The sequence below is a fragment of the Suncus etruscus genome, chromosome 18 (assembly GCF_024139225.1).
Source record: "Suncus etruscus isolate mSunEtr1 chromosome 18, mSunEtr1.pri.cur, whole genome shotgun sequence".
In the NCBI taxonomy this organism is placed as follows: Eukaryota; Metazoa; Chordata; class Mammalia; order Eulipotyphla; family Soricidae; genus Suncus; species Suncus etruscus.
In genome coordinates, this window is record NC_064865.1 from 30,138,308 (window position 1) to 30,208,351 (window position 70,044).

General features: G+C 48.3%; 3 protein-coding genes across 3 annotated transcripts in view; all 3 read right to left on the minus strand.

Annotated features, from left to right (window-relative positions):
- Nucleotides 1-15,907: 15,907 nt before the first annotated feature.
- KCNK17 (potassium two pore domain channel subfamily K member 17) lies at nucleotides 15,908-34,674 on the minus strand. Its single transcript, XM_049764754.1, has 6 exons — nucleotides 34,552-34,674; nucleotides 33,515-33,793; nucleotides 28,727-28,844; nucleotides 23,563-23,723; nucleotides 22,945-23,119; nucleotides 15,908-16,218 (listed from the first exon to the last, which is right to left on the minus strand). The coding sequence occupies exons 1-6, from the start codon at nucleotides 34,672-34,674 to the stop codon at nucleotides 15,908-15,910; spliced, it is 1,167 nt and encodes a 388-aa protein (XP_049620711.1).
- A 1,133-nt stretch (nucleotides 34,675-35,807) lies between these two features.
- KCNK16 (potassium two pore domain channel subfamily K member 16) lies at nucleotides 35,808-42,426 on the minus strand. Its single transcript, XM_049765421.1, has 5 exons — nucleotides 42,214-42,426; nucleotides 38,713-38,827; nucleotides 37,295-37,461; nucleotides 36,319-36,484; nucleotides 35,808-36,031 (listed from the first exon to the last, which is right to left on the minus strand). The coding sequence occupies exons 1-5, from the start codon at nucleotides 42,424-42,426 to the stop codon at nucleotides 35,808-35,810; spliced, it is 885 nt and encodes a 294-aa protein (XP_049621378.1).
- A 16,181-nt stretch (nucleotides 42,427-58,607) lies between these two features.
- KIF6 (kinesin family member 6) overlaps nucleotides 58,608-70,044 on the minus strand; it is a 601,782-nt gene continuing 590,345 nt past the window's right edge. Inside the window, exons 20-21 of the mRNA XM_049764755.1 lie at nucleotides 65,438-65,544; nucleotides 58,608-59,098 (exon numbers count right to left, since the gene is read on the minus strand). Of these exons, the coding sequence (XP_049620712.1) occupies nucleotides 59,082-59,098; nucleotides 65,438-65,544 (124 nt within the window). The 3' untranslated portion in view covers nucleotides 58,608-59,081. The remainder of the gene's footprint in view (nucleotides 59,099-65,437; nucleotides 65,545-70,044) is intronic.

Here is a 70,044-nt window from a genome sequence, read left to right on the forward strand (position 1 = left end):
GGTGCTTAAATAAAGAAATTATTATAATAAAATGTAGTTTTGTACAAAAAACTTGTCATGGTCTTTTCACAAAGGACAGTAAATTATTCAGAGAATACATAATACCTGGGAGATATTGCAGGTTCAGCTCTGATCCTTGCTGCAGAGAAGATGGCAATAAAGTAGGCCACTTCAGTATTTTGGTTTCCTAGCTCATATAACATCATATTTGCATTAGAGTAATATGTGCTAGCATTTATTTAAAGAAAAAAAGCTTTTCAGTCCTTGGGTTAAAAAAGGTAGGGAGCATCATTTCCCCAAACTAAAATCTGTACTATAAAGCAGTAGTAACTAAAACAGTATGGTATTAGAGTAAAGATCAACCCTGTCTCTGATCAATAGAACAGATTTGGATATTCTGAGATATACCTCAGATATATGATCAATTAATATTTGATAAGGGAGCAAGAAATACCAAGTGTAGCAAGTCTTTCAACAAGTGGTAGTGGGAAACTGATCATATTCAAGAAAAAACTGAATTCAGACCTTTTTTTAATGTCATGTACAAAAATCAAATCAAAATGGATTAAAGACCTTGATATCAGACCGAAACCATAGATAAATAGAGGAAAATGTAGGCAGAATCACACTGGTCAAGCAAGTGGAAACAAAGATAGGACTACATTAAACTAACAAGCTTAGTTAGTGGAAGCAAAGATAGTGGAAGCAAAGTAGGACTAATATTAAACTAACAAGCTTCTGTATCACAAAGGCAACTGTGACTGGGATACAAAGACTGCCTATAGATTGGAAGAAATTAATCACCCAATACCCATTTGATAAGGGGTAAATAGCTAAGTCATATAAGGCACTAAAAGCTTAACAAGAAAAAACAATCTATCTCCATCAAAAGGTACGAAGAAGAAATGAACAGAAATTTCCTTCAAAAAAAAATACAGATGTTTAAAAAGCACATGAAAAAATGCTCCACATCTCTAACTTCAGAGAGATGCAAATGAAAACAACAATGAGACTCACAGCACAGAGATGTGACACATATTTAAAAAAATAACAAGAACAACAAGAATAACCAGTGAATACAAGGAGAAAGAGACTCTCATTCACTGCTAAGGGAATATCGACTGGTCTATCCTTCTAGGAAAACAATAAGTACATTCCTCCAGAAAACTAGAAATCGGGTGCTGGAGCTATAGCAAGGGCATTTGCCTTGCAAGCAAAAAGACCTGGGACAGACCCAAGTTTGATCCCCTGAATCCCATAGGATTCCTGAGCCAACCAGGAGCAATTCCTGAGTGCAAAGCCTGAAATAACCCCTGAGCGCTGCAGGGTCTGTCTCCAAAACAAAACAAAACACTAGAAATTGGTCTTTCATGTGACCTAGAAATACCGCTCCTAGGGTATATATTCTAGGGGTCCCAAAACACAATTGTAGAATGTTCACTGCAGCACTATTCACAATAGCCACAATCTGGATACAACCCAAATGCCTGAGAACAGATGAGTGGATTAAAAGAAGTATGGTACATCTATACCATGAAATACTATTCAGCTTTTAAAAACAAAGTCATGGAATTTGCTTATATACGGATAGATATAGAGAGTATTACGTTGAGTAAAATGAGAAAGTGAAAGAAAGAGAAGAAAATCTCTTATACTGTAGGCTGAAGGTGGGTGGGTGGGTGGGAAGGAGGGAAACTTGGGCCACTGGTGATAGGAAATGTGCACTGCTTAAGGTGGTTTCTTTTTTAATAATGTTTTTGTGAACACAGGAAGGAAGAAAGGAAGGAAGGAAGGAAGGAGGGAAGGAAGGAAGGAAGGAAGGAAGGAAGGAAGGAAGGAAGGGAGGGAGGGAGGGAGGGAGGGAAGGAGGGAGGGAGGGAGGTTTTCTTTCTTCTTTTCTTTTCTTTTCTTTTTTTTTTTTTTTGTGGTTTTTGGGTCACATCCGGCAGCGCACAAGGGTTACTCCTGCATCTATGCTCAGAAATTGCTCCTGGCAGGCTCAGGGGACAATATGGGATGCCGGGATTCGAACCACTGACTTTCTGCATGTAAGGTAAATGCCTTACCTCCATGCTATCTCTCCGGCCCAGGGAGGGAGGTTTTCAGGCAGAGATAAAATGGCTGTGGTTAAGTATGCTGAGAACATATTATGTACCCATGTGCCAAGTTCTTTTTTTTTTTTTTTTGACATGTGTCAAGTTCTATAGGTGGCACTGCATTTGGAATCAATGCCCAGAATTGCAGCAGAGATAGCAACAAAAGAGTTTTACTTCTTTGCTGGAGGGGGGTCACAACTGATAATGATCATTGTTATTTCTGGCTCTGCATTAAAAAATTACTCCAGGGTTGGAGAGATAGTTTTTACCTTCTACGCAGCTGATCCAGGATGGGCAGTGCTTCAAATCTTGGCATCCCATATGGTCCCTTGTGCCTGCCAGGAGCGATTCTGAGCGCAGAGCCAGGAGTAATCCCTGAGTGCCACTGGGTGTGACTCCCCCCCCCCCAAAAAAAACCCTAAAAAGAAATTACTCTAGGTGATGTGTAGGGGACCATATGGGATGCTGGGGCTTGAACCCTGGGTTGCCACCTACCCTACCCCTACCCTCTGTACTATGTTCAATTCTCCAGAGTCTAACTTACCTTTCTGCCAATTCACAGTAGCTTTAACATAGTTTCTTAACAGTTCTCACCTGGTGGTCCAAGAGGTCTGTTTAAGTTCAGCCATCACATCTGCATCCAACAGAGTGTGGAGGAAGGGGATGAGGGAAAGGGTGGAAGGATGAGTGGGTACTCTCTTTCTTAGGGGACGATTCCAAGATTCCATCCTGTTTGGGGTCTTTCTTTTTGTAAGAAAAATTTAAATTTGCCCTTCTCTTTTGTTTTTGTAGTGACTGGGGGTCGAAGATTAGGTTTGGGTGCTCCTATGTCTAGCTGCAGTGCTCACACACTTGGTTGTGGTGCTCTCTTGGGCTTACTCTGATGTGAGGGATCCCAAAACGCAGTGCTATCTATAGCCATTCTATTTATTAATTTTTGCTTGTATCCTTCCTTCCTTCCTTCCTTCCTTCCTTCCTTCCTTCCTTCCTTCCTTCCTTCCTTCCTTCCTTCCTTCCTTCCTTCCTTCCTTCCTTCCTTCCTTCCTTCCTTCCTGCCTGCCTGCCTGCCTTCCTTCCTTCCTTCCTTCCTTCCTTCCTTCCTTCCTTCCTTCCTTCCTTCCTTCCTTCCTTCCTTCCTTCCTTCCTTCCTTCCCTACCAGCTATCTTTCTAGCCCTGAGTTTGTATATTTCCGGTTCCTTCCTCTTGCAAAAAGTGTTGGTGATGTTAATGATGATGATGTCTATTGTGCCTATAGTTTTAATCTGATCCAGGATGTTTTCTAGGCTCTTTGTATGCATTGTTTCCTTTAATTCTGCTTATTTAGTTTTTGTGTTCGATCTCTAATTGGAAGGAGGATTTTCCTCAGTGGTGCTTGAAAGACCATGTGGTGCCAGGGGGTTTGTTTCTTTTTTTTGTTTGTTTGTTTTTTGGGGCCACACCCAGCATTGCTCCGGGGTTACTCCTGGCTGTCTGCTCAGAAATAGCTCCTGGCAGGCACGGGGACCATATGGGACACCGGGATTCGAACCAACCACCTTTGGTCCTGGATCGGCTGCTTGCAAGGCAAACGCCTGCTGTGCTATCTCACCGGGCCCGGGGTTTGTTTCTTGATGCTATTTCTCTGACCCTGAATTGATTTACTCAATCCTCACAATATTGTGCAGCAATGAGGGACATAGAGGCACAGATAACCACTGCCTCATAGCCAGAAATGGCACTGCAATGCAGAGCTGAGCTCTGAGCCCAGATGATGAGGCCTAGGCTTATAGAAGCCGAGTTATTTGGCCTCTAAATAATGGCAAAGTCATTTATGGGACTTTTTATACTTCAGGCATGGTTGTAAATGCTCCATAAACAAATAAACATTACACAGTGGGATGTTTTCACCATTGTGACTTCTTTGGCTGGTTTCCTGGAATTGAAAAACCCATGCATGGATTGAACATTTGTGATCGGGGATATTTTTATGAGAGTGTGCGTGCGTGTGTGCGTGTGTGTGTGTGTGTGTGTGTGTGTGTGTGTGTGTGTGTGTATGCTCAACTGTATATGTGTGTGACCAGAAGAACCTGGGAAGGAGAAGCCAGAAACTGTTGTTCTTCCCATGGTATCATGTTAAAAATGAACCTGCACATCACAATTGTGGTTCCTGGGGAAAAATAAACCAATCCCACCACCAGTCAAAACAACAATATTTGTGCAGCTCTGGTAATAACCGCTGGAACCTCCCTCCCTGAAGCCCTCCCTCCCTCCATCTAGCTTGCTGGCTGCTCCTTTACTCAGGTTACAGTCCTGCACAGGGTGCCTGCAGCCTTCTTTTCTCAAGGTTTCTCTTGTGCTCCCAGCAGCTCCTGGTCACCCCCTCTAGGAAGCTTTCTGGAAGACTAGGTGTCTACTCCAAGCAGGACTTGACACCTGAGACTGAGACGCTGCCACCTTCTCACACTATTCCTTGGCCCTCTGTGACGCTGTAAGGGTTGCATTCTAGTTGTGGTGCTTTTGCACATTTTAGATTCAGTGCTCTCCAGAATCTTACACTTAGTGGTGCTATGGTGTAGTGTGCCAGAGAGCAAACACAGATGGAGCACAAGGATCATAAGAGACAGTGTTGTGGCACTTTGTCACTGAGCCATTCCAGGAATTTTTTCCCTTTATGTCATTTTTTCCTCTCTTTTCCTCCTTCCCTCCCTCCCTCCCTTCCTCCCTTCTTTTCTCCCTCCCTCCCTTTTTCCTTCCTCCCTTCCTTCTTTCCTTTCTTCCCTTCCTTCTTTCCTTCCTTCTTCCCTTTCTCTCTTCCTCCTCCCTCCTTCCTAGCTTCCTCCCTCCCTTCCTTTCTTTTTTTTTTTTTTTTTGGTTTTTGGGCCACACCCAGTAACACTCAGGGGTTACTCCTGGCTATGTGCTCAGAAGTTGCTCCTGGCTTGGGGGACCATATGGGACACCGGGGGATCGAACCTCGGTCCGTCCAAGGCTAGCGCAGGCAAGGCAGGCACCTCACCTTTAGCGCCACCGCCCGGCCCTCCCTCCCTTCCTTTTCCTTCCTCTCTTCCTTCTTCCCTCCCTTCTTTCCTTTCTTCCCTTCCTTCCTTTCCTCCCTTCTTCCCTTTCTCTCTTCCTCCTCCTCCTTCCTAACTTCCTCCCTCCCTCCCTTCCTTCCTCCCTTCCTCCCTTCCTCTGTTCCTTCTTTCCTTCCTTCCTTTCTTCCTTCCTTCCCTCCTTCCCTCTTTCCCTCCCTTCCTTCCTTCCTTCCCTCCTTCCCTCCTTCCCTCCCTCCCTCCATTCCTTCCCTCCCTCCCTCCATTCCTTCCCTCCCTCCCTCCCTCCCTCCCTCCCTCCCTCCCTTCCTTCCTTCCTTCCTTCCTTCCTTCCTTCCTTCCTTCCTTCCTTCCTTCCTTCCTTCCTTCCTTCCTTCCTTCCTTCCTTCCTTTTCTTTTTTCTTTCTCTTTCCCTCAGCAATGCTCATGTTACTCTTGTCTCTGTGCTTGAGGCTATCTCCCAGAAGTGCTCATGTGAAGCTGGAGAGGAACAAGACTTGCCTATTTGCAAGGTAAATGCCTTAATACCAATTCTATACCACTACCTTTTTTGGTCTTTCATTTAGGCAACTTTTTTTTTAAATTGGTTTATTCTTATGAGAGTCAAATACATAACACATACATGTATATATTTATTTTTAATATTTCCGGAGAAGCCAAAGAAGCACAAGGAAGTAAGGTAAAAATGTAATATGTAAATTAAAAGGCACTACACCATCACCTGAAGCTTATCCCTCAGGAAAAGCGGGTTAGGAAAGAGTACACTACAGCAAAGTGATCTCACTGAATGGCTGCAGATCACTTAGTGGAAATCAACTTGCTTTCAGGAAACTGTGGTAAGAATGATCATCTGGGTCTATGAGGGCATTTGGCCAGGAAATGTAGAGATAGTTCAGGGGGCTGGAATGCTAGTACAGCAGGTAGGGTATTTGCTTTGTGTTTGGCTGACCTAGATTCGATCTATGGTCCCCTGAGCACAGCTAGGAGTAATTATTGAGCATGGTCAGGAATGCCATGCCCCCACCACCACCAAGTAAAGCAAAATAAGGAAAGGACACATACAAAGGAGAATCCATGTAACTGAGTCACCAGAGGGTGCTCAGACTTTTCTTCCCAAGCTCTTGTTCTGTACATAGTCTTCCCCTTGGGGCCAGCCTGAACTCCCATTCCTCTGTCTTTCCTTTTTTTATTTTTCCTGTTTTTTTATTTTTATTTTTTTTTACTTTTCCTGTTTTGATTCATATCTAGGGTGTTCAGGATCTACTCCTGTCTCAGTATTCTGGTCTAACTCCGTGCAATTCTGTGAGTTCTATGTGATGCCAGATATTGAACTCAGGGCTCCTATATGCAAAGCATGTGCTCCAGAGATTGGAGCAATATTACAGCTGATAGGGCATTTGCCTTATATGCCCCATTGATTTGCATGTCAAATCTATCTAGGTTTGATCCCTGGCATCCAGGTGGTTTCCTGTGCCTGCTTGGAGTCATCCTTGAGTACTGCTGACCTTAGCTCTTAAACGAAACAGAACATAAAGCAATATATGTGCTCCAGCACTTTGAGTCATCTCTCTTGCCTCATCGTCTATGGTTCTTTATAATTATTTTTGTCTCCCAAGTAGTTTTCAGGAGGCCCTGAACTATTCCTAATGATACTCAGCCTGGTACTGGGGCTCATGAGAATCACTCTTCTAGTGCATGGAGTGTCCATGCAGTGTCAGGAATTACACCTGAAACTGTGGCACGCTAGGCATATGCAATAGCTCTTTAAACCACTTTTTTTCCCCCTCTGGGTCACACCCAGCAGAGCTCAGGGGTTACTCCTGGCTCTATGCTCAGAAATCGCTCCTGGCAGGCTTGGGGGACCATATGGGATGCCGGGATTGGAACCACTGTCCTTCTGCATGCAAAGCAAATGCCCTACCTTCATGCTATCTCTCTGGCCCCTATAAACCATTTTCTTTGCCATTTCCTTCTACCCCGGCCCAGCTCTGCTTCTTTCCTTTATTTCTTTTGATTCTTCTACTTGATCTGCCCTCTGGTGTCTTCACCTGTCAATTAGGGAGTGGCTTAGGTCCTGTGCTTTGGCTCAACCTTTATGACCCATAGTCTGATCACAGTCCCTCCTCTTCTGACACTTGTATCTAATCTATTCTAGCATCTAATCAGCCCCTACAGTTTAATCATTTGACTCATTTTCAATCTATTCACTTAAACATTAATAGAATAACCATTACCTACAAGGTCAGCCTCTTTCTTTTCCTGAAAATTTCCATGCATGTGTCAAATATCTCCAGATACGGTTTTGTTCTTCAACCCACTTTGCTACTGCTTGGCAGGGGTTTCCTCTGCTTCCCACCTCCAAGAGTGGTTAGTACCCTCCTGACTGGCACTGCCAGCTCCCTACCTACTCATTAATCACGGCTCTGTCTGTGCTGAAGGTTACTAGGTCACAGGACTGGGAGTTAGGGCTTTCTTCCTGGTCAAAAGTGGAATGTGAGGATTATGCACCATAACTTCCTTGGCCCTGCTGTATGTGTACATGTGTTTGTGTGTACTCTTCTCAGGAGTATGCTCCACAACAGCTCCAGAGTTTTGCACTGGTCTTGAACCCTGACCTGTACTCACCTGCCCAAGAGCATTCTCTGTGGGCTTTTTGTTTTGATTTGTTTTTTGGAGGGTTTATTTGGGGGGGTTGTCACACCCAGCATTGCTCAGGGGATTACTGCTGACTCTGCACTCAGGAATCACTTCTGACAGTTTTGGGGAGACCATATGGGATGCTAGGGACTGAACTCAGGTTGGCTATGTGTAAGACGAACACTCTACCCCCTCTACTATCACTTCAGTCCCCAGAGTATTCTCTATGTTTCTCCTTTCTTCCCCTCTTTGACTTTCTGAGCATGTACTTTCAACCAAAACCTGTCCCAGGATGCTTCTGGGGATGTCGAAGAAAACAAGTCTTACTACCCACATCCTATGTCAGATGCCTTACAGTTGGGGATTGGTGGAACTCATTGCATCTGCAGAGCTTCTGTACCAGATGAGCACCGCTAGGATACTCCCATTTCCACCCAGGAGAGAATGGAGGTATTGACAAAGAGGGTTCCCTGAATATGGGGCCTTCCCTATCAGTCTCAGGAAAGCTGAGATCAGTGGTCATCTTAGTGAGGTGGTTTGATGGGGTCACAGTTCATAAGTGAGAAGCTGACCTTGAAGCCAGGGCTGGCTGGTTGAACTCTGAATGCCAGCTGCTGTCTGAGGGCTGGGAGGCAGTGTGGGAACATATATATTTGCACATTTCTTTTGCTTGTTTCTCTTGTTGGTGTGCTGTTGCTCCTGGGAGTCAAACGTGTTGCCAGGCTGGAGATGGCACTTGACAATGTGGGTTTGTGTGGAAGACTCAAGCCAAGGCTCTAACACTGAGACTTATGCCTAAACCAGACATTATTTTTAATTGCTTTATTTAAGCACTGTGGTTACAAAATTGTTCATTGTTGGATTTCACCAAGGCACCTTTCCCTCATTTGTACTTTTTGTATCTGTTTTGCAGGAGAGAGATGTTTGCTCAGACTGAGCCAGAGTGGAGGACAATCAAACAGGTGAATAATGGCCGTCCAACATTCAGGAAACTCCAGTTAAGTGAAGAGCCATGCCAACCAGATGGGGGTTTCCTTGCCACAGAGAGGGTGTCCTTTGCTCTCCAACTTCTCTGCAGAACCAGGACAGGGTTGAAAGGAGAGTGGTTCTGTTGTTTGTTTTCCATTTGGGGGCCACACCTGACAGTGCTCAAAGGCTACTCTTGGATCTGTGCCAGGGACTTGAACAGGGGTTGGTAGCCTGCACAGCCAGCACTTTACACCCTGTACTGTCTTTCTGGCTCACACCCTGATTTTGCTTTAATTTTGCTGATTTATTTTTTGTTGTTGTTGCCTCAGGGGCAATTCCTGGCTCTATGCTCAGGAGTGACCCCTGGCACTTCTCAGGAAACCAGGATCACAGTAACTGCAGCCATTTGCAAGGCAAGTGTCCTATCTCTCTCCTATCTTCTTGTTTTATCTCTCCAACTTCTACACCTGTTCTAAAGCAGTGCTTTGAGCCCCCATCCAGCAACTGGGCAGCAGTGTAACTCAAGGTGGATAGGTGGATGAGCCCGGTGCTTGGATCACTCAGGCTCATACAGGAAACAGACAGCACTTGCAAGGGCTGGCTGAGGGAGAATAAAACCATTTTCAAGGCTCATTGAGAGAGTGTAAAATGGGATTATATGCTCAATATAGGCAAGTTTCCTAAATAGTGGGGATGCAGGAACTAGCTATTGTGGGAACTCTTACTGACACTTGCCTGAAGGAAGGAAAGGATTGAAGAATATCAGAATCCCAAAATGCCACTGCTTTCCTTGGGTAAGAATAATGGAACTTTGTAAACTTTATAGTCAGGTTCTAATCCAGAACTTCCATACATGCAAGACAGTGATCTATGCTGAACATTCCCAGTCTCTAAAATATAGGATTCTTTTACCTTAGTCAGAAACACAGCCATAGACCAAATCAGGGTGTGTGGTGGGGCTGGGTAGAAGTAGAGTGAGAGTTAGGTGAGGGAGTGTGTTGTATGTATGTGTTGGGGGGATATTTTCACTTCTGTAGTTCTTTTTCCAGTCCTCCCCTCACTTTTCCTCTCAGACCTAATCAGGTGAGAAGACAAAGAATAAAGAAGCTTGGGTGGTTTGTTCATGAGCTGAGCCTCTCTGTTCTCCACCTGGATAGTCTGGGGATGAGTAGGGAGAGATTCAAGAACAAAATCAACCTGAAGGTTCATTCCACCTCTCCCCTCCTGTACCCTCTCACCACGGCTGACTCAACTTAGAAGCCCTAGGGAAGGGGAAATGGGGAGTTGTCCCTGCAAGACACACACCAACCCCCCACTTTACAGTTGATCTCTGCCCCTCCCAGAGCTTGAGCAAATTTTTTTCTCTGTCCCCACCTCATTTCCTGCCCCACCCAAACCACTGGAGGCCAAAGGACAGGCAGATCCAGGAGGTCTTCTGGGAGGAAGGGGTGCAGAATGGCTTCATGATGAAGGAAGGGTGGAGAGGAAAGCTTTGTCCCAGAAGAAGAAAAAGGGAGGGAAACAAATGTTTTTGAGCCCCATTAAGTGCCAGAGACGATCTGGTGATTTCTCATCTATTACTCACTCCCCACACTCGGCAAAACATTCCTGAGGTTAGTATCAAAATTTCTCCTTGAATGTTGGAAAGATAGCATCCAGATTCAGAGAGGTTATGTAACTTCACCAAAATTGCACAGCAAGCAAGCAATGGAGTTTGAGTATAGATTCCCATCTTTTCAGGACTGGGTTTGAAAAAATAAAGGAAAGTTGGTCTTGAAAGAGGTGGAAAGTCTGGAATATTGGAAAAGCTTTAACAGGGTCCTATCCTGGCTGGTGGGGAGCAAGTCTACCTAGTTTTGTTTGCACAATTCTGGTGAACATGTTGAGAGACTGGAAGCATCTCTGCTCTACAAAAATCGTACATGGGTGGGTGAGTCACAGCTTCGGTCACTCCCTTCAGGACTTGGGCTGCTCTGGGTTGTGTCTGTGATGGGTTGAGAGAGGTTTTGAAGTTAGAGTGGGGGTAGGCTGGTAATAAAATCTGGGGTGGGGGAAACCCGAAGTAATGAGTGGCTGAAAAAACCCGGGGTGTGGTGATTATCTATAGGTTCCTAATGAATAATTATAACTGAAGAGGAGTCTGTCTATACAGGGCAAAGGTGGGGAAGGAGAAACAGGATCTGGAACTAAATATTGAGGGGAGGAAAGGGGAAAGCTCTTGGGGTGGGAGGTCTGGGCTCAGCTCCGTGTGTGGTTTGCTGAGGGTGGAGGGGGTGTCTGAGGAGCTGACTTCAGGGCAGTGCTCTCTGGGCCTGGAGCCCAGGGTGGAGACATGGTGAGGTAAGGAACCCCGGGGAATTGGGGATGGGGGAGTCGTCGCATAGCTGTTGCTTTCCCTCCGTCTCAGAATGAGGAGTCCATTGGCTCCACTGTCAGGTTCTGAGGCCCAATATGACAATGAATAGACAGTTCTGTCTCAATCATGTCTCCAGCCATGAGGAAGGACCTGAAGGCTTGGGTGTGAGTGCATGGATGTGTGTGTGTGTGTGTGTGTGTGTGTGTGTGTGAGAGAGAGAGAGAGAGAGAGAAGAGAGAGAGAGAGAAGAGAGAGAGAATAAGAAAGCTCTAGAAGTCAAAAGCACAAGATGGCCCCAAGAGATGGGTGGGGCTAGGATCTGCTGTCTGTCCCCTAGAAGAATATCAAGATTAGAGCTAAGAAAACAGAAGTTTGTTTTTGTTTTAAATTTTTGTATTACTTTATTTAAAAACTATGGTTTACAAAAGTTGTGCATAATATAGTTGTTTCTGGCATTTAGTGTTCCAATACTAATCCCACCTCCAGTGTAACATTCTCTCCACCATTGTTCCCGATCCCCCCCCCCCCCATGTTTGCTCCTTTGTCCAGTACACAATAATTTGCTTTATATTGCTTGTTACAGCTAAATGATAATGGAATTACTAAAAAAAAGTTTGTGGAAATTATTATATCTCAAAATGGGGTCATCAAGTCATTGTTTGAAGGTTTACTTAGCAGTTTGTTGCTAGAGCATTTAGTGCTACTGTTTTTGTTTGATGACCTTTGGTGGCTTCTGTGCTGCTTTCACGTCTAATTTGGTGAGTTTTTACTGGAATTAAAAAAAAATTTTGGAGGTGTCCTGACACCATGCACTCTAGGAATTCCGTATCTGCAGAGCTGGGATGATGAACTGACACAGTGGTGATTGTGGGACACATCTGTGGCTGTCAGGGCTTCCGGAAGTACAGAGGGGAAAAGAGAGGTTGCTCTTCCTTTTTTTTTTTTTTTTGGTTTTGGTTTTTGGGCCACACCCGTTTGACGCTCAGGGGTTACTGGCTATGCGCTCAGAAATCGCCCCTGGCTTGGGGGGACCATATGGGATGCCAGGGGATCGAACCGCAGTCTGTCCCACTTTACCTCTAGCGCCACCTTCCCGGCCCCTAGAGGTTGCTCTTCCTTACCGTGAAAAGATCCCAGAGAACAGAAGTTCTAAGACTCATAGCCTCCAGAGCCAATGTTTTTTCCAGGGGTGGAGGTTGGGGAGGGGGACTAAGGCATTGAAAGGGGAGTGGCTGATCAAGACCACAAAGAATTCAAAGGAAGAGGCTCCCAGACTCCCAGGCTCCTAGGCTCAGAGGCCTGGGACTTGTCTGTCCCCCAACCCCACCCCAGAATACTAGCTACAACTGTGGACAGGTAGTAAAGACTGTTGCTCTTAATTTCTTTTCTTTTTTTTTTTTTTTGGTTTTTGGGCCACACCCAGTAACGCTCAGGGGTTACTCCTGGCTATGTGCTCAGAAGTTGCTCCTGGCTTGGGGGACCATATGGGACACCGGGGGATCGAACCGCGGTCCGTCCAAGGCTAGCGCAGGCAAGGCAGGCACCTTACCTTTAGCGCCACCGCCCGGCCCCAGCTCTTAATTTCTGATGAAACTCTCACTTTCCACATCTTAAAACAGCAATTTTAAGTACTAGGGGGAAAAGAAGAAAAGGTAAAAAGATAAAGGGGTCAATTATTTCGAGGTGGGGCTGGAGAGTAACATGGAGGTAAGGCGTTTGCCTTTCATGCAGAAGGACGGTGGTTCGAATCCCAGCATCCCATATTGTCTCCTATGCCTGCCAGGGGCAATTTCTGAGCATAGAGCCAGGAGTAACCCCTGAGCGCTGCTGGGTGTGACCCAAAAACCAAAAATCAAAAACAACAACAAAACAAAAAAACTATTATTTCGAGGTGGATGTAAACTGGACTGGTATAAACTGGTGGTATAATTATGATGAATTATAATGCAGAAACCATTCTCTAAGCACGAAACACATACCAAAAAAAAAAAAAAAAAGGTGAGAAGAGGAGCCCACAAACCAAACCAGAACAAAATGATTAAGTCAGTCTATAGACCCCAGAATCATTCATTCCCAGATCTGCTTCTATCAAAACAAAATCTATATACCGGGAGCATTAAATTGAATAGCTTTGCTCATTGAGTGGCTGGGAGAACAGTCCAAGAACTTGGAACAGTGCCTGACATATAATAAGCACTCGGCAAGTTTTAGGAAATAAATAATGATGGAATGGCCACAACATTAATGCTAGGGTGATGATGACACCAGATAACACTGTTTAAACGGAACCATCTTGTGACGCTGAGTCTGACAATGCCCGCCTGTCCAGAAGGGAAGGCAGGGGCAGCACTCCAGCCCCTCAATTTTGAACAAGTGAATGAATGACCTGCAGGTCTTGTGCCCATCAGGACGCTGCACACACTTCCCTCTCGCCTGGGGGTTCTCTGTGACTCATGTGTCCAGATCCTACATCCTGTGCATCTTGGCCAGTGGGCGATAGCATCAGCCTGGGGCCCCCAAGGGCAGGACTCAGTTCTGCGTCACCACTTGCTCAGCCGAGCCGGCCAGGCCACCGCCTGCCTGGCTAGCCAGGGCCCCCCAGGGGTGCGCCAGGACGCAGCCAGCTGCATTGGAAGGCTGGTGGGGCTCAGCCTCCTGCCCCCCGTTGCGCCCCCAGAGCGCGCATGGCGCTTCCTCCTGGGGACGCTGACGCACACGCGGCTCCTGAAGCCACCGCTGCACCGAGCCCGCCAGGAACCTTTACCCCTAAGTCGCAACTCCAAGGCCTTGCATCTTGGCGGGAACCTCGGAGTGAATAATGCCTTGCTGTCTTGCTCGCCCTCTGCAGGCCACATCTCGCAGGCGTCCCCTAGACTAGAGCATCCTCAATCGCAGGTCTCATCTTCATCAACAAGTTTCTGACCCCGGTTCCTATCCCCAGATCTGGAGGGAAAGATCTCCAGGTCTATTTTACTTCATTTATTTTGGTTTGGAAGGGGGACACACTGGGCAACTGTCAGGTGTTACTCCTCAGGAATCACTACTGGAGAGCTCAGAGAGCCTTATGGGACGCTGTGGATTGAACCCACATTGGGAGTATGCCAGGCGCTAACCCACTATACTTTCACTCCAGTCTCATTCTTTGTTTTCTGTTCTTGCTGTCTCTATTCCACCTACCTGTTCATATCCATGCCTCTTTGGGGGCACCCCACAAAGGTCCCCCCCCCCCCACTATGGCTTCTTACCATCTTTCCCATCTCCAAACCACCCGGTCCCTGAGCCTAGGCTGAACTCCATCCTCTACCCATTAACTACTTCCCGTCCTTCCACTTTCTACATTTATACTTGGCAGTCGCAGTCAGTGTTCTCATTGGCTGTTTGACAGACAGCTGTAAAGAACTGGCCAACCAGAAGTTTGCCACAGAGTCACTGCCCACTTTTTCCTCCTAGAACCACAGCCAGGTTTCCCACCTCAGGCAAATATTTCTGAACAGGACTGTGATGTGTTTGGAGAGAAGATAGGAGAGGGACTTTGGCCAGAGAGAGGCCATGAATGAAAAGGGCAAAATGTACTGGCACCAAAGGTGTGTCTCTCTTGCTCCCAGGTTCTCTCTCTCTTTTTTTTTTTTTTGGGAAGGGTGGAGGGGCAGGAATGGGCAGACACACAGCAGTGCTAAGGGTTACTACTGGTTCTGTACTCAGGAATCAATCCTGGTGGTACTCAGGGTACCATATTGGATGCTACCTATTGAACCTGGGTCAGACATATACAAGATAAGCACCCACCCTCCGTACTATTGTTTTGGCGTCTGCTCCTCAGTTTTGAACTGCTAGGTTCAGAAGTTGCCTCCTGTAGACCTCCAGCAGACCCTTTCTTATTCTAGAGATCTCTTTCTTGTCTTGGTCCAGAGTTCGGAAGTGGACACAGGACTGGTATTTGCTCAACAGGGCCGGATGGCGTAAGCTGGGTGATGTAACAGCTCTTCCTTCTTCCCTGGCCAAAAGACTGACCAGTTCCAGGACACACTGAGGCTGAGGGGATTGTCCAGAGGGAAGGATCCCACTCACTTCCTGGGTCCCTGGAGGACAGTGAAGAGAAGGAGAGCGGAAGAACACTTACGCCCCTCGAAATCTCCAGGGCTAAATTTGGGGATCTGGGTCTGTCAATGTTTGCATGGCTGTATGTTGCTTAGTGAGGACCTGAGTGAGAATGGGAGAGCTGAGGGAGAGATTCTTAGCCTCAGCAAACCTGAAAGTGACCTGGCTTTGCAAACCAAGTGCAGAGACTCCATACTCTACTATTCAACTCAACCCCATTGCCCGTTTTGGATGAGTTTCTCTGTATAACTCTGGACTCAGAGGCTACCTTGAGTGTATTAGAATTGGTTTTGGTTGTGAGTGACATAAGTATTAAGTAAGATCTATTTTATTTCTCTCATAGCAGGGAGGTTTGTCAGCCTTTGGTGTGGTTTTGCAAACATTAGGCACCCTGGATTATGTCACCTCTCTCCAACATGGTCTCTGCCTCCTGGTGCAACGTGGCTGCCAGCATACCAGCACCCTAACTACATTGCAGCTAGCTAGATGGAACTAGCTGGAGGAAATAGGGGATGAAGAGCAGTCACTGCTCACCTGTCTCTGAACATGGGACATTCAGAAGTCACACAAAATATTTCTTTGTGTAGCCCATTGGAGGAAATGTAATTAAACAGCAGTATCTAGATTAGCAAAGAAAAAAAAAATAATGTCCTTAGCTTGGTGGTCAGACACCAAGGTTGTTGTAGCAGAGGCAGACGGTGTCCATCTTGAAGTAAAATTAGCTGTTCCTTCCACAGCCAGCAGCCTGAGCAGAAGGTTCTGGATGCTGCAAGACTCCTAGAGACCCCTCTGGACAGCAGCCTGGCTGTGAGGAATGAGGCTCTGCCTTCTCCTTTGACCCCTGTCTCCAGCTTTGGGGCTTGATGTCCTCCATAAAGCCATGGTGATAGCATGAACAGGGCCTCCTGGGACTCTCGAGAAGGGACAGGATCAGTTGGATGATGAGAGCCAGCCATGCCATCCCAAAGAGGATCCAGAGAGACACCGTGTTCTTGTACCATAGTGGGTATGTCCGTGAGGGATCCATCCCTGTCAGAGAGGGAAGGTCAGAGAGTCCAGGGGTTAAGGGAAGTTCAGAGAGTCCAGGGGTTAAGGAGTTGACCTTGCAGGCAACAGTCCCAGTGAATATGGCCATTCCTGAGCACAGAGCCATGCCTATCCATGAGCACCATGGAGTATGGCCCAAATCCCCTTCTGCTCCTCCAATGGAAGTCACCTCCCAAGGAGTTCAAGAGGGCCAGAGTGATAGCATAGCAGTAGGATGTTTGTTTTGCATACAGCTAACCTGGGACGGACCTGGGTTTGATTCCCGGCATCTCAAATGATCCCCGAGTCTGCCAAGAGTGATTTCTGAGTGCAGAGCCAGGAGTAACCCGAGTACCATTGCTGCCAGGTGTGGCCCAAAACAAACAAACAAACAAACAACAACAAAACACCAAGGAGTTCAAGAAACCTTCCTACATGGATTTGTAAACTCAATTTTTTCTTTGTCTTTCTAAAGGACCCTGGGTTCTAAATTAGTAGTTCTAAAAGTGCTTGTTGCTTGACTCAGTAGCAGCAGTTGCCTAAGAGTTTGTTAGACATACACATGACATGGCCCCCCTCAGACTTATTGGATCAGAAACAAACTTTTAACAAACCCTCAAGAGAAATGTCTTTTCTACTGTTTGCCTGCTTTTGGTTTTGTTCTTTTTTTTTTTGGTGGTGGTGTTCACACCCAGCTGTGCTTAGGCCTTACACCTGGCTCTGCACTCAGGGATCACTTCTGGTGGGCTCTGAAGACCACATGGGGTGCTAAGCATCAAATCCAGGTCAGCCGTGTGCAAGGCAAGCATCCTAACTAGTTTTAATCTTGTTTTTGCTTTTATTTATCTGAAGGGAGGCAGCTTGCTCAGGGTTTCATGATGAACAATTGGAATTACTGACATTTGCAATCTGTCTCTGTTCTTTAGGTTCCTTCCTTCCTTCCTTCCTTCCTTCCTTCCTTCCTTCCTTCCTTCCTTCCTTCCTTCCTTCCTTCCTTCCTTCCTCCTTTTCTTTCTTTCTCTCTCTCTTTCTTTCTTTCTTTCTTTCTTTCTTTCTTCTTTCTTTCTTTCTTTCTTTCTTTCTTTCTTTCTTTCTTTCTTTCTTCCTTCCTTCCTTCCTTCCTTCCTTCCTTCCTCCTTTTCTTTCTCTTTCTTTCTTTCTTTCTTTCTTTCTTTCTTTCTTTCTTTCTTTCTTTCTTTCTTTCTTTCTTTCTTTCTTTCTTTCTTTCTTTCTTTCTTTCTTTCTTCCTTCCTTCCTTCCTTCCTTCCTTCCTTCCTTCCTTCCTTCCTTTCTTTCTTTTTTTTGTTTTTGGGCCACACCCTGTGACGCTCAGGGGTTACTCCTGGCTATGCGCTCAGAAGTTGCTCCTGGCTTCTTGGGGGACCATATGGGACGCCGGGGGATCGAACCGAGGTCCATCCTAGGCTAGCGCAGGCAAGGCAGGCACCTTACCTCCAGCGCCACCGCCCGGCCCCTCTTTCTTTCTTCCTTCCTTCCTTCCTTTCTTCCTTCCTTCCTTCCTTCCTTCCTTCCTTCCTTCCTTCCTTCCTTCCTTCCTTCCTTCCTTCCTTCCTTCCTTCCTTCCTTCCTTCCTTCCTTCCTTCCTTCCTTCCTTCCTTCCTCTCTCTCTCTCTCTCTCTCTCTCTCTCTCTCTCTCTCTCTCTCTCTTTCTTTCTTTCTTTCTTTCTTTCTTTCTTTCTTTCTTTCTTTCTTTCTTTCTTTCTTTCTTTCTTTCTTTCTGTTTTTTGGGTCACACCCGGCAGAGCTCAGGAGTTACTTCTAGCTCTGCTCTCAGAAGTCGCTCCTGGCAGGCTGGCAGGCTCTGGGGACCTTATAGGAGGGTGCCATCCTGTGTTGGCAGCGTGCAAGGCAAATGCCCTACCGCTGTGCTATCTCTCTGGCCCCCAGACTCCTCTTTTTCAAGTCTCCTCTGTCATCCTTCTTCATTTCCATTTCCCTTAGCCTGGAAAACTCCCCCTCAATCTTCATCTCAGGCTCAGAGGTCACCCCCCCTCCCCCCAGAAGTAGGCTGATGAACTCAGTCTGTGCTGGATGTTAGTTTTCTGTTGGCCTTGGGATAAAACACAGGTTGTCCCCATGCAAGTAAGTGATCTCCTGCTGAGCTGCATCCTGAACCCTCTCTTGTGAGTTTACTGGGTGGACCACTACTCTCTCAGGTCTCAGCTTCCTCACCTACACAATGCAGACAATCACAGGGATTGCCTTTAGCACAGCTAATTGAGCCATGAGATCACACCTCTGTCATCCTCACAATGTTTCCTGGAATCTGATTTCCCAGATCTGTACTTGGTTATTGATTTATTTAGCTGGGGTGCCCATTGTGGGTAAACAGATTTGACAAGAAACAGGGAACTGACTGGGTCCCAGTGAGACTTAGCTAAGTCATGCAAAGGAGTCTAGAAGTAAGTTCCTCTATCCATATCTAGGGGTTGTCTTGCCTCCCTCACAGACTGGGAACAGGTGACCTGTCCTCCTCCTTCCTCCAGGTCCATTTCTATCATAGCTCCGACACTATGACCCCTAGCCCTCACACCAGCATTCTGTCCTCTGGCCTCAAGACAAGCTTGCTGTTCTGCCTTCCCAGGCTCAGGCCCTTTCCCAGGCCCCAGCTTGGGGCTGAGACTCCACACAGCCCTGGTAAATGCAGGATTCAATTAAACTGATTGGGTTATGGGGGCCCCGATTCCGCTGGCGCTCCCAAATGAGATCAGTGGGGAGTCAGCCCTCTAGCCCTCAGCTTAGGCAGCTCCTGGCAGCAGAGGGGAGGGACGTTCTTCTCCCCTTTATTTCATTTTTTAAAGCCTAAATCATAAGTGGCAGGAGATCTGGCAGCTGGCAAGGCGCTGGGTTATGTTGCAAATGCAATTGGGGGGTGTGGGGGTGGCGGCAGGGGGCTGAGGCCAGAGGGAACAGGTCCTTGTAATTCTAAGAGGCTCAGCCAGGGCCTGATTGAGTTGCTGTGAAGCCAGTGCCACCTGGGGCTGCCATTCTTGGACAGTGGCCAGCAGTGGCCAGGAATGGAACCTGTCCCTACTCCCAGTCAAGAGAGACTCTAATGGTGGGTGCTCCCAAAGCAGTGCTTAGGAGACCCAGAGTTTCTTAGCTAATTGGACTGGTAGTTCAGTGCAAGGGCTCACAGCTATGGTACTGCTCAAGATTGGTCTGGCTAGGAATACCTTGGCTACTCCAGAGAAATCTCTCTCTCTCTCTCCCTCTTCTCTTCTCTCCATCTCCCTTCCTTTCTCCTTCCTCTTTCATTCCTTCTTCTTTTCCTCCCTCCCTCCTTTCTTCTCCTTCCTTCCTTCCTTCTTTCCTCCCTCCCTCCCTCCTTCCTTCCTTCCTTCTTTCCTCCCTCCCTCCCTCCTTCCTTCCTTCCTTCTTTCCTCCCTCCCTCCCTTCCTCCTTCCTTCCTTCCTTCCTTCTTTCCTCCCTCCCTCCTTCCTTCCTTCCTTCCTTCCTTCCTTCCTTCCTTCCTTCCTTCCTTCCTTCCTTCCTTCCTTCCTTCCTTCCTTCCTTCCTTCTTTCCTCCCTCCCTCCCTCCCTCCTTCCTTCTTTCCTCCCTCCCTCCCTCCCTCCCTCCCTCCCTCCCTCCCTCCCTCCCTCCTTCCTTCCTTCCTTCCTTCCTTCCTTCCTTCCTTCCTTCCTTCCTTCCTTCCTTCCTTCTTTCCTCCCTCCCTCCCTCCTTCCTTCCTTCCTTCTTTCCTCCCTCCCTCCCTCCTTCCTTCCTTCCTCCCTCCCTTCCTCCTTCCTTCCTTCTTTTCTCCCTCCCTCCTTCTTTCCTCCCTCCCTCCCTCCCTCCTTCCTTCCTTCCTTCTTTCCTCCCTCCCTCCCTTCCTCCTTCCTTCTTTCCTCCCTCCCTCCCTTCCTCCTTCCTTCCTTCCTTCCTTCTTTCCTTCCTTCCTTCTTTCCTCCCTCCCTCCTTCCTTCCTTCTTTCCTCCCTCCCTCCCTCCTTCCTTCCTTCCTTCCTTCCTTCCTTCCTTCCTTCCTTCCTTCCTTCCTTCCTTCCTTCCTTCCTTCCTTCCTCCCTCCCTCCCTCCCTCCTTCCTTCCTTCCTTCCTTCCTTCCTTCCTTCCTTCCTTCCTTCCTTCCTTCCTTCCTTCCTTCCTTCCTTCCTTCCTTCCTCCCTCCTTCCCTCCCCCTCCCACCCTCCCACCCTCCCTCCCTCCCTCCCTCCCTCCCTCCCTTCCTTCCTTCCTTCCTTCCTTCCTTCCTTCCTTCCTTCCTTCCTTCCTTCCTTCCTTCCTCCCTCCCTCCCTCCCTCCCTCCCTCCCTCCCTCCCTCCCTCCCTCCCTCCCTTCCTTCCTTCCTTCCTTCCTTCCTTCCTTCCTTCCTTCCGTCCTTCCTTCCTTCCTTCCAAGGCATATATATGTGTGTGTGTGTGTGTGTGTGTGTGTGTGTGTGTGTGTGTGTGTGTGTGTGTCCTCCCCATCAGCATCCAGGTGCCATGGCCAGTGAAATCCACCCCATTGTTTGCTCCAGATGGTTTCCAGCTCCAAACTGGTAACAGTGAGCTGCTCAGGTTTTGCTGAACTGGGGACCACCTGCATTCCAACTAGAGTCACCTGGGAGCCATACGGTGCTAGGGCTGTAAGCTATCTCCTGTACCCCAAAGAAAGGATTGGGTTCCTGTTTCTGTAGGATAGAAGACAAAGACCACAATGAGGGACATTTTGCCATCTCAGATCTTGTGGAAGGTTTAAAACCTGTGCAGCAAGGAGCTGGCTGGGGCTACAGCAGGACCTGCCCTAGGCTTGCAGCTCACCACTTCATCTGCTTCTTCCCCTCCTGCTCCCCTTCCAGATGAAACTACTATAGTCTCAGTGCAGCCTGCATGCACCTAAGTGGTTGCACAGGGAACCAGAACCAGTGGCCCTTTGGGAATACAGACCCCTCAAGGGTTTGGACCGTGCTTCCCATTTGGAATGGCTAGGAGGAGAACTCTGGGAGACCTGAGCCCCTTGAGAGCCCTCTAGACATGGATACCCTAAAAACAAAAGGAAGGATCTAGCCCAGTCCTCCCACTGGCTGAAAGAATCCTGCTATCCTGTGAACCCTCTTCCTCTAACTGCACTGTCACTGCCACAGGTGACACCCTAGTAGAGACTCTGCCCTAGAGGCTGCTCCAGGCAAACTTTCAGGGGCAGCGGTTGACCCCAGGACCAGATTCTGGGAGCCCTGGTGATGAGTGGCACCTTGAGACTGTCACTGGCGGATCCTTTTTCCACTTTCTCCTCCTTTCTGGGAACTATCAGCAGGGTGAGTGTTCTAAGTGTCATCATTTGCACCCCAGTGGTCGAGAGGCTGCCCAGGATCTGTCTAATTGTGCCACTCTAGACCGGTCAGTTAAAGGGCACTTCCTGGCAAAAGGAGATCTCAGAATGAAGAGATGCTCTTCTAGCTATTGTCCTGGGCTTTGGACTCCATTCTGAGACCAAGGGAAAGCACTAGAGGTTTTCATGTGACCCGATGCCACTTATAAAAAATAAAGACCCTAAGAGATAAAGAGAGGAGGGAGATGAGCTGCACAGATAGCCAGGTGATGCAATGGCCAACCGGCTCAGCCAGCAATGGCTGTGGGACAGGGAAGAGAGGACAGAAGAGCAATTGGAGTGGTGGGAGGGGCAAATGGGGTCAGTTCAGTTCTCCTCCCTTTTTCCTCCCTCTTTCCTCCCTTTGCCTAAAGAACAGCAGGGAGAAAGGACTTTCAACAGACTAGAAGGCCCTAGGGGCTTAGCTGGCAGTTTTCTCAGAGCCCACTCTCCAGATGGGAACACTAAGGCCCAGAGAAGGGGAGCTGATGCAATATGAATGAATAAATTTGGGAGACAAACTGACATCAGGTCTGAGAGATGGTTTAAGGGCTCTGGCATATATGGGAGCTGATCCCCAGTACTGATCTCCGCTTTGAGCACCTCCAGGGCAACTCCTGGTCTCCATATCCTCTGACCTAAGAAAGAAAGTAAAGACTAAACCGGACCAGAATAGAATCATGTCTTACTAGCTGTACTATCTCAGCAAGTGGCTGGGCTTCAGAGTGAACTGCAGCCCAGTCTAGTACGTTGCCTGCCCACTTAGCTGCTTATTTAGGGCCAGAGGATCCCAGAACAGGCACAGCGCCCCCGGATGCCCCCATGGAACCTTCAGAGGCACTGCTCCTGGGGCAAACCTCTAGTCCAGGAGCAGCAGTGCTGCTGAGGTCCGGCTTCCACCTCCCACAGAACTTCCACATTGCCCCCTGCTGGACATCCAACTCAATTTTTTAAGGTGTCAGGGTTGCTGCCACTGGGGTCCTGAGCCTGGGACATAGCACCAGGGGTGATAAGAAACTTCAAGTTCCACGGGGCAGAGTGATGTAAAAAGGAAACATGGAGTGGGGGAGTCAGGGATTCCCCCTCTCTGTGGAATTTAGGTACATCAGCTGAGCTCCTGGTCGTGCAAGTCTTTCCACTCCTCCATCTTATCAAGATGCCCAGAAACAGTGACTTCTCCGAAGCACTCAATGGGCTCAAACTCCATTGTGGCCTTTCAGCTGGGTGACCATAGCCCTGTTATATGACAAAGGTGAATTGTGCCAAAGACACAGCAATCTCTGGACTCTGGGGCATCAAGTTCTGTGTCAGGTCCAGATGTCAGGGGAACAGAGGAGTGGAGTGTAATATCCAGCTTAGCTCTAGAAGGGACACCCCTCCTACCTTTGGAGCTCTTACCAATCACATAGTCCCCGAAGCCCACAGTGCTGAGTGTCATGAAGGCAAAGTAGAAACTCTCCACGTAGTTCCAGCCCTCCATGCAGGAGAAGAGCAATGGCGGCAGGAGAAGGAAGAGCAGGAGGCCTGAGATGAGGGCACCGGAGCCTGCCAGCCACCGGGCCTTGGTTGGGTCCTGTAGGTGTGACAGGGGTGGCAGATGCCTGGAGGGTAGTGAGCTGGGATAGGACAAAGGCTGCCCTGTGTTCTCTCCATCTCTTTTATATTCTGTCCTCAGGTTCCTACTAGTGCCCCTTATGATTAAAGACCCCTATCTGGGCAGTGACCCCCAATTCCCATCCACTCCCACTCATCATTCCCAATTCCAACCCATCCCCACCGGTCACCTTGGTTATTTTTTGGGGGGGCACTCCTGGTGATGCTCAGGAGTTGCTCCTGGCTATGCAGTCAGAAATTGCTCCTGGCTAGGGGGGACCATATGAGACACCGGAGATCTAACCAGGTCCATCCTGGATCTGCCGTGTGCAAGGCAAATGCCCTACCGCTGTGCTATTGTTTTGGCCCCACCAGTCACCTTGATTCGCCCACCCCTCTTACCCACTCATGTAGCCTCCTCACCTTCCAGGTCTTTCCCAGCCTGCGGGCACAGCCATGCACCCCTCGCTTCATGAGACGGCCCAGCTGGTTGAGTACCACGAGGTTGAGGGGGATTCCCACCAGAGCGAAGAAGATACAGAAGAGCCGGGCAGCCATGGTGTGGGGGCTCAGATTGCCGTAGCCTGAGAGGAGACCAGGGGGCACTTCAGGGAACCTTTCTCTGCCCAGAGGCCTCCTTCAGCCATTTCTGATAAAACAACTCAGATTCTTTTATGGGGCCTGGGGCAATGTTCAGGGCACCAAGATCCACTTTGGTGATACTTGGCCTGTTGAGGTGATGCTGCTCAGGCCCAACACTGTGGAGGATTATGGGGTCATTCTTGGTATTTAGGGGCCTCCTGTGCTGTACCCTGAGGAGGTGGGAGCCATGTGGTACCAGGGATGAAAGCTGGGGTTGCCCACATGTTAGACAAGTGCTGTTCAGTGAGCCACCTCCCCAGCCAGCAGCTAGCATTGGCCAAGTCCCTTTGTGTCCTGATCTTGCACTGGGACCATCTGTTCATTCCTTAAAACCTCACAGTCACCCTTGCCAATGTGTGTGTGTGTGTGTGTGTGTGTGTGTGTGTGTGTGTGTGTGTGTGTGACTTCATATTTTATGGGTGGAAAAAGCAAAGCTCTAGGTGGCTGAGTGGGGTGTGTGAGCTCAAACTGGCAAAGTTTGAGAATCCCTTTTTCTTTCCTTCCTCTTGGTAGAGTGTAGAAGAGTCTCCGTGCTTTCAAATCCAGGCCACACTACTCTATGGACATGATTATAGGTCACTGGAGCTACGATTCCCTCCAGGCAGCCCTACTGAGATTCCCTCACCAGCTCCTTTTTTTTTGTTTGTTTTTGAATTTTTGGTTTTTGGGTCACACCCGGCAGCGCTCAGGGGTTACTCCTGACTCTACACTCAGAAATCGCTCCTGGCAGGCTCAGGGGACCATATGGGATGACGGGATTCGAACTACCGTCTTTCTGCATGCAAGGCAAATGCCCTACCTCATGTTATCTCTCTGCTCCCTCACCAGCTCTTAAAGCTACACATTGGTGGGTCCTTCCTCCTGCTGTTCTTTCCCAGGGGGAGATGGCCTCAAAGTCTCATGCTCTCTCTACCAAAGAACCCTTGAAGACTGAGGGGTTGATGAGGAGGCTTCAGGAGTCTGTGTGTTTATGCACGCATATGTATGTGTGATGGTGTGCATGTGCTTGTGTTTAAGGAAGAGGCTGAGGTGTTCTTGAAAGGGTTTTGTTAGTTTGAATGTTCTCCTCTCCATTCTTGTCCCTTCTTGGTTGCCACCACTGTTTTGTCTTTGTAGGATGCAAGCCTGATATACACATTCAATGGAAAGCCATTATCTGCTATGAGGAAAAGTGAGTGGAACTTGAGGTGACCATGGTGAGTGGTAGGAAGTGAAGGACAAAACTAATGTCTGGGTTCATGAAAACTATGGTACTTCCAGGAGAAATAGTTCAGGAGGAAGGAGCAGAGGGGATGAAGGGTGTTGGGAGGACTGCACTTGGGTGGCAGAGATGGTGACAATATATTATACATACAGAGGTGTGAAGCTAAATCTTGGATAGTTCTTAGTCCTGTGAACTCATGATAAGTCAATAAAAACAGTAAACATCGAAAATGACATAAACAAGGGTCTAGAGTCATAATATTGAAGGTAGGGCATTTACTTGGCTTGTGGCTGTCCCAGATTCACCACTTCTGTGAGCACAAAACTAGAAATAAATTGTGAGCATTGTCAAGAGTGCTCCAAACATTCCTCCCCCAAATTAAATTAATAAAATAAAATAAAATGCAAACCCGATTATGCCTTCCCCCATCCGGACCGTGTCCGAGACCCATCTTTCCCAGCTCCTTCTATATCAAACCTGAAGCTCCCTTCATGCAGCTGTGCCTTTGAACATATAACTCTCCCCCAAGAGTGTGTTTTGTTTCTCATTTTGTTTTTGGATCACGCTTGGTGATGTTCAGGGGTTACTCTTGGCTCTGAACTCAAGAATCATTCTTGGCAGGGCTCGGGGGATCAAACCTAGGCCAGAGTGTACAAAGCAAGTGCCCTACCTTCTATTACTCCAGCCCCCCAAAAGTGTAATTTTTAAGTCACTGAATCAAATCCTGCCCTGCTGGGGGTGGCTCCCTCATTCTACAGGTACGGAGAGAAGTGCTGTATCACAATGCTTTATTTTCCTGTTTTCTGCTCCCAGCATCCCCAGTCTCTTGAGAGAAAGGCTGGTCTTAATCATCTTTTTCCATTCTTAGTAACTGACATAGGACAGACAAGAGAGATTCCCTGCTTCAGCACCGAGTAAGCATAGAATGGATGAGAAACACAGGAATGAATGTACAACTAGATGAATGAATGCCTTGCACCCTGCCTGTATACTCCCCTGACACCCTGGATCCTCTACTTCCCTATATTCCACACTCCCTTGTCATGGCTGATTTCCTTCAGCCCACACCTAGGGGGCTCAGCACCCCACCTCATTCCCAAGGAGGCCAGACATATCCAAGTCCAGCTCAAGTGCTTTGACATTGGAAGCACTTACTGGGTGTGAATCCCAGCTCTGCCCTGTGCAGGTCCCTGGCAGGCATGGAGCGGTGGCTTGACTTTCCTGAGCCTCCATTTCCTTATCTGTAGAATGGGAATATTGATATCTACAGATAGAACAGTGTGGTCGAGCTTAAAAGTAGGTACTTGGGGATGTGTTGAGACTTAGTCAAGCACTAAGTCAACAGCAGGTGCTCTATAAATGTCTGTTGAATGAATGGGTGGAAGAAACATTGAGCAGCACTGACCAGACTTTCAAGTGGGAATATCCAAGGCCTCTGGGAACCACATGCATCTTGCCCTCTTGTCTTTCTAGTTTCCTCCTCCCAAGGAGAGGATTTCTTTTCTTCATCTTTGGTACTCAGAAAGGTAAGACCCTTGTTTTTCAGTTATTTATCCACCTATCCTCTAACTGATGCCCACTCCCCAGCCCATACTCCATCCCTGGAAGGACCCTTGGAGAGGCCTTGGATGAGCTCAGCTGACAGCCAGGAGACTCTTTGGTCTTTCTCAATATGCCTGTGTCTGTCCACACAACCTCTCACTTTAGATGATTTCCCTGTCACTACTCATCTACTCAAACTCTGTGGGTATATCCCCAGAACCTTCTCTCCAAACTCGGCGCCACTCGCTTTTCCTGCCCTCTCTAGTTAGCAGATTCTTTACATGAACTAACCACTCCCCTGCCTTAGGATCTTTGTACTTGCTGTTGGGAGGGTCTTTCCCCCAGGACAAGACTGCAGAATTTGTTCTTTATTTTCTTTCTATCTTAGCTTCAAAGCTATAGTATCAGAGAGGGGTAGCTGTATAAGACTCCATTCACCTTCACCATGACCTTACCTGGCTTTATTTTTATTTATGCACCTCCCACCTCCAGAGTGTTCACCATTGCCTTTTCCTCAACCAGATGTGCCCTCACTCCAGCCTCACTATCAGCCTCTAGAAGGCAGTTTGATTGACCATTGTACCACCACACCTAGAATTCTCTGGCCCATCCTGGTATTGGGGCTTGTTGTGTTGAGAACTGGACAAGGAAGGAAATCTGGCTAAAGTCCAGAGACTATGAACCATGTGGACTCAGGCCTGTCTTGAGGCCCAACAGTGTCTCTGTTCTTCCGGACTCAGTTCATTTGGGGCTTTGGAAAATGCTGCCCTTTTAACCATCAGTTCCCAGAGGACAGGAGGACCAAGGAAGCAGTGTTCTGCTATGCCTTTCAGAATAGCTCTGAGAAAGTGTTTGTGGATTTGTATATGTGTGAGTGTAAATGTACTGTGAATGTGAATATGTGTATATTATGTGAATGTATAAGTGTGTTTGTGCTTAAGTGTGTATTTGGAATGCGTTCATGTGAGTATCTGAGTATATGTTGTGGATTTGTGTGTAAATGTGAATATTAGGAATGCATTGAGAGTACTGCATGTAATTGTGAGAATATATGACTGTGTGTATATGTCTACTTCTCTATGTGTGAGTGTATGTGGCTGTGTTTGGGCATACTTGTGAGTGTATTGTAAGTTTTTGCATTTGAGTGTGTGTTGTTGGGGTCAAACATATGCCCTTCCCATCACAGAGCTGGTCAGGGCGGGCGGAGCAGGAGAAAATAATTCAAGTTTGGTGGGCTGAAGACTCAGTCAGAGGGTTGAAGCAAGGGTGGATTCAGAGGCAAAGACCCCCTTCCCGAAATCTGTGCTACCCAGCCAACGTGAATGTACTCTGAAGTCAATCAAAGGGGCAAGAAGGAATTTATGTAGCTCTTATGCACCCCATTAATGACACACCATTGTAGAACATCCACTGTACACAGGTGGATTCTGGAGTGAATAAATGCCAGGAATCGGAGCCGAGAGGCTTCCAGGCATTCATGTCTCAATGGCCCATGAAGCCTGATCCCTGCTTCCAAGAAACACCAACCGATTTTAAAACTAGATAGAGAGGCTGGAACTGCAGGGGCCCACTCCAAGGATGAGGCTGCTAGGCTGGTTTCTCTGGGAGAGATGCCTGAGGGAGCTGGAGCCACCAGCGGGGTTCGCCTGCCACCTGGTGGCTAATATTGAGCTATGCAGGGGCCCGGCAGACTGGCACAACTCGGAGTGGCCTAGCTTAGAATTAGATGTCTGCTCTTTCTCTTCCCCTCATGAGCCCCCTGCCCCCCTTAGACAATGCCAACAAAGCAGATGAGAAATATGACTCCAATATCTTTGTGAGAGATAAAGGGTGAGTGGGGTGCCTTGGTGAGATGAGCAGATACCTCTTTCCTCCAAAGCCTGAGGATAGGGGTGAGTCTATTTTAGTATCTGCCCCTCTTTCCTTCCTAATTTCCCCTCAGCCCTTCTCCCCACTTTACTAGCTCATGTTCAGTGTTGAGTAGGATTGGCAGAAGGGGCATGGAAGCTACTTCACTGCTGCCCTGGGGAGACATCTGTGTCTCCTGGAGCTTCTCAGACCTGAGCCTCATGTCAACCTCCTGGGAATGTGCTATAGGCAGAACCTCAGGGAGCCCTGAAATTCTGCCCCCCCCAAATCCCTATCCCTCAGTGGGAGGCCACCTTTCCCAGCCTCATACACCCAGACTCCTGCTCTTACCAATGGTGGTGATGGTGGACACAGAGAAGAAGAAGGAGCCCACAAACTCCCAGCGTCCCATGCTGGTGGTGGTGTTGCCGAGGGCGATGTCCCCACTTTTGTACGCTTTGATGACCTCCTGGAAAAGAGGCTGCAGTGACCATCAGGCTCTGTGGGGTGACTGGGCTCTTGCATCTGCATTCACATAGTCATATGCATACAGATGTCCCCGACCACAGGCATACAAGACACACATGTGTATGCACACATAGCTATATACACTGACATACATAGGCTCATACATGCACAACACGTGCAAAATCACACACACAGGACCCGGAGAGATAGCACAGTGGCGTTTGCCTTGCAAGCAGCCGATCCAGGACCAAAGGTGGTTGGTTTGAATCCCGGTGTCCCATATGGTCCCCATGCCTGCCAGGAGCTATTTCTGAGCAGACAGCCAGGAGTAACCCTTGAGCACCGCCGGGTGTGACCCCAAAACAAAACAAAAAACAAACAAAAAATCACACACACAGAGGTATGCAGACTCAGTAACAATCCTCACAATCAATTGGTCCTGTTACAATTGGTCCAGGGCCTGGAGATTCTCCTTTCAATCAGGGGATCCCTAGGAGCAGGGCATTTCCTGCTGTTCCTTCCCTTCTCCTTACCCCAGAATGCTCAGCAACACAGACCTCATTGGCTATTTATTTCCTCTCCTGTGCATGCCCATTCCTGCAGCTGTATCTGGCCAGACAACATGTGTACTTTTAGGGATCCTAAAGCTGATGGGGACATGACTCTGCCCTCAGTAAAACTGAGACATTCCTGACTGACTCCAGCACAGTAAGGCCCTGTGGCTGTATGATAATGAGCCAAAAGCTCAACACCTGGGAGGGCTTTGGGGTCCTCTGCAGATGGCCCAAAGGGTCAGTTTGAAGGCTTCACAAGCATTTATTTGGCCTGTGCTCTGCCCCTCGTACCTCATGGTCCTCCAAGTACTGCAGGTCCCTCCAAGTAATATGCTGAGAGTAGCTCCTGAGCACCACCAGGTGTGGCTCACCCTTCCCCATACCAAAATGCTCAGCTTCATTTGTAAAATAAGAATACTAATAACCTCCCCTTCACAGTTATAGGACAGGAGTGTGCTTTGCTGTTCTAGCCTAGGTCCTTTATCTCTATATGGTTCTTCTGTATCTCTATCAAATTCTTTTGGTGTCCCATAAATTCCCACTCATCATTAGCTTTCTTAGACTTCCAGATTCTTTCGTTGTTGTTACTTTGTTCTTGGACAATACTCTGCTGTGCTCAGGCTTATTCCTGGCTCTGTGCTCAGGAATAATTCCTGGTTGTGCTTAGGGAGATCTTATGGAATACTGGGGTTCAAACCCTAATCAGCCATGTTCAAAAAAAGTATTTACCCCTATTCTATTTTTTTGCCCCCTACCTGCAGATTCTTTTCTCATTGACTTTCTCTTAGGTCCAAGGACTTCAGGAGTCTGGTGGGAGGAGAATGAAGCAGTAGTAAGCACGATAAATTTGGTGCTCCTGTCATCTGCACTATTTCTAATATGAAACAGTAGGAAAACTGCAAGGCAAGGTGTTTATTCTGATGTGGGTGGCGAAAGCTTCACAAGGAGCCTTGTTTCATTGGGTTTTCCCAATTCATTGTTGGGTTAGTTGTTTCATTGGGTCTTCCTGGTCAGATCAGAGCCTCCCAGGGGGAAGGACATTGAGCTGGATGGACCAGAAGAAATAGAGTGTGTGTGTGGGGGTGTAGCTAGAAAGGGGGAGATAGAAAGGCAGAGGGGAGCCAGGCCATGCTTAACTCAGCTATGTTAGAGGCAGGTGGCAATTGGCCCCCAATATCCATGATCACGACTAAAGGGGGGAAGGATCAGGCTTCTGGGTAGACAAGTCCAGTGGGGAGAGACTGAGAAGTCCCCAGGGATGCTTCAGCATGAGGCCCAGTGAGAAAAAAGAGGAGAAACTGAGAAGCTGGGCCACAGCTATTACATGTAAAGACTGGGGAGCCTCTGAGATCTCTTGTAGTGGGTGTAGACTTGACCACTGACCCAGAATGACTACATCTGAGGAGGACCAGACTTGGGCAGGGTGTGGGTGGGAGATTTGACACTCTCTCGGAAGCTGCAAGTAAGTGACTCTGAAGTAGGGTTACAATATCTCAATCCTGGAGATAGCAGATTACCCAGAAGAACTGAGGAAGAGAGTACAGTGGTGGTGGTGGGAGGAGTGTGCAGATTGCAAAGAGAATCTCTGCTGGATTCCCTAGGAAACACCCCTCAGAGATCCACACAGAGACACCATTCTTGCAGCTAGCAGGCCCATCCACTGAGCCTCAGTATCTCCATCTCTATCTCCCTGGAAATGATAACAACAATGCCTAGGGAAGAAGTAAGTGAGAAGAACTCAAACAGGTAAAATAGCTACAATGGAGTCAGGAAACTAGTGCAGGGATCCCACTTCCATTCCCAGGACCATGTGGCACACTGGGCGTGGCCCTCTTGGACCCTGACCCTATAAGACTCAAATATGTCTTCCCCCTCTGGCATTGATTTATCTACCCAGATGCCCTGGACATCTAGGTGCCCTGGACATTGCCTGTGGACTCCATTTCAGTTTTTTTGGGGGGTCACACCCGGCAGCGCTCAGGGGTTACTCCTGGCTCCGTGCTCAGAAATCGCCCCCAGCAGGCACAGGGGACCATATGCGATGTCGGGATTCGAACCACCATCCTTCTGCATGAAAGGCAAACACCTTACCTCCATGCTATCTTTCTGACCCCCTTGCTCCATTTCAAGTCTTAAAACAAGCAAATAATTGGTCTAGATACACAGCAGTGGTACCCAGAAGGGTTTGCACTATAATTACGGTCATCACCCAGGTTGCAGCAGTTGACAGTTTGCAAGGGGGGAGATACAGGCTCAGTGGGGAACTAGCAGGTGACTGCCTTGCACAAGTTTAAGATAGGACTGGAGGAGCCCTATTAGCTCTTTTTTTTTTTTTTTTTGTTTTTGGGCCACACCCGGCGGTGCTCAGGGGTTACTCCTGGCTGTCTGCTCAGAAATAGCTCCTGGCAGGTACGGGGGACCATATGGGACACCGGGATTCGAACCAACCACCTTTGGTCCTGTATCAGCTGCTTGCAAGGCCAACGCCGCTGTGCTATCTCTCCGGGCCCCCTACTAGCTCTTTTAAGGGTAGTGTGGAAAGGAGGGATCCTGCCAGCTGGGTCCAAGGCCAGGACTCTGCTTCTATGCCAACATCCTCCCTATTTTTCCCACTTGCACCCGTTCTCTCCCTTCCCAGGACTGTCTCTGGGAGAGCTATTCTGGACCAGAAGGCAGGGTCAGGATTTATAGGCTAATGGTGCAGAAGTCTAGGGCTCACCAAATATGAACAGTTCCCAGGCCAGCATGTGAGATTGGGTTCGGTTAAGATGGATTCTGAGAGGCCAGAGAGATAGCATGGAGGTAGGGCACTTGCCTTGCATGCAGAAGGACAGCGGTTCAAATCCCAGTATCCCAGATGGTGCCCCGATCTGCCAGGAGTGATTTCTGAACATAGAGCCAGGAGTAACCCCTGAGCGCTGCTGGGTGTGACCCAAAATCAAACATACAAACAAAACCAAAACAACAAAAACAAAAACAAAAAAAGCAAAAGATGGATTCTGAGGAGACCCTCCCCCCCATCTATCCCTGACGTTTCACCCTAAATCTTCCTACCATATCCCCTCCAGCCTGCAACTCTTTGAGTTCCCAACAGGTACCCCAGCATCCTCTAGCCTCCCGTGGTCCTTTTCCATTTCCCACATCCCATCCGATCCTTCCCAGCCTCCAGGGCTGGTTGGGCACAGTGCCCAGAGCCTGGTGTCCAAAACTGAACAATGTGCATTTGGACAAAGAATACTTCTGTTTTTCTTTAGGTTTTGGGTCACACCCAGCTGCACTCAGTGGTTGTTACTCCTGGCTCTGTGCTCAGAAATAATTCCTGAGAGGTTGGAGGAGGGACATATGGGAATCGAACCCAAGTCAGCAGCTTCCAAAGCAAACACCTTACCCGCTGTGCTATCTCTCTGGCCCCAAAGAACACTTATGAGTCCACCACCTCTTCTTTTGTGCAGGGTTGGTACACTTCGAGTCTCTCCTCTACCAGTCTTCCTTACCATCAGGGCCTCATTGCACTGCCCTGGGGACAGGCCTGCCACTCCCTCCTTCTCACCTCTACCCTCCACTAGATTCCCAGGACCATGTATATGTTCTTGCTCCTTAGGCATTGCCAATGGCCTCCAGCAGTCTTGATCTCAATTTGTATATTTGCTCCCAAGACCTCCAGCCAAGTACTTCTGGTCATCGGGATCCTCACTAACAGGTGGGTCCTGTTAATTCCTGATACCCCCTAACATACACACACAGACACACACACAGACACACACAGACACAGACACAGACACACACACACACACACAGACACACACACACACAGACACACACACACACACACACACACACACACACACACACACACACACACACACACACGCCCTGTGGTTCTCTCGAAATTAGATGGTGTCACTGCCAGGCTCAGTTGCTTCCTCCCGCTTCCTACTGGAGATTCCCACGCCTCTGGCTGCAATTGTGGGTCCATCCCCAAACTACAGGGGCTGGGTCCCGCCCAACACTTTAGCCCCCCCACGCTCAGCAAGCAGCCCAGCACTCTCCCCATCGTGCACTCCCTCCACTGCTGTTCTGGACAAGTGCTCCCAGGGGGGCGCCTTCTGCCTCTAACCCGGATCAGCGAATCCAACGCCGAGTCATCGAGACACGTGAAGTTCCGCAGCAGCTCCCACTTGTCCTGCCTGAATTTGTGGCTCGAGTTTCTGGCCGCGGGACCTTCCAGCACGCAGAACACGCTGGTGCCCAGCGCCAGGTAGGCCAGGTAGATGAGCAGCAGCAGCACCGTGTCTGGCAGCGAGGAGCACCGCGTGCGGCCCTCAACTCGGGCCCTGAGCATCCTGGGCCGGACGGCGCCGGTGTCCCGGGTCTCAGACGAAGAGCAAGGACCTGGCTGGAGCCGGAGCGGACCTTCTCAGACCAAAGCCCGTCTCCGCCCAGTTTTCTCCGCGGAGGGGGCGTGTTGGGGGTGGGACAGCCTTGCCACACCCGCCGAGGTCCAATCCCACGACCCAGAGGGACCTCTGCCCCTCCTTCAGCGCTCTTGCAGCGCCCACCCCTTGGCCAGGCTCCACTTGAAAGGGACGGCAACTGGGTGACCTCAAGCCCTCAAATGAAGGACCCCCCCCCCCCTAGCTCTTCCTCCTCCCCCCCCCAATGTACTGTAGCCAACATAGGGGTTGCAGCTCACAGCACAGTGCTGGAAGAGAAAGCAAGAAGCCAAGTTTATTGTCTGGGCCTCTCATCCAAGTCCTTAGACTCTGGCACACTGGCGTTGGACTTGCCTGCCAGGTCCTCTGTGGATGTCTGCGGCACCAGCCCTGCCTGATTGTGCTGGGTATGAGTTAATTCATTTCTTGGGTCTGCAAGGGCTCCCCAAGGGCTCCCACTTCCACTCCATTCAGAATGGAGGAGGCCTGCAGGGCTTGGGGGTAGCGCAGGGCTTCCTTTAGTTTTCCGGGCCTCTTGCCTTTCAGGAAGCCTGGGGTTTAAGTGGGTGTCTGGCAGCTGCAGAGAGTCTTCCATGGGCTCCTCCCTGGAGCCACCCCCGCCTCATGGCTTTGGCTGGGCTATTTCCAGAGTGCCTGACTAGGAGAGGTAGGACTGAGGTTTGCAGGGAGCTGGGCCTCCTTGGTCCTCCTCTCCCCTCACTTTCTGGCCTGCCATGGCCTGATGTGGCAGGAGAGCGGACAGGTCTGCAGGGAGCACTCCCAAAGGCCTCTCAGCCTCCTTGGAATGGACTTCCTGGAAATATGGGGTCTTCTGGGTTTCCATTTCAAGTATCTTCCAAATACATGAGGTATTTGAAAGGCTCATGTGGAGGAACCCAGAGATAATAATGAGGTCAAGGGGTGTCATGTTCAAAGAGTGGGGCTGGAGCAACAGTACTGCAGGTAAAGCACTTGCCTTGCATACGGTGACTGGACTCAATGTCTAGCATCACACATGGTCCCTTGAGCCCACCAGACTCTGAGTGCAGAGCCAAGAGTAACCACTGAGCATCATCGAGTTTGGCCCCAAAACAATAACAGCAAGAGCTCATATGGTTTTGTTTTCTGCCCAGAGTGGGGGAAAGCATAGGGGTAGGCACTGGTAGGCTGCCAGCTTCCTAAGGACAGGTATCCTGTTTATACTGGGCTGGGCTGCTCAAAAGTCTCTTTCTCTTCCATGATGGGCCCTTGTCATGCTCTGGATTGAGCCCTGCCTTAGCATGCTGGGCTCTAGCTGAGTGGTGTTGCCTTTCTGCTTTCATATCTGATGTTCAGTTAGATGTATGCAAAGAACTGGAGCAATTTTTGTTGTATCCCCGAGCTTGGCACAGTGCCTGACACATAGTGAGGACCTGAAAATACATGCTGTGCACAGAACCAATAGGAAAAAGCCCAAGTTACCCTTAATTTGCTGTCCTAGAGAAGGTTTCTTGGGAGGAGGAAGAGGAGGATCACAGTGATGAAATCAGAATGGTGATATTGCCTGGCTATATGCACTTCTCTCTCTCTCTCTCTCTCTCTCTCTCTCTCTCTCTCTCTCTCTCTCTCTCTCTTACTTCTCTCTCCCAACCTTGGGTTTGGGTTTTCAGGGGGCTATTCCTGGCTCAGTACCTGGGAGTCTTTCTTGGTGGTGCTCAGGAGACCATGAGGTGCTGGAGATTGAACTCAGATCTGCAAAGCCAAGAGATCTAGTCCCTTGAGGGGACTAGAAAGGGTTCTTCTCACCTGGCTGTCTTGGATGCTGTCTTTATGCTTTCTGTTACTTTCTTATCTGCATCTCCCTAGAGCTCAGCATCAGCCCTGACTGGAAAGTGAGTGGCAGAGGCAGAGGCAAGGTAGGAAATCCAAAGTGTGGGCTGGGGACGCTCGGAGGAGCTCCTGAGGTTCCTCCGGGTGGAGTGGGGTGGGGCAGGAAACTTATGAAGAGATGGGAATCTTCTGGGGTCTGGGGAGCCCCTTAGTTTCAGAGGCTCCTCCCTCCTTGAAGCTGAAGCTCCAGCTGAGCATCCCCAGTTGAGAACATCTGTGCAGAATCAGGGGACCCAGCGGGAGGATCAGTGCCAGCCATGCCAGGCCCATGATGATCCAGATGACTGCCAGGCTTCGGTACATAGAGATGTAGTGCTTGCTGGGGTCTGTGCCTGGCCAGGAAGGGGAGGTGATAAATGCCAGTTGCCTGAGGATGCAGGTACTTCCTGAATCCAAAGGGCCCCTAACAGTTCTTCCAGGACAGAACCAGCCATGAAGATTCCAGAGAGAAAGATTGACAAATCCCAGACAGCCACATATTAAGAATATGTATCACCTCCTACATCATTCATACCCAGAATACCCAGGGCCTTTTGGAACCACTATATCCCCCCTCGTACACCCACCCCTGAGTCCTGGTGGTCCCCACCCTGAGAAATGGGGTTGACCACCTTCTCACCAACCACGTAGTCCCCGAAGCCGATGGTGCTGAGGGTGATGAAGGCAAAGTAGAAGCCCTCGCAGAGGCTCCAGCCCTCCACGTGACTGAAGATCATGGGTGGGAAGATGAGAATGGCTAGGGTGCCCAAGGCCAGGAACAAAGCCAGGCCCAGCAGCTGCAGGAGCTGGGAAGGAATGGGTCTGTCTCCATTTGAAATGTCCAAGATTGTGTGGTGAGTGGGGGAATGTCTGGAGCAAATTTGAGTATGGGACTGAGACCAATCTTGAAGTTAGATGCCCTTTGCAGCAGTAAAGATCTATGGCTGGGGCTGGTTTTTCTGTGTGCCTCATTTTGCTCATGGAGAGAAAGGCGGGGGAGCACTTAGTTAAAATAGAATTTGGACATTTTTTCAGGCTTGAGCAATCAAAATTAAACATGCACTCAGGGCCTCAGATTGAGGGGTAGGGTGGACTGAGTATATTCCTCCACCCTTTTCTTGCATGAGCACCTTTGAGGAACTCAGAGGTTAATGGGGTAGACTCCAAGGTGTGCTGGGTAACCTTGAGTATAGTGAGCATGGTGGAATTTCATTATGGCCACAGAGATGGACTACACTCTCCCTTCCAAGAAGCCTCTGTGGCTCATCAAGAATTGACCTTCCAGTATCAGCTCCTTTAATCTATTCTTCAGCTATAGAGAAGTGTTGGGCACCAGGACACAGCCCCAAAAGAGACAGGGACTAAAGACCTGGTAGGCTCAATACAGATGAATGAATGCCTAGTGTGCCTTTGTACTTGCCTGGAGGCAGAACTTCAAGAGGTGCTTCCCACCTGGGCCTGCCCTGAATTCACCCTTTTCCTCTGCTCAATCCTTTTCTCCCTGGAGTGTCTCCCCCAACACCTGCCAATCCTCATGACAGTGTCAGGACAGTGTCATGACAGCTTCAGGAGGATTTAGTCTGTGGTGGAATCAGTCCTAGCATGGTTATCCCTACCTGAGAGCGCCTGGGTTGGTCCTCCCACCTCTTGAGGGGGACCAGGTGGGCACGTAGCCCTGAGCCCAGGTGGTTGAGGAAGATCACGTTGAGTGGGATGCCCACCAGGGCATAGAAGACACAGAAGATCTGGCCTGCCTCTGTGCTGGGCGCCAAGTTCCCGTATCCTGAAGGGTGAAGAAAAGTATTAAGAATGAGGCAGAAAGGGTTCCAAATGGCCTCCCCAACTCTCAGAAAACAGAGTTTTCTGTTAGAAAACTCTAACAGAGTTTTCTGTCACCTCTGGGTAATGCACTTCCCATGAATCCGCATGCTAGAAAGATTTCTGTTCATAAAAACCCTTAAAAGCCCATTTCTGTTCATAAACAAAGATTTCTGTTCATAAAAAACCCTTAAAAGCCCATTTCAAATGGCACCACCCCCAGGAAGTTTCCCGACTGCACCCTCTTCCTGCTAAGGAGGTGAGATTCCCCATAGTACTTAGGTTGTTCCTATTTAATGAGTGATCTGCTTTATTTTTAGTGTGTTTATCTTACCCCTCTGTTGGATCAGCTCTGTGAGCATTGAGCTTGGGTTTGATCCAACTTTAATTTTTACTTCTGCTGTCTGATCCAAGTTAAAGGTCTGCCACCCACTCACCTTCAGTTGCTTTGCGCATTGCCTGAGTTCAAGGAAGGTGTGTGGCATTGCGCTTGCTTGATTCTTTAAGGTCTGGAGTTCCCTTGTGGGTGATCACCCAGGTCTTCTGAGTGGGGGATTCTGTAGACACTGTCTATGTCCTGTAACTTCAGAATCTTTGAGACTCCCCTTAGGAGAGTTTTAGCAAACAGTTCCTGTAAACTCAATCACTATTCCTACAAGTCCCTGCTCCTCAGAAGTTTCCTGGTGGCAGAAGTATGCATGGTCTCTCCTAAATGCTAAGGAATTACTACATCTGGGACCATTCTTCACAAGAGAGGGCAGGAGATGGTGGAGAAATACCTGAATGTCCTCACCCATAGAGCCTGGTCTGAAGATGGGCTCTTCATGGCTTCCTGCAGGGCTGAGTTCCACAATCTCAAACTTATCCAGGCAAACTTCATTCATTGTCTTTTCTCTTTTTACCTCACTTCTCTGCTCTCACTTTTGGAACTATCTACTAGTTAAATGACTTCCTTACCCTGATTCCTGCTATTGGATAACAAACTAAGATAGGATTTTTGTTTGTTTGTTTTTTTGGGTCATACCTGATGGTGCTCAGGAGCTACTCCTGGCTGTGTACTCAGGGATCATTCCTGTGGTGCTTGGGGATGAACAGGGGTGCAAAGGCTCAAACCCAGGTCAGCTGTGTACAAGACAAATGTTCCGGCCACTGTGCTATCTCTCCTACTACAAGATAGGACTTTTTGAGGAAGCCTTTCTTTACCCAGATTCATTACCTATGGTGGTAACAACGGTTCCCGCAAAGAAGAAACTGCTGCCAAAGTCCCAGTTGCTGGGGTTGGTAGAGTTGCCTTTGGGGTTCACCCCCTTCACCCAGGCCTCCAGGATGACCTGTGTCAGGAGGACAAGATAGAAGAAGAATATTGGCTGTTGGTCACACACTCAGTGGTGAGCTTTCATGCCATGCCATCAAATGAGATTCTTCAAGGACATAATTTCTCCTTCATGAAAAGGGCATAAAGGTCAGAATAACAAACAAGGGGCCGGAGTGGTGGCATAAGTGGTAATGTGTTTGCCTTGCATGCGCTAACCTTAGACAGACCACAATTCTATTCCCCCGGCATCTCATATGGTTCCCAAAGCCAGGAGCAATTTCTGAACGCATAGCCTGGAGTAACCCCTGAGCATCACCAGGTGTGGCCCAAAAACTAAACAAAAACCAGAATAGCAAACAAAATGCCCAAAATCATTGGATTTTTTTTTTTTTTTGGTTTTTGGGCCACACCCGTTTGACGCTCAGGGGTTACTCCTGGCTATGTGCTCAGAAATCGCCCCTGGCTTGGGGGGACCATATGGGACGCCGGGGGATCGAACCTCGGTCCTTCCTTGGCTAGCGCTTGCAAGGCAGACACCTTACCTCCAGCGCCACCTACCCGGCCCCAAATCATTGGATTTTAAATCCACTGCCTGCCCTAATGACTGAACTGCTAACGGTAAACTTAGACTGTAGACATGGGCCCAAGGAGGTGAGGCAGAGGATATTTCACAAGTGGTCTAGGTGGGAGACTGTCTATGGCCAAGAAGGTGATGCAAGCAGATTGTTTGGTACAGGGGAGAGCCACACTGGTTGTTTCAGTGAGAGTTTTATTGGAACCTGGGGATTTGGGGACAAGGGGGAAGTCATGGGCATCTTCCAAAGGGGCTGATGGCAGGAACCAAGCACTTTCTATACTCCCAGATAAAGTGAGCTGAGAGTCTTGGTTTTTTGCTCCCCCTAGTGGCAGGCCTAAAGGAGAAAAAAACTAACAAACAAACAAAAAAACACAAAAACCAAAAAAACGGTAGGCCCCTCCATCCCAACCCAGAGATTCAAGGCCATTACTGAGGCCTCCATGAATTTTTGGGGGCAGGGCAGGGTTCCTCCTCCTTCAGCTTTCCCCGCCATGCCAGTAGATATGAATTGTTCCAGGTCAAGTTCACATGACACTGTCACCTGAGAAACTAGGCTTCAGGCCTCTGGTTCCTGTGGGAACTGTTTGCCCCTGACTGGGTGATTACAGGCAGGGCTGGGCTGGGCATCCAGACAGTTGTCTGGCAGAGGCTGGCTGGCAGGAACACATGGACTCTGGCCTCCATCTCTTTCCTAGACTCCAGGAGGCCAGGACCGAACATTTTGAAACATGGAGCACTCAGATTTAGCACCTGCCCTGAATCTTGGCTGCCCCCATCCTTGTGCAAACCTGAGATTTCCCATCTCACGGAGCAGGATGAACACAGACTCTGAACATAGACTTCCATTCTCTCATGAAAAGTCAAACTGTGTTCTTAGAGAACCCATTTTCAGTACTGCTTTGAGCCCTGTTTTCAAGCTTGATATTTTCCAGGATCAGACAAGAATGGGCTTCTAATCATGGTAGTTGACTGCCTCCCTGCATGCTGCCCTCTGCCTCTCAGGGTCCCTCCAAGGAGGCAGAAGTATCTTAAGGACATGATGTTCTGTCTCCCCTGGGGGATTCAGGGAAGGAACAGTCAGGGGTACCCCCTCCTTACTTTCAGAGATTATTATATCCCAGCACCCCTGAACAGGATCTCTGGACTGAGGAGGAGGAGGGAGAGTGCAAAACTCCACCTTCCACTCTGGAGTTTGGGGAGGTGCCTATGCCTTCTCAGACCAAATAAGGGGTCTGTTGCTCCAGCTCTGAGCTACAGTGGAGCAAGAAAATAAAATCTGAGCCAGGAAACTCATGTTCTAGAAGGAAGGTCCTTCAGAGAAGGAGAAAGAGTCCCTCAGATCTCTGGAAAGTTTTCTCTGACCATACACCCCAGCTGTCATTGTCTAGACTATCCTCTCTCCTGAGGAGGCATCAGCATGCCCTGAAACCCTGTTCCCAAGTTACTGACATGGAGTTAGGTTAGGGTCCATTCCTCTGACCATGCTGATACTGCAGGCCACAACTGGATTTGTTGCTCTAGGCTGAGCCCTCTCACAGATGCCAATTCTGTCTCCCTCTCTTTCATTGTACAGCATTAGCTCCCATACTCCCCCTCATGGCTCAGGTAGAAGAGGGAGCCGCACAGGCCACCATGAGGAACCAGCCTGCTCCTGGTTTTGGATCCTGTTGGACACTCATTGTACTTTCTCCCTATATCCTGATCCTCACCCTGAAGACTTTGCACTTGATTTGTCCCTGTGTGTTGAGTGGTTCTTACTCACTCTGAACTCTTGAGCACTTACCTTTTCACATGGCATCCTGGTTTCATTCATCCCAAGCAGTGCCCTGGAGGTCCAGGGCCACTCTGTGATTCTTGGCCAACTGGGCCAGCAGTGCCATGTCGGAGCCTGAGAACATGCTGTTACTCAGGTCCTGAGGTGCTGGGGATGACAAGGGCCAACCAGCAGTGCTCAGTGCTTCTAGGGTTCTGAGGTTAGGCAGTGTTAGATTGAACTGGGATATACCATGCTCAGCTACTAGCTCTCTGCCTCTGCTTTGGTAGAGACTGTGTGGAGGGCTCCAGAGTTGGTGCTGGAAAGCAGAAGGGGCCCAGAAAATGAACTGTTCTTCACCCCCAGAGAGTGGCCCGATAGGGCATGACTCAGTCCTGGGTGGAGCCCAGGAAAGGTCCTATGCTAACAATTGACTGTGAAAACCCCTCAGTCCTGGCTGGCACTGACACATGGGGGTTAAGGCAAGGCAGAAAGTACAGTAAAAACAGTTTTGAGGCACTCCAGGCATTGCTGGAAGCTCCAGGCCCCAAAAGTGCTGCAAATGGAACTTGGTCTTGTATCTGTGGGGCATGTGCTCCTTCACTGGAGCTATCTCCCTGCCCAGCTCATGTTTCTTGGCAGCAAGAGAACTTAAGTGGCAGCTTAGAACTTGCTTTTAGGGATGAGGTTGGGATGGCTCACAGTGCTAGCAGACATGCTCGGTATATGGGAGGTCTGAGATCCATCTCTGGTACTGCATGGCCCTTTGAATAGTGCTAGGAATGACCCCTAATACTGCCAGGTGTGGCCCACAAACAGGCAATAGTGCCTCTAATCTGCTCTCAAACATTTGCAGTATAGATAGATTGGACTAATGGCAATATCCTACAGGTGAGGAAACTAGGTCCAGAGAGGTTAGTGACCTGCCCCATGTCATGTAAGCAATCCAAAGCCAGGAAGCCTACATGAGGTTCCCTGCTTTCTATCTACCAGCTTGCTCTCAAACAAGATACTGTACTGGGGCAGGGGAGAAGCCCCTGCCTGCCCACCCACTCCAGCATGTCCCCTGCACCTCCACAAACTGTTCCAGAGTGCGCTGGTCCAGGCAGGTATAATTCTCCAAGAAATGCAGCTTTTCCACCTGGAACTGTTCCCGGGAATTCGACTCAGCCTCTTTCTCCAGCAGCTGGAAGATGCTGGCGCCAAGCAGCAGGTAGCAGATATAGACCAGCAGCAGAGGCAGCATGCGGCCACCCCAGCAGCTGCAAAGCCTAGTGCGGGCCATGGTGTGGCCGGGCCAGTGCCGTAGGCTGGCTGAAGGAGCTTTCTGCCTGCCTCGTTCTTCTCCTGTGCCTCCTACTGGGCTCAGGGGCACAGGTGTCTGAGGCTGAGGCGTCTGTTTGAACAGCGTGGCTCAGCTTGGTTGCACTAAGTAGGGTGAGTGCAAACAGGCTTGCCACCCCCATGGAAAGAAAGTCAGAGGCATGGACCCTCAAAGGTACCTACTGGCCCTCTTAAGGTTCTAGATTCCCTCTCTGCCTCCAAATTAGAAGGTGTTTTTGGGCAAATCTGATAAGTGCCCCTATTCCTAGCCCATGATCTCCCCAGGCCTCCAGACTTCCTCAGCAGCCCCCAGCTTCTTATCCACAAAGGCTTCAAGTCCCTTAGCTTGGAAGTTGGGAAGGAATCAGAATGAATAAACCTTGTACTCAGTTGTCTTGACTACGGACTGGGGCTTGGAGCATTGCCCTGCCTATTGGGGGAACCCAGGATGAGTAAACGGGGTGACAAATCAGGGCAGAGCAAATAGATGACAATCTCAGTCCAGGGTATTATCAGGGCAGATGCTCCTAATAAATGGAGTGATTTGCCTTGTAGCTTTTCCTGATAATTGTCCTTGCATGAAATCTTTAGTAGGTTACTCTCAGAAGAGAATGAGTTGATGAGGATGTTTAAAAGCAAGCAGAATTCTGGCCCTGGGGTGGGGGTTGTGAGTCTAGATGAGCAGAATCATGTTTCCTTCTGTCTCTTTGGGGTGGAGTTGGCAACAGCTTTATGGAGAGATGCTCTGTGAACTGCCCCGTTCATATAGTCAAAGCCAAGTTTTCAGGAAGTTCATAGGTCACATAGTTGACCCATGAGCGATTTGAGAACATTTCTTTCACAGTTCCATTCCCTCAGAGGGAAATTCTGCACCTTTAGCTGTCTGCTCCCCTGCCCCCACCTCACACTTCCAGCAGCCTTTCATCTACTTCTTACTTTTTTTCCTTTGTATTCTGGGGGGCCACAGCTGGCACTGCTTAGAGGTTGACTCCTTGTTCTGAACTGAGGGAATCATTCCTGGCAGGGCTTGGGGAACCATATGGGGTATTGGAAATTGAACCCGGGTTCTTTCTTTCTCTCTTTCTTTCTCTCTCTCTCTCTCTCTCTCTCTCTCTCTCTCTTTCTTTCTTTCTTTCTTTCTTTCTTTCTTTCTTTCTTTCTTTCTTTCTTTCTTTCTTTCTTTCTTTCTTTCTTTCTTTCTTTCTTTCTTTCTCTCTCTCTCTCTCTTTCCTTCCTTCCTTCCTTCCTTCCTTCCTTCCTTCCTTCCTTCCTTCCTTCCTTCCTTCCTTCCTTCCTTCCTTCCTTCCTTCCTTCCTTCCTTCCTTCCTTCCTTCCTTCCTTCCTTCCTTCCTTCCTTCCTTCCTTCCTTCCTTCCTTCCTTCCTTCCTTCTTTCTTTCTTTCTTTCTTTCTTTCTTTCTTTCTTTCTTTCTTTCTTTCTTTCTTTCTTTCTTTCTTTTTAGTTTTTGGGTTACACTCAGCAGCACTCAGGGGTTACTCCTGGCTCTTTGCTCAGAATTGCCCCTGGCAGGCTCGGGGCACCATATGGGATGTTGAGATTCGAACCACCGTCCTTCTGCATGCAAGGCAAATGCCTTACTTCCATGCTATCTCTCCAGCCCCTATCCAGTTCTATTTCTAAGGACCTGACATTTCATGCCTGTCTGGCCTTTTTGTGTCTGGCTTCTTTAATTCACACATTTTCAAAGTTATCTATGGTGCAGCCATATTCTTTATTCTGTTCCAGGGCCGAATCCTATTTCAGATTTCTGTGTGAATTACTTTTATTTTTTATTCATTTATCAGTTGATAGATAGTGGGGTAGTTTTCAATGGTTTGGTACCTTGAATAAAGCTGCTATGAATATTTGTGAACATTTCTCCCCTCCTCTCCAAACCCATTCCTTTTAGTTCATGTTGAAATATGGTTTAACACCAGGTGCTCACTGGGAGTGATTCTCCTTTAGTTGAATACCCACACATGTTCTACTCATGGTGATGCTTTCTGGGGAAGGTCATACCCTTCAGTAGTGTTGCTTGAACACACCTCGATAACAGCACTGTCAGACTCATGCTGAGAGCAGGTGGAGCACATGGGACCAGTACTTTTGACCTAGTAATTTTTTGTTTGAGGGGCCACACTGTGATATTTAGACATTACTTCTAGTTCTGCTCTCTGAGCTCACAACTGGTGTATTAGGTCACACCTTATTTTATTACGATAAAATATTTCTGCCTTTATTCTTCCTCCCTTCACCTTTGAAATATAAAAACCTACCTAGATTGCATTAGCTCCATATAGGTACCTTGTCTGTTACTGAACCCTCCCCTGGCCTGGGGGGTGAATTGAAGGGGAATAAAGGTTGTTGGTTTGATGGGCTCTGAACCACAAGGTTGAAAGCCTTTTTTATGCTTTGCTTAGATTATTCACTCTTCACTCTTTACTCTTCTGGAGCCACCCTGCTCCAGACTCATTTTCTTTTTTTCTTTTTTTGTTTGCTTGTTTGTTTTGGTTTTTTGATCACACCCATCAGTGCTCAGGGGTTTTCCTGGCTCTATGCTCAGAAATTGCTCCTGGCAGGCTTGGGAGACCATATGGGATGCCGGGATTTGAACCTCTGTCTTTCTGCATGCAAGGCAAATGCCTTACCTCCATGCTATCTCTCCAGCCCCCAGACTCACTTTCTTTTTTTTTTTTTTTTTTTTGGTTTTTGGGCCACACCCGGTAACGCTCAGGGGTTACTCCTGGCTATGTGCTCAGAAGTTGCTCCTGGCTTGGGGGACCATATGGGACACCGGGGGATCGGGGGATCGAACCGCGGTCCATCCAAGGCTAGCGCAGGCAAGGCAGGCACCTTACCTTTAGCGCCACCGCCCGGCCCCAGACTCACTTTCTTAAGGTTGAATTAAGGCATGTGGAGTCCAACACAGACGGAGTTGGGGGACCATGTGGGACCATACATTGTGGGGCCCTTAGTTGTGTATAGGAGGGACACCATTTTGTAAAGGGCTCTACGTTGTGAACCTCAGGTTTCTCTTTCTCAAGCCTAAGTTTTCATTAGCTCTGCCCTGAGATATCTGGCTATACCAGGTAGCCTATCTGGAAAGAACACACACACAAAAAAAAGCACCAGGAAAAGCACCGGAGAGCAGCCAATTATTTTAGTATATGTGCTGCCAAAGTGAGCACTGAGAGCACCCAATCATTTTAAAGATCATCAGAAGCTAGAACCTCCTCATCCCCTTCTATATAAACTGGTTTATGTCCTTGGGTGGGGTCGCCTCCTACAGAAGGTCAATTTAAGGCTGTTGGTTGATGGTATAAAGTCTTGCTTTGCTTTATTTCAATTGTGCCCTCCTTCTTTCAACTCAGAACTGAACACCATCCAACCCAGGTCTTTTGCATGCAAGACAAACACCCTACCTACTGTACTATCATTTTGGTCCTGTCTGGCCCCATAAGTTTTTATGTGGATTTCTCTCATGTGTCTCAAAAAGATTTGGCAGCTGTGTTTCTGAACCACATGTTTACTCTATATTTAATTTTTCGGGAAGGGCCAAGCTGTTTCCCAATGTGCCTGTGTTGCCCTCAGTTCCCAGCAACCATGTTGGGGGGAGGATTCCCTCTTTTCCGAAATGAGCTGTGTTCCTGGCTCAAGAGACTCATTTTGTTTATGTTATTTATTCTATTTATTTAATGGGGATTCCCCAGTGGAGCTCAGGGCATTGGGTGACTCTTGTATTCTGATAGTTTGATGCTTGACCCAGTGATGTGGTACTGACTGACCCAGCAGTGCTCACAGGGGGGGCTCCTGGTGCTCAGAATCCAACTTGGCCCTTCATGCATGAGGTGTGAGCTGCCTCATTTTGGACTTGCTTTCTGTCTTAACAGTTAGTCCCAGACAGGAGAGCAAGAATGGTCTGGGTGATAATTTTGCTCCTGATCTGCTCAGGCTGTGCTACCCTGGAGCAGGTCCGGTGGAGCATGGGGAGGACAAAGAGGAGAATGCAGGAGAGCAGGAATGAACACTGCACCACCATCCCATCTCTGCCTGGTTCTTGGATAATCCTGGCTGGTAAAGGACATGCCCCACCAGTTGGTCCTACAGGAGGCAAAAAGCAGGGTTTTACACCCCTGCACAAGTCAGGCATTCAGCCTCGTGTCTCTGGCTTTAGGTACCTGCAAGCAAATGGCTCCCGTGGCCAGTGGTTCATCTATTGAAGCCCTATGGGCAGGTCAGGCATTGCAGAAAAAGCACAGTTGAGTGGAGGAGAGGTGGGCAGAGGACTGAAGGTGGAATAGGGACTCTTTCACTCCCTTTGATCTGGGTCAGCCTGTTCTGGCTAATTAGATGGGGTCTATCAGATAACAGAGTTTGTTCCTTCCTAACAAAGTGGTTGCTGTTGGGTGGGAGAGGAACAAAGGATTTTCACAGGATGCCCAGGTTCCATCTTTGGCATCAGATGTTTATCTGAGCACAGCTTGGAGTAACTCTTGAGCACTGAGCTGAGGATAACCCATGAACACTGCCAGGTGTGCCCTCCCCCTCCAAACTGCTGGTCCACTGCCACCTCCCTCCCTGTCAGCTACAAGTACACAATGATCAGATCATTGCTCTGATGAGCATCCTCATATTGTCTATAACCAGTCCGTCTAGACTCTCCCCTTTCTTAAACGGGCTGCCTGGTGGTGGTTAGAAGACCCTCCCTTTCTCCTTCCTTTCCTCTCTCCCTCCCCTCCTTTCTTCCCCCCTCCCTCCCTTCCATCCTTCGCATCCTCCCTCCTTCCTTCCCTCCTTCCTTCATTCCCTCCCTCCTTCCTTCATTCCCTCCCTCCTTTCTTCATTCCCTCCTTCCTTCCCTCCCTCCTTCCTTCCCTTCTTCCTTCCTTCCCTCCCTCCCTCCCTCCTTCCTTCATTCCCTCCCTCCTTCCCTCCCTCCTTCCTTCCCTTCTTCCTTCCTTCATTCCCTCCCTCCTTCCTTCATTCCCTCCCTCCTTCTCTTCCTTCCTTCCTTCCTTCCTTCCTTCCTTCCTTCCTTCCTTCCTTCCTTCCTTCCTTCCTTCCTTCCTTCCTTCCTTCCTTCCTTCCTTCCTTCCTTCCTTCTTCCTTCCTTCTTCCTTCCTTGGCGATTCTCAGGGGTTACTTTTGGCTCTGCACTCAGAATTCACTCCTGCCAGGCTCAGGGGACCATATGGGATGCCTGCCGGGGACTGAACTTGGGTCTGTCCCGGGTCAGTCACATTCAAGGCATGCTATCACTCTGGCCCCAAGTTTATGTTCAAGGGCAGTCAGCTTTCCTTATTTGTGGTTTCACTTTCTGTGTCTTAGTTTCCCATGGTCAACTGTGGTCTGAAAAGATAATATATGAGATATTTTGAAAGAGACCATGTTTGTGCAACTTTGATTTTAATATATTGTTATAATAGTCCTATTTTATTTTTTGTTTTATTGATAAACTCATGATTAAACTTTGAGCCAGAACAAAAGGTAAAATGGGCTGGAGCACATGTAAGAGGCTCCTTGTTCCATGCCCAGGACCTATGGTCCCTTGACCACCATTAGGAGGGACATCAGAGCACTGGGTGTAGCCCCTGAGCACCACCGTGTATGGTTCCCTTCTCCATCTTTCCCCAAAGGGAGGAAATCCACCTTCTTTATGGGGAAATAGGAAGAAACATAGTATAGGAGGCTCAAAAATGGTTCAGTGACTTGGGATTATCAGGGAGAAAGAGGCCCCACAGCTTTAGGGAGTGCTCATGGTGACTGTGAGCACTGGAGCTTAATCCTAGTGCTGTGCATATGTTGAGCCATCCTTCCCATCCTCTGGGTCCTCTACAAAGCGATAAACCAATTGAAAAAAATTTTCAATATAGGAAACATAGTGCATGTTGGGTTTTAGTCTATCCAAAATGTCAGGTACCCTCTGGGGATTTTAGACCACATCTCTCCTGGGTAAAGGGAATCTGGGAAAGGGTAGTCTGGGGTTCTAAAGCCAAACCAGAGTGGCAGCAAATAGTGGCAGGAATTTGGAAGTAGCACCTGAGGAACTTCTGATGTGAAGACGAGTCCTGTACATCCCTTGATCCTCTCCTGTCTTGTGGTTTTGAGGGCCCCTGTCTTCTCTATAATCTTCTCTCTAGTATTCCTTGGACTGGGCTTCCCGAGGCAACTCTAGGTTTAACATCACCCCCTACAAGCCTGTTCCAATATCCAGAGCTTTCTAGAAGCCACTGGGAGAATGTAGTTCACATTTCAAGGAAAGCAAGCATCTGGATTTGCTTGTATTGTGGAGGGGCTGACTTCTTAGGGCACGCCCAGTGGATGACTCTCAGCCTGGTTGTGGCTCAACCTTCTTTCAAGGTCAGTGGCAATTGAATCCTCATCTAGGTCCAGAGCTGGGGAGATGAATCAGAGCACTGGAGCATATCTTTAGCGTGCAGGAGCTCCAGCTTCAATCCCTGGCACTGGATGGTTCTCTGAGCACTTCCAGGAGTGATCCCACCCACACAATCTTAGGACCCTGGAGAAGTCCAATATTTGAAGAGTTCTCTTGAATACCATGCAGAATGCTCATCTGTTCATGGTGGGGTGCATGGAGCAGATGTTCTTGGCTCTTTGCCATAAAGCCTGGGTAGGAAGTGCAAGACGCACAGAAAGCAAGTATCCAGTTCTTTTTAGTTAGGAAGACCAGAAATCTCCTGTGTGGAGCTGGAGCTGTGGGGATCTCCTTCCCTCTTCCCTCTCTCCTCCTTCCCTCCCTCTTCCCTCCCTCCCTCATCCCTCCCTCCCTCATCCCTCCCTCCCTCATCCCTCCCTCCCTCCCTCTCTCCCTCATCCCTCCCTCCCTCCCTCCCTCATCCCTCCCTCCCTCCCTCCCTCCCTCCCTCCCTCCCTTCCTTCCTTCCTTCCTTCCTTCCTTCCTTCCTTCCTTCCTTCCTTCCTTCCTTCCTTCCTTCCTTCCTTCCTTCCTTCCTTCCTTCCTCCTCCCTCCCTCCCTCCCTCCTTCCCTCCTTCCCTCCTTCCCTCCTTCCCTCCTTCCTTCCTTCCTTCCTTCCTTCCTTCCTTCCTTCCTTCCTTCCTTCCTTCCTTCCTTCCTTCCTTCCTTCCTTCCTTCCTTCCTTCCTTCCCTCCCTCCCTTCCTCCCTCCCCCCTCCCTTCCTCCCTCCCTCCCTCCCTCCCTTCCTCCCTCCCTCCCTCCCTCCCTCCCTCCCTGTTTCTGCTTCTCTCTTTGGTGGTGACCTCAATGATTTGGTCAGGTCCAGGAATGAATCTGCAAGATTCACGGACTTCCCTTGCCTGCAACTGTTCCATCTTCCTGTCCGCCACCTCTGCACACATGCACCAAACCACAGGGAGTGATGGACGGACCGAAGACATGATTTATAATCCCTTCACAACAATTATTGCTGCTAATGGGCAGAGCCAATTTGTGCTGCCCAGGGCAAGGGGAGGGCAAATCAATTAATGGAGAGTCTACCAAGGCTGAGCCTGATGGCAGAGCATGGCCTGACATCCGGCAGTGATAAGGGACTTTCTGAGGCTGAACTAATAAGGAGATTGTAGGAAAAAGGAGAAAAACAAACCTCCCCAGATCAATTTCATGTACGAAGGGCTGAGGATGTAGAGTCAACACAGCAGCTGGGCTGGGGCCTCTTTCCATCTGACCGAGCCTCAAGATAAGGGAAAGGCTGTCCAACATCGGTATTTGCTGATGGAGTCACTCAATAGGTGCATATCCGTATAAATGAGAAAAGGCACTTTCCAAACCGGAACTAAGGGGAGAAGATAAGACTCAGCTGCTTCAGGTACAATGCATGTGTGTGTATGTATGTATGTATGTATGTATGTATGTATGTATGTATGTATGTGAGCTAGTGGGGAGCCTGGTTCAGTCCCTTATGACCTTCCTAAGCCCAGATCACACAAGGCACTGAGGAGGCTGGAATTATATTCTATAAGTGCTTGTCTTTGCCCCAAGTGGGGTTGATAGAGAGACTGGGACCAGTAGGTGATGCTGGTTTGTAGGATGTACCCTTGCTCTCCAGGCTAGAGCATGACCCCAGGGGACAACAAAGCCTAGCAGAGAGGATGGTGAGTAGTAAAAAAAATGATTTGAGGGAAAGATACTAGACAGACTGACAGAAAAACACACCTGTTAGTGGACATGTTCAGAATTTTCCATGACAGGCTTGGAGCATAGTATGCAGGCAGGGCAATTTCCTTGCATGCGGCAGACCCAGGTTTGATCCCTGACCTATGGTACTTAAAAGCACTGCCAGAAATGAGTAAGCCCTGAGTCCCATAGGGTGTTGTGCCCTCACAAAAAATGAAAGACATTTCCATGGTGTTTCTGAGTCACAGGTTTTGTTTCTCACATAAAACTTTTCTCTGAGTCAGTACTTGGTAGTCACAAGTAAGAATAAAGTGGGGGGTCGAAGCTTCTGATTTTATCAACTCAGAAAGTTTTACTCTAAGTCTGAAGCTCTAATGCAAGGTGCTGTCAAACTGGATCTTACTTCATAGCAGACCCTCAAGCAAAATTTGGGTTGAGTGGTTCATCTAGAATTGATCCCAGAACTAGGGAATGAGGTCAAGGAGGAGAGGCTGATAGTTTGTTTAGGCTCTTACTTAACAGCTGACTATGGGAACCAGCAAGAACTGGATCCTTCTCAGACTTTGAGAGGCATTTTTTAGGGTTTTCCTACAGGAACACAAGGAAGCTGGGGTGCTTTTCCATGGATTCCTGGCCCTCCTGAGTACTCCAGGGGCAGCGACTCCTGCCCTGCTGTTCTGCCCTGTGTGTGGACTGGGAGTGCATCCATGGCCAAAGAGAACACAGCAGGAAGCTGTGGTGAGGTTGATGACTATCCCCTCTTGCAGCAGGGTGAGGGGACATGACATGGCAGGGCACTGTCTTGTGTCTGTCACAAACTTTCAGTTTCACCCATTGTTTTCTGACGTGCTGGGGTTTGTAACTCCCATAGGGAAATATTGCAGTTGTCAATAAACTCAATCAATAATGGAGGAGTTGGATGACGTGTCTGGTCCTCAGGGCAAGGTCCTTGAGTGCAGCATGGGAGTGGGAGATCCATGTACCTCCCACTTGATAGGCAATGTTATTCAAAGTGGCAAGGGTGAAAACCAGAAAGCTGGTGAGGTGCTTTTTCCTCTCAACTCATTCAACTCAATGTTTCAAGAAGGCCAACATTCAGAATAAAGAAATTAAAAGCATCCACATGGGAAAAAAAGTTCAACTATCCTGATTTGCAGTTGACATGATGATTTATGTAGAAGATGGTAAAGACTACACTAAAAATAACCTCTTAGGGGCTGGAGAGATAGCATGGAGGTAAAGTGTTTGCCTTGCATGCACAAGGTCGGTGGTTCAAATTCGGCATCCCATATGATCCCCTGAGCCTGCCAGGAGCGACTTCTGAGCATAGAGCCAGGAGTAACCCCTGAGCGCGACCGGGTATGACCCAAAAACCAAAAAAAAAAAAAAACCCTCTTATTATTAATATATTTTTGGTTTGGGGAACATACGAGGCAGTGCTCAGGGGTTACTTATGGCTCTGCATTCAGAAATCACTCCTGGCAAGCTTAGGGGACCATATGGGTTGCTGGGAATCGAACATGGGCTTTTCCCAAATTGGCTGCTTGCAAAGCAAATGCCCTACTGCTGTGCTATTGCTCCAGCCCCTAAAAATAACTCTTGTGAATAATAATGGCAGGCTACAAAACTTACACACAAAAGCTGTTGCAATTCTATATGAAAACAACTATAAGAAAAATAAATCACAAAATACAATTCTACTTAAAATGGGATAGTAGTTCTGCAAGTATAACTTGCACTGTAAACTATGATACCTCAATTAAAAAATAAACAACAAATGAAAAACATTATTATGCACACCAATTTGTTCCCAACCATATTGAGTTTTTATTTCTAAGTACAGTAACTTTTTTGGGTAGATACCTAATTATTCCTGGGAATGTGTGGTAATCATTTAAATTTATTTAATCATTTAAAATTTTAAACTTCATAAAACTATCACTTTCCTCACACTCATAAACTCTTGATATCATTAAATTTTTAATATTTAACAATATGGTAAATATTGTTTAAAACTTCATTCCCCTGAATGTTACTGAGGTTGGATAAATTTTTTGGGGAAAGTTTTTGGTTTTTGGATCACACCTAACAGCACTCAGGGGTTACTCCTGGGTCTACGCTCAGAAATTGCTCCTGGCAGGCTCTGGGGACCATATGGGATGCCAGGATATGAATCACAGTCCTTCTGCATGCAAGGCAAATGCCCAACCTCCATGCTATCTCTCTGGCCCCCAAGTTGGATAAAATTTTATACCTGCATTGAAGATAAATAATGTCCCAAAACACCAAGTACATAGGGATCAATATAGGGTCTGTATCCAAGGTGACACTACTTTGCTGCCTCCCATAATTCACATATGCATTTGCATCTTCAACATTCAGAGCCAAATCTTTCCATAACTGTTTTGCTGTAAAGCCCTGGCCATACCTAGAAATATATCATGAACACATCTCTCTTCAGATTCTAACATAGCTCCAATAGTCACAAACATTCCATTTGCCATGCTCTGTTCCTATTTAGTTGTTGCTCAGCCCCATCCTCCCTCCTATCATCCTATTATCCTAGCCCCCTAGACCAACCATCCTAGTTCCAAGACTTCCCTTCTGCCTTTCCATACTCTGTAGATTACCCCTCTGCTTACACTCACACCCACTTTGCCTAGGAACACAGCCCAGCCCTCTCCTACTGTTTCTTAGTTCAGATTCTCTTAGTTGTAATCATCTAGCTCCCAAAGTTATCAGAGGTGCTTTCTCTGCCTCAATCTGCAATTCTTCAGAACTGAGGACAGCAGATGGCATGTTATTTGTTAGAGGAATAATTAGATGAATGAATAGTGTTTACCATGAAAATATTACAAGGGTCAGAGAGATAGTTCAAGAGTTAAGGTGCTTGTCTTCCAAGCAACCAACTTGGGTTTGATCTCTGACACTGCATATGGTCCCCTGACACCACCCAGGTGGAGCACAGGATTAGGAGTAAGCCATGAGCACCACTGGGTGTGGTCCTAAATCAAACCAAACAAAAACTACAAGCAGCAACTTTCTGCCTATATTTTCTTGGGAAGCAATGCCCAGTGAGGCCAGGAGACTACTTTCAGAGATACTTTACTAGATCTTGGGCCCAGAAATATCGTGCTGTTCAGGGCTGGAAGTGCTGGGTCTTAAGAGGGAATCTCTGATAGTGTTTGGGGCTGGGAAACAGGCATATGTATTGATGTGTGCATATTTTGGAAAGGTCTACCTGGTAGTTCCCAAGGCTATTTCCAGTTTGCTGCTCTGAGGAAACTACATATTTCTAGGGATGGAAGCTAAGGCTCCTGTATGTGAAACATGTTTGCCAGCCCTCTGAGACATTTTCCTGACCAAAATTTTTCTCTCTCCATCCTTTTTATTTTTTTGTCTTGGGGGTCAAGATCAAAATTTCAAACATAACAAAGAAAATGGTCTACTAATGAGCTATATTCCTGACCCTAAATATTAAAACACATTTTTCCCATCTTTTTGCCAGTGACTAAACATCCCAGACAGGGCTTAGGGGGAGAGGAAGCTTTGAATTTCTCAAAAAATTGCCTTGGACAGAATTGGCAGTTCTCTGGTCCCTTTTTTATCATAGCTGCCAGACAAGCTGTCAGTTAAAGGGGAGAACAGATGGTCAGTGTACGTAGGTTCACCCAGGATGAGCGGCTGCTGCTTACTGCACTCGCTGGAAGGCGGGAAGGAGTAAGAAAGGGCTGGGAGAGAAAGAAAAGACAGAAATTGAATTCAGCCAGTTTGCCTTAGTGGATGATGGTAATGAGGACAAGAAACTGGCTTTTACCAAATGATGGAGTGGGTTATTTATTGTCTGTAAGCAGTCAAAATTGAAAGCAAGGTGCTAGAGAGCAAAATGGCCAAAATCAGTAAAAGACTTCATTTAGGAAAACAGAAAAGAAGGAAGAGTAAGGCAGGGAAGCTCCCAGATTATGGGAGGGGCCTTCTAAAGCAGGATTTCCCTAACCCTTAACATAGTGTGTGTGTGTGTGTGTGTGTGTGTGTGTGTGTGTGTGTGTGTGTGTGTGTGTGTGTGTGTGTGTGTTATACCCAGAAATGCTCAGCGGTTAATCCTGGCTTTGCACTCAGGAATCACTCCTGCTGGTACTCAGGGTACCATGGAGGATGTTGGGGATTGAACCCATGCTAACTGCGTGCAAGGCAAATGTCCAACCCACTGTATTATTGCTCTAGCCCCTGCCCCTGTCCCTTAACATTTCTAATAGTTTTTTGATGCTTTTTGTGATGGGGATCAAACCTTCAGCCTCACAGATGCAAAACAATCACACTACCAGGAGCTACATCTCTGGCCACTCTCCCAGTATTTAGCATATATATGACCATTGCATTAAGGAAAAGTATTCCTGACTAGTATCATCTATGTTGGTCCTAGGTCTGTTTCTATTGTTGGTTTTTTATCTTTTAGGGTATATTTTCTTGCCTTCTTTCAAGCTTAGTGATATTATTTTGGGGATTCGATGCCAGTCAACTATGCATCCTGCATTGTTGGCTGTTGGACATTTCCCACTCTGGGATTACTTTAAATATTTTTGTGTTTCCTTCCAGAACTAAGTGAGATTTCTTGGAAACGTAATAGAAACTGTGTGACTCTTGTAGTTTTACTTGAAGGGTGTTCTTAGGCAGGCTTAAAGGAACCTTTTTGAAGGGATTTGGCCTCTTTCTGAGATACAAACTTTCTGTGTTTTCTATTTCATGGATGTTGGGTGTGGAACTTTCCCTGCTCTGGCTTTTGGGACTGTGAACAACTTACTTGCCTGTGTTCTCATCACTTCTTTCCAGTGGTATTTTTCTTGAGTTGTTGGTTCCTTCCCCCGTGCTTTGGTCACTAATTGGCTGAAAATTCAAGCATTCTCTGCAGATGCCCAGTTTACCTCTAATTTCTGCCATCTCTTGCATGTAATTATTCTCTGTGGCATTGCCTTGAACCTTAAACTATTACCTTGACCTCTCTGGAGTAAGCAGGTATGGACTGGGTTTGAAAAGGTGGCTGCACTCATTCCTATGCTCCTGGGCTGGATTTCAGGCTAGATGCTGGACTCAGATCATCTATCTGTATGTTCTGGGAAGTCAACATCAAACCAGGTTGTGCTCATCTCAAGGTAGGTAGCTAGAGTGCAAGAGGCAATCTTACAATGTACACATTGTCCAACCTTTGCTACAACCTTTGCTTCTCACAGCTGTTGACATACTGTTGACCTGGCCAAAGGACTGATCCTGAGAAAAATGGATAGGAAAGGGCTCTGTGCTCCTATAAGGCGATGCCAATGTTTTGGGTATTTAATGCTATTATTAGGGTTGAGAACTAAGATTTGGTATTAAATAGATCTCAGTTTCTTTCTTTGCTTTCTTAAGTTAGTTTCCCCAAGGCAGCCACACAGGCCCCAAGACCTGCTCTCCTAACTCCTCCTGTCTGGGTGAGCCACTGAATCCTTATGGAGAATTGGCCATTGACACTAGCCAGGCTGCTTTCCAAGAGGCATTCTGGAAAGCTCCACATTTTGGCCTAGACTGAACTCAGGCACTCTGGACCCTGTGACTCTTAAGCAAATTCTATCCTTTTTTCCCAATTTGCTGATGCCAATGGATTTGGAGAAGGGGCACTGTGGTCAAACCAGTGCTCCATCAAAAGCCCAGCTCTTTCCAGGAACTGAAGTTCCAACTGATAAACTAACCACATTATTCATCCTGCATCCACTAGTGTCCCAAGATTGTCTAGCGGACTGTTTTTGCTCTTTTATTTAGGGGGGTGAGGGGCACACTTAGAGTGTTTAAGGATCACTCCTGGCAGTACTTAAGAGATCATATGTGTTGGGGCCGGGCGGTGGCGCTGGAGGTAAGGTGCCTGCCTTGCCTGCGCTAGCCTAGGACGGACCGCGGTTCGATCCCCCGGCGTCCCATATGGTCCCCCAAGAAGCCAGGAGCAACTTCTGAGCACATAGCCAGGAGTAACCCCTGAGCGTCACAGGGTGTGGCCCAAAAAACCAAAAAAAAAAAAAAAAAAAAAAAAAAGAGATCATATGTGGTGCCAGAGATTAAACCAGGATCAGGCGTATGGAAGACAAACACAAGTACTCCTGTACTCTCTTTCCAATCATTCTTTTATTTTATTTTATTTTTTTTTGCTATCTTAGTGATTACTCTGACCTTGCACTCCACATGGAAAGAAGGAATCTATCTTTCTCAATAAGGCATTCATTCAGGTGGTAGTTTCTTGGGAGTAGGTATAGTCCATAGTTTCCAATTGCTCATTTCTAAGAGACCCTGATAAACTCTGTCTCTTCTTCAGGACTCCGAAGTATGTATGTGTGTCATCTATAAATATGAATGGTGTGTGTGCACAAATGTTACACATAAGTACATGTAATAGGCACACGTGTTTGTACATGTGTGTGACCTGAGTATGTGGTATGAATTTGTGTAAGTAGTATATATGTGGGGACTGTGTTTGTTATTGTATTTGCATATAGATTGGGCACACATATATTTAGTATATGTGTGACATATGAGCATGTGACCTGGGTGTATTTGTGCATGTGATCATGTTTATATGTGCTTCATGGGCATTTGAAGAAGCTTCCTTCCAGGATAAGCTCATAGGGGCTGTTTGGTCTTCTGTGATTCTACAAATTTTTTTAAACAGTTTTTTTGTGTTTTTTGGTTTTTGGGCCGCACCCGGTGATGCTCAGGGGTTACTCCTGGCTATGCACTCAGAAGTCACTCCTGGCTTGGGGGACCATATGGGACGCCGGGGGATCGAACCTCGGTCCATCCTAGGCTAGCGCTGGCAAGGCAGACACCTTACCTCTAGTGCCGTGCTGGTTTTACTGCAAGATGTACAGCCCTGAAGACCAGAAGTAGCCTGGGGAGGTGGGATTCTGCCTGAATGGACCAAATGCTGTGGAAGAGTAAAGGTGTGAAGGTGACACTGGCCTGAGAAGCAGATGTGGCTTCTGACTCTGCCGTGTACTTAAGGGCTCATGTTGGGGACACAGTGAGAAAAAAAGGATAAGGTGGTTCCTGTGTCAAGGTTCTCTTGGTCTTATGGGAATGTGTGTGTGTGTGTGTGTGTGTGTGTGTGTGTGTGTGTGTGTGTGTAAATGTGGGTGTAAGTGTGGGTGTTTCAGATCACAAAAAAATAAACCAATAAAAATAATGCTGCATTAATATGGTAAGGAAAGAGAACAGGGTGCTGGGTGTGAGTAAAATGGGGCTACTCCTGACGAAATGGCCACGGCAAGGGCCCTGCATTCTAATGATATAACTAAGGTGTGGGTTCTTTGAAAAGCTAGTAATTTTATCTTCTGCTTGACCCTGCCACCTTGGGAGTGGGAAAGTCCATGAGCTGCTGTTCCTTTTCTGTCCCTTGGCAAGAGGATGAAGTAACAGGCATGGTGGACAAGTGTTTTATCAGGTTAGCTTAATTTCTGATGCAGTTGCTCTTCCCACCCTGCCCACAATGCAGCTGGTTGGACACCTTGCTGTTACCCCAAAGTCCCCTCCAGGGTGAGCCTCCTCTGCTGGGCAGTGTCAGCAGCCAGGGCCATGTAGTGCCTGGAGGCAAGATAGCTATTGTTCCCCTGGGAATCAAATGTGTCAGCCACCTTGGCTGTGGAAGCTGGACAGCAACACATGAGCCCTCTCCATTCTCAAAATGACAGGATCAAGCAGAAGATAAAATTAGCAGCATTTCAAAGCTGGGTGGAGAGGCGAGATTATTCAAGTCTCTAGAGCTCCTGATACAGATCTAGCAGGGAGGAAACACTTCTCAAGCTCTCTGCACAGCTCTGGAAGTCACTTTCTGCAATCTGGGTGCTGCCGGAGCCTTGGAATCTGCACGTTGGGAGCTCTCTGGAGACAACACAGATGCAGGCATTGCCAGTGGGTCATAAGAGCCAGAAGGGTTTTGATGTGAGGTTCAGCCTAGGACATGGAGATGTGCCAGACATTTTACAGTCAGGACGTTGGCTCGAATGTACTTGCTTGCCTTCTCCAGTCATTTCTGAGCTTCTAAGGTGGGAGGGAATTGCTGGGGAAGTGAGCTGGTCAAAAGCTAAAAAGTAACAGCCTCCCCTGACTGTCTCTACATTTCAATAGTGCCAGCATCTCCTGTCATAACTTTAACTTTATATACTATTTCATCATCATAATGACGTATAATTATCTATGTGAGACACAGTTCCAGGAATGAATAGAATCCCTTGCTTGCCCTGCCCCCCAATACACAGTCATTGCTGGACTGTTGGGAACCCCCTAGTCAGGATGGCTCCATCAGTCAGGGTTCCAGACTTCTCAGTAACACCCAGGATGCAGTTTGCAGAATCCCCCTCCATTAGATTCCAAGTCATGGGTAACTGTCAGCGGCCGGTGGACCAGTGCTGAAGTCTGGGCCAGGAGAGGAGGTGCCATTTTTTGTTTTTGTGGCCACTGATGCAGAGCGGGGCTGTTACTAAAAATTCAGTTGCTGTCCGAACCTGACAAGAGAAAGGCTTTCAGTTAGCCTGTGCACAGAGAACAGGAAGGGAATGCAGAGAATGCAGCCCCCCCACATACCTCACACCTCTCAGTCCCCTGACCATCTTTCCCTGTGGTCTTTACTGTACTCCACCACACCCCAGTCTCTTACCTTTAAACTCCTTTATTTATAGAACTTACATTTTCCTGCGTTGTGGCCAACACTCATTTTTCTAACCCCACCATTTTTAGTCTTGTTAACTTCTCTGAAAGATGCTTGCCAGGCTTTTCTGGCTCTTGATATTTCTCATAATCTGGGATGAGTGTCTTTGACCATAATGTTGCCTTCTCATGGCTGGGCATGAATGGGTAAGGTTCTCTGAATTCAGAGTCAAAAATCTTGAACCAAGGATGATGCCCTTAACCCATGAGGAGACTTTGGGCAATTCATGTCCTCCCTTTCCTCACTTCCAAATAGTCAGAGCAGGGAGGCTTCTGGAGAAAGCAAGGGAATTTTGAGGGTTCCCTGGCTCTTAGAAGTGAAGTCCATGTATCAGTAGTATTGACAGTGCCTGTGATTATTAAGAAATAAGGAGTCAGAGTGAATAGATCATATAGTAGGCTAGGAGCTTGCCTTGTAAATGTCAAACCTGTGTTTGATTCTTGGCATCCCATATGGTCCCCTATCCCTGAAAGGAGTCATCCCTGAATGTAGAGCCATGCTTAAGTCCTAAGAACAGCAAGACATGCTCCTTACTAATATATGACGGAACTTTGAGACCACTTGAACTCATTGAACCAAGACCTGCCTTAAAATACTCCCCGGGATTCACATTATTATCATTACTACTTTAGGTGAGGGTACCATACCTGGTGATACTCAGGGTGTTACTCAGGAGCCTGTATACAATCTAACCTGGGCATGCAAATCTGTGATCCAGTGATTTGCACCATCTTGCTAGCCCAGTGAACACAGAAATTGAGGGGTGTGTAGCTACAGGGATTTGAGTGTGATGATAGAGACCTAGGTAAACCCTGGAGTCCTGTCAGAAACTGGTGAGTATGGTCATAGCCTGCCTGATATTGCAGAGGAGAGTGGATGATTTACCAGGACATAATAAATGATGGGAGGGAGCACTTGAGAGCACTTCAAATCCACGAGTCCTTGGCCCTTCAGATTTAATTCCACACACAAGCCCCAGGTTAGGATTAGGGTTCTATCCAACATGCAAGACATTCCTAGCAAAGTACCAACCTAGGTTTGATCCTAGGTTGATCTGTAGGTTTGATATTCTGAGCCCTTTCAGGAGTGTGCCCTGAGCAGAGCCAGGAGTGTCCTGAGCATCACTGGATATGGCCTCAAAACAACAAAAAAGAGACATTCCTAGCTATCTTAACCAAGGCTCTGGAAAGGAAGGAAGAACCTTGAGAACCTCATAAGAAAGAGATGGGTTCTAGTGCCTTTGGACTGGTTCCCAGCACCACTTAGATCTGGAGCTCTTTAGGCAGCTTTTAGAAACCTCCATATTCAGGCCACTAGGTCAGATGAAATCAGAGCCCCTGGGGTGAACCCAGATGATCTAATCAATCCAGATGATCTGATCAGCAGAAAGGGCTGAATCTCACTGCCCCCATCTCTCTATTCCAAGAACGGTGAAGACTGGGACTGGGGACCACTAGGGTCTGTGGTCTGCTGACTCACTGACTAGTGGCCTGGGACAGACCTAGTTTCCTTGGGCAGGAAAGGAGAAGCTCATGACCCACGCTTGTCACAGTTCACCACCAACCCACAAAGGTGACAGGTGAGGTCAAGATGATGCCCCATGGAGTGGCTCAGAATAGTGCCTCAGAACCTTGGCTCACATGCCTCCGCCTTTTTAATCTGTTCTTTGGGTCACACTCAGGTATCCTCAGGGGTTGTTATTGGCAGTGTCTGAAGATGACTTGAGTGGCGCTGAGGATGCAACTGGGATGCAGCCAAATCAAGTGCTCCAGCCATAGAGCTGTCTCTCTGGCCAGCTTCTCCTTTCTTTACTTAAAACTGTGTAATGGGTGCTGCCTAGTGAGTACAGGAAGGAATTTTTTTAGGGGTGTAGGACTACACTCTATGGCATTCGAGGGATACTCCAGGATCTGTACCTGGAGGCTTCTCCCTGCATTGTTGGGGGTACTATGTGGTGCTGGAGCTTTAACCAGGGCCTTTTGCATACATTCAGCCTCTGAACCATTATTCCTATCTTAGGAGGGACATTTTTTGGCAGTTTCTCAGGAGAGGCTGACTTCTCACACCTACCCTAATGTCCCCACCTGCCAGGGGACAAAGGTGGATTCTGAACTCGACAGCCTAGAGTGGGGAGTGGGGACAAGAGGAGGGCTGCCTGGCATCACAGAAGACAGAGACAACCGCTCAGAAGATGGATCCTTCTCTCAGGTGTTAGGGCTGTGAGCCACAAAAGCTCAGAGGCAGAGCATCTTCCTGGCACCCACAGTGAAGCGGGCATTGTAGTTCCAGGGCCCTGGGAGGAAGGCACTCACGTTTCTGTCCAGATAAAATATTTCAAGACTCAGGGATTACGGATGATGGGGCCTTGTGGGATGTGCTCCTGGTTAACTCATTTTCTCATAGTTTAAAGCCATTCTTGGCAGTTAGAAACAGCAGATTTGACACCATGGATGACTAACGCCCCATATGGGGGAATATATCCCTGTCCCCATGTGCCCCTGGTGGCAGGGATTTAAATGTTTTCTGGTTTCTCCGTGAATCCTAAATCAAGGAGATTCATCCCGGTCCGGGTGAACTCTTAGAGCTAAAAGGCAAGGCCTTATGTTAAATCATCCTCCCTGAGATCCTGCTCCCAGGCTGCGGTCACAAATTCCCCCTTAATGAGTGCACCCGAGAGCCCAAACAGACAGCAGCATTAAATTCAATGCAAGGGGAGCCTAGGCAGGGGCTCAGGAGTGTTTGCTTTGGCTGGGGAAGGTGCTGGACCTGGCCCGCCTGTTTGCCTGACAGGGTGGCTGATAAGTGGAAAGTGCTGCGTGGCAGCCCAGGCCATCTGCCACTGGTGGCAGGCAGCACCTGCTGCCTGCCCTGCAGCCCTGAGCTGGCCACACAGAGACCCTCTGTCACCTTGTCTGCAGCTTCCTCTGTGGCTCCCTGCTCACCAGGAGCCTAAGATGATTTTTTCCTTCCCTTCAGAATAAAAATAGATTCCTGGAACTTTTGTTTGTTTTGATGAATGATTTCCAGGAGGCTGCTGTTTGTTTGGAGAACAAAGCTCCCCAGCTGCAGGGTGAGTAGAAGCCAAGAGACAAGCACTCCTTTGCTCCTAGGTGGCGCTGTGTGCGTGACTGTGTGTGACTGTGGAGTACAAGGAAGTCTAGACTGATGTCCCTGGCTGACCCATTATTCCGGTCTCGAAGAACCACGTTTTTCTTTTCCATCAAATGACACTTTGTAGGACACACATGAGTGTGGAGAGCACCACATAAAATAATGTAAAAGAAAAACAAAACAGCAGGAGAGATAGCACAGCAGTAGGACGTTTGCCTTGCATGCATCTGTGATCCAAGACAGGAGGTGGTTCGAATCCTGGCATCCCACGGTCTCCTGAGCCTGCCAGGAGCGATTTCTGAGCGAAGAGCCATGAGTAATCCCTGAGCAATGCCGAGTGTGATTCAAAAACAAACAAACAAACAAAATAGCTGGTCACATGCGCCCATCTTTTGATTCAGCTTCTTTGTACCATCTGGGCACGATTATCAACAGGAACCTGGGATGGTTAATTCTGTGCCCAGTGGAAGAGATGAGAGCAACACTGTTATGAATATAAAAGTTGAATAAATGGAACTTAAACTCTTTACTTACATTGTGTGTGTGTGTGTCTGTGTGTGTGTGTGTGTGTGTGTGTGTGTGTGTGTGTTGGGGGATGACAGTGCATCACACCCAGGCCTTTCATATTCAGAGCTTGAGCTCAGCCTCTTGAATTTTTTCTTTCTCTCAAGCCCTGACAGTGGCTCCAAGTGAGTCTGGAAACTCCAACAGGTGGAATTTTATGGATTTTTATGGACTTGCTGGAGTGGAGAAACTCCCTTCTCCCAGACTTTCATCCCAAACACCATCATCCCTCTCACTCCCTCAGTGTATTCTCTCCTGTCATTTTTGGCCCCTTTGTCCATGAAGCCAGTTTTCTTCTTCCTGCAGGATTGTTTCTTTCGGTCGATAAAGAAGCCTCGGTGATGTCCAGACTCAGCCTCTTCCCTGCCAACTCCACTTCCCTTTATGCAGTCTTCTTGGTCTGCCTGTTCCACAACCAAGTCGCAGGAGGAAGAGGCGTCACAACTCCTTTCCTCCTCCACTTCAGGGCACCCCACTCTCAGTTTCCAATGAAACAATGTGGGTCCTGGACACTGGGCATGGAACATGGCCAGCATCAGCCTTGTCCCTCCACCTCTCCGCAGCACCTCCTCGTGCAATGCGGTGCTTGGTCCAGCGCTTTTCTCAGTGGCCTCCTGGCCTATCTGGACAGTTTTCCTCCCTTTGCCTGCCATGCTGCTGCTGTGGACCTCCAAGTCACCCTCTTCAAAGCCTGTCTTGCTGTTATCTTTACACCTCTTCAGACAGACCCATGTTTAGTGTTTATTTTCTAGTCCAGACTGCCTCCTCCCAATACCTCCCACAGGCACTCCACGATCATCTGAGCATAGTGGGGGACACCCTATAGCCTCCCACTCCCCTACCTTGGATGTTCCCTCTTGACTGACCACCCCCTTTCAGGGTTCAGCACTTCTGTCCCCTTGGCTGTTGGGCTCAGCAGACAGGAACCCTTTTGCTACTCCTGTCTCTCTCCTGTCTCTGCCTCCAACCCACTCTCCAGTCTGGTCACTTTTGCCGAGACCTTCCTATTGCCCTTCTTCCTCCCTGTACCCAGCAATCTTCATGACTCAGAGTTGATGCAGCAGCCACCAGATGCCAAGTCTTCACCGGGTTCTTCCTATGTGTTGAATCAAAGTTCAGACCTCGGTCCTGACCCAGAGGGAATGTCCTGCTCCTCATTCCTGCACTTGCTTAGCCCTCTAACCTGGCTCCGAGGTCTAGCCAAGATCCTTTCTCTCCTGTCTTTATTTTACCTCCAGCTCTCTTCTGATTGGCTCTCGGCCACAAATGCTTTTCTTCACAACGTGTCCCCTAATGCTCCCAACAACCCTGCACCCATCAGTAGAGTCCCTGCCATGCTGGTAGAACACCTCAAAGATGGGTCATGAGAGTCTCTGCTCATGGTCTGTCTCATCCCTTGAGGTCAGTGGTTTGTCCCTCTAGTTCACAGTTGCCCCCAAACTCTGACAGAGCTTGGCAAGTAGAAGGTGCCCCAGAGACCCAGTGTTTACTCTTAGGCTTTGGGGGGGGGGGGTAGCCAGCCCACAGCCTCTACACACAGGTGGAAGTGGGGAGTCTTGTGGCTGTGAGATCACTGAATCTGTATTTCCCTCTTGTTTTTATACAGGGAGGAGAATGAGGAAGAAAAAGAGGAGATAGGGCAAGCTAAGTGAATGCAGAAGGCTGGTGATGGGGCTAGAGCCTCAGAGAAAGCTGCACTGCTAAAGGCATGAGGTGGTGAGGGGTGCCTTGAGCAGCTGGGCTGCCCTGCAGAGGGACCCCCTCCTGACTCAGCCTCCTTGAATGGAGCTGGCACTGCGATTATAGAGGGCAGGTGGGAAGCATCAGGTTGGGGCAAGCGCTGGTCATTGGACCAGCCCAGCTCACCTTGCCAGCCACCAGGGCAATGCTGCTAAAAGCAAACAGAGCTGGCATGTCAGGTGAGTTTGGGGAGATTTCCTAAGAGGAGGCTATGGCAGTGGGCCTAGGACCCAGGGCCCTGAGGGTCATTCCTATGGGCATCCAAAGGGAAGGGAGGCTGAAAAAGAGAAGGCCTGTCCACAGCAGATATTGAGAGGAAGACAGGGCAGGTCTGGGAGGAAGGGTAAAAGGGCCCAATCTTCCCCTTCCTATGATCTGACTCATTCATTTCCTGGAGTTGCACCTACCCAGGGGCTTGAGCCTCCAGGGCCTTTCCACTAGTGTAGGAGCAGGGACAGAGGGTGTTGTGAGTTGGAGAGGGAGAATCCAAGGCCTTTCTTGGTTTCCCGATATGGGCCTGGTACCCTGTTCTGGAGTGTTCTTTTTCTGGGAGGCAGCCGAGGTCAGGCCCATGTGCAGTGACAGTCTATTCTGCAGCTTGGGGAACATGCGTGAGACACCCCATTTCCTCCCACATCAACTTACTCCAGCCCCCTCACCACCACCTCCTCAAGTAAGTGAGCTCATTGGGGCAGCTTGAGGTCTCAGGGACATTACTTACATTTCCTCTGTAGAATGTTCTGTCGGGCTCTGATGAAAGCCAAGATGTCGGAGTCAGTCTGGTTGTCCCCGGTGAGAGGGATGGAGGATGGTAACTGCTTGGGTGGGCTGTGGACAAACACAGTAATGGGTCTGACCATGTCACACTGAAGACTCAGGGCTGACTTTCCCAAAGGGCATCTCTGGTTCCCAGAGTTGTGTTCTTGTCTCTCCCATGTCCCTTTGTCCTGCTTCTGCTTGCCTTAAGTCTGCCACTGGCTTCTTGGCACTCAGGGGATGAGGTTTCACTGTTTTGCCCCCGTAGATGCCTGCAGCCTGACTGCTATCTTACTCAGAGGCTGTAGGGCCTGTAGGGCACAGGTCCCTTTGTTGCTCCTAAAACTTCCCATACGATTGTTCCCCCTCCCCAGAACTTACCTCATCCCCACTCCAGAAATTTTATCTGTTATACTGCCTTTGCTTCCCCCTCAATGACCCAAGCCTGTCCTCCCTGGAGCCTAACTGACCCTTCAATCCCCGACTCAGAGGTTATGTCCTTTGGGAGATCTCTGCAGTGTTCCCCACTCCATCATAGCTGATCTAGCAGAGATGATAATCCTTCAATTTTTTTTTGACTCAAGTGGTCATGCAATGCACAAGCCTGACCTATGAAGTCCTTTCAGATATTGTGCACAGGTCTTCCCCTCAAGAGATCCAGCTCTGAAAGCCCCACCAGAATTATATATAATCAAGTAAATTACTACAACTTAAAAGTAAGTAAGCAAGCAAAATTTTAACAACCCACTTTCCCCAGCTTCCTTTGTGGTTCTGTGTGTCTAGACCACCAGATTCTGGCTAACAGATTTGTTTCTTACTTTTTTTGGTTTATTATTATTTGTTTTTAAGCATACCTAGAAGTGCTCAGAATTTACTTCTGGCTCTGCACTCAAGAATCACTTCCGGGGGGCCTGGAGAGATAGCACAGCGGTGCTTGCCTTGCAAGCAGCCGATCCAGAACCTAAGGTGGTTGGTTCAAATCCTGGTGTCCCATATGGTCCCCTGTGCCTGCCAGGAGCTATTTCTGAGTAGACAGCCAGGAGTAACCCCTGAGCACCGCTGGGTGTGACCCAAAAACAAACAAACAAACAAACAAAAAAAAACAAAGAAAAGAATCACTTCTGATAGGGCTTGGGTGCATACATGGAGTGCCAGAGACTGAGCATAGGTCAACCCTTGTCTGCTGTACTATATCTCCAGCTTCCAAACTCACAGATTTGGAAGTGTTGTGTGGTGTTTCTAGGAAGTCTCCTCAGCAAGGGTTCTTCCCCCTTTTCCCAGCCCACTGCTGTCTATCTCCCAACCCCTTAAGAAAATCCAGAGCTAAGCTCTCAATGGCCAGGCCAAACCTCTACCTCATATACCCACCTCTGAACTCCACATACCAACACAGGAGGAACAACACTGGCCCCTCAGAATCAGTGAGGATAGTGACTAACTGGGTCTCCATTAAACAAATGCTTCTCTGTTTTCCATCCAGCTAATGTCAGTCCCTGTGAGGACTCAGGCAGGCCTGGGAAATTGGCCTTTCAGCTGGGGACTGGGGGAGAGACGTCATTGTTCAGTGCAGCTGTGTGGGCCTCTGGAAGGGGAATGGGGAGCAGATCACAGACCTGTGAGACAGGGAGGTGTGATGCTGGCTGTGCTCCTGGCTCTGCAGGACAGGGGCTGGTGAGGGCTGGGGTCTCTTGGCATTAGTATCACTGCAAAAGACAAGATGACAAAAGGCAAAGGTGAGAGAGGAGGTGCAAGGAAGAGAAACCCAGGACTCTTAAGGACTGTGTGTATGTGTGATTCCTTGTGTCTCCTGGCCCCCCTCCTGATTCATGTGCTAACCCCTTCTATTCCTCCCCTCCCATGGGCTAGATTTGTCCTTTGGAGGCAGGTATAATGGGGTCATATGCATGAGGCACCCGCCCTGTGATGGGATGGGAGTCCTTAAAGGGAGGGGGTGGCCCCAGAGATCTCACAGCGAGAAGGCAGCTATCTGTAAGCCAGGAGGGGCCTCACAGGAAACAGATCTTGATGGACCTTGACCTGAGGCTTCCCCGTCTCCAGAGCTATGAGAAATAAATTAGTTTCTAGTGTTGGAGTCGGTGGTTTCCCACCGCCAGTCCACAGACTTGGGCAGGTCTGCAGAAGTTTCCCAACAGTTCATGAGAAAGGTACTAACAGCTTAAGGCACAGAGGAGGGCCAGAGGGTCTTAGCAATACTTTGTCTCTGATTTTTCCTTATAGAAGCCTGAACTGGCAAGCACAGGAAGTGCTGTACTTGGTGGGGGTCAGGCTGCAAGCAGAGAACAGTATGACAGGAATTGACTTCTCACAGTTCAGTTTTTGTTTCCTTGCTGGTTTCTTTTGGGCCACACTTGGCAGTGTTTAGGGATTACTCCTCGCTCTGTGCTCAGGGATCACTTCTGACAGGGTTCGGGAGACCACACTGGGGTGTGCACACCTACAACTGGGGTACTTGGCAGGATTGGGGGTGGGGTGTAGTCTTGATATAAACTCACCTGGGCTGGCCCTCAATTGTCTAGCTGTGGTGAGCTCATGGTACAGTGATCACCAGGGGGCGCTGGGGTGCTCTCACAGACACTCATTTGTTGGGGTTGCACCTTGTGCTCAGGATAGTCGTGCTTACCCAATAACATGCATTTGAATTGTGACTCACAGACACCTGTGTGAGTAGGAGATCACACACTTTGTTGTGGCATTGAGGACCAATGGGAGAGGGGCATTTGACGCGTGTGGGCGGCCCTAAAATGGAAACTGATGACCTCACACTTGCAAAGCTGGTGCCTTTTGCTGTTCTCTGGGTCCCACTAACAAGTGCTTCTTATACCCTAATTTTCATTGCTGGAGCATGCCACATATTGGCCATGAAAACAGAACGAAACCAAACCTGATCACAGCTATTGCTGTTAGACACCCCAACACAGCAGCACTGGGGGAAGGCATCATTATAAATATCACACCATTTAAATCTCTTAATAGTTATTATTTCTGCTCATTGATATAAAACTCAGTCTCAGGAGGGAAGAGAAAAATCTAAGTTACTCAACTGGGAAGCGACAGCAAATAGACCTGATCAACTCACTGTGAAGTTTTACAAACTGTGCTCTCAACTCTGATGGCTGCCTAGGTGGGACTCAGGACATCTAGGTTGGGGACACCAGGCTTAGCCCTGACCACCAGTGGCTTCTCCAGTCGTGAGAGCCAGGCCTAACAGCTCACACAGGTCTTGTGACCTATTTCTAGATGCATGTGACTGGCCTTGGCTTCCTGATTATAAGTGGTGGAAACCAGTAATGCTGGGCAGTGGAGAGGTTGAAAGTTAGCTGTGCAGAACTTGCTTTTGACAGAGAGGACTAGGCAGGGTCTCAGGATTTTTCTAAGTTTGAATACTCAGTCCAAGCACTCAACAGACTTGACAAATGGGTATCTACCCCACGAGGTATATAGTACCTGCCCACCCTAGCTTCAGCTTTCTGCCTTCTCTCATTCAGCTCAAGGCTGGACCTATAAACCTGGCCCAGACCCCACAGATTCAGGTGAGGTGGTGATGGTGACTGAACCTGAGCCTCTTGAATTCAAAATATGTGCTCCAGCCATCTGAGAAGCTTTGTGCTGCAAGCCCCACCCCTGCTTTTTATCCCCTTGATGCCTATTTCTCAGCATCCTTGATTCTCCTTTGTGCTGTCTATGGTGAGGGCCCCTGTAGGACCAGAGATAGCCACAAGGTGGCAGTCTCAGAGCCTGCTTTTCTTGGAAGATCATAGAGCAAGTCTGAGTTCAGTGAAGGGACAGGAACAAGAGCTTTCCATCCTATCTGTGCTCCCATTACATAGCAGCAGGTCATCTTAGGAGCCATGCCATATCTTTCATGATCAAGCTATCACATACATTGGAAACTCAGGGGTTTCCCAGTGAGGATTTTTCTATGTATTCAGGGTACATTCCCAAGTGCCAAGTATGGAGGCTGGGAGGTGTGCCAGCCACTTGTGCAGAGGCCCAGATGCCCAGCCTGTCACTTCACTCAAGATAATGACAGCACAGTGTGAGGATGCTTGGGTTCCCCAGGACAGTAAGTCCTCCCACAGCTGCCCTAGGGTTTCTAGGCACTGCAGCTCATTTCTGAACAGCAGGATCACGCCACAATGATTGTCGCCCTGTTTCCTGCCCAATCAGCTCTGGACATTGCTTTCATCTTTCATAAAGACATTCCTTCTGGAGAAAGAATATATCAGTCATCAAAATTAATGACCTCTTTCTAATAGGGATTAATATGCAATATTAATAATACGAGGCCTCCTGGGTGGCTGATCAGTGAGTTATACATTGTGGGCAATCAGTAGCAGGGGCTGAAATCGTATTTTCTTTTAGAGCTGTAGGAATAAACCTCCCACCTCCTGGCTTAGGGGGATCCTCTGAGACCAAGCATCGAACCTAGATGGATTTTCCCTCTTATTCCTGCATTTCTACAGCTCTACGGTTGTCCTGCATTTATCTGCTCTGGAGTGCCAGTGCCAAGAGGTTCCTTGATGGGGCCAGAGTGATAACACAGTGGTAGGG

Bases quoted from the DNA above. Each gene is read 5' to 3' on its own strand.
- KCNK17 (XM_049764754.1), bottom strand. From the start codon at position 34,674: ATGGAAACCCAGAAGACCCCATATTTCCAGGAAGTCCATTCCAAGGAG. The intron at 23,724-28,726 runs GTAAGAGCAGGA...GTCTCCTCTCAG, and splicing joins GTCCACCATCACCACCATTG to GCTACGGCAATCTGAGCCCC. The intron at 23,120-23,562 runs GTGAGGAGGCTA...TCACACCTACAG, and splicing joins GGCTGGGAAAGACCTGGAAG to GACCCAACCAAGGCCCGGTG.
- KCNK16 (XM_049765421.1), bottom strand. From the start codon at position 42,426: ATGGCCCGCACTAGGCTTTGCAGCTGCTGGGGTGGCCGCATGCTGCCT. The intron at 38,828-42,213 runs GTGCAGGGGACA...CTCCTGACACAG, and splicing joins CTCTGGAACAGTTTGTGGAG to GTCATCCTGGAGGCCTGGGT. The intron at 37,462-38,712 runs GTAATGAATCTG...TTCACCCTTCAG, and splicing joins AACCGTTGTTACCACCATAG to GATACGGGAACTTGGCGCCC.